At 43.3% G+C, this 61,159-nt stretch overlaps 2 protein-coding genes across 4 annotated transcripts; both read right to left on the bottom strand.

Moving 5' to 3' along the window:
* Positions 1–10,196: 10,196 nt before the first annotated feature.
* Positions 10,197–35,574, bottom strand: LOC117528043 (tetraspanin-1-like). 2 transcript variants are annotated; one of them, XM_034190560.1, is made up of 8 exons: positions 34,881–35,574; positions 19,308–19,385; positions 17,906–18,121; positions 17,674–17,745; positions 13,779–13,886; positions 13,536–13,670; positions 13,281–13,373; positions 10,197–10,575 (listed from the first exon to the last, which is right to left on the bottom strand). In XM_034190560.1, the coding sequence occupies exons 1-8, from the start codon at positions 34,974–34,976 to the stop codon at positions 10,507–10,509; spliced, it is 867 nt and encodes a 288-aa protein (XP_034046451.1). In that variant the 5' UTR covers positions 34,977–35,574; the 3' UTR covers positions 10,197–10,506. The 2 variants fall into 2 exon arrangements, with proteins under 2 accessions (XP_034046451.1, XP_034046452.1); XM_034190561.1 differs by lacking the exon at positions 34,881–35,574 and adding an exon at positions 25,013–25,509.
* Positions 35,575–35,714: 140 nt separating this feature from the next.
* Positions 35,715–56,819, bottom strand: tspan35 (tetraspanin 35). Of its 2 annotated transcripts, none has more exons than XM_034190563.1 (8): positions 56,562–56,819; positions 47,503–47,580; positions 47,072–47,287; positions 42,630–42,704; positions 42,441–42,548; positions 42,206–42,340; positions 36,373–36,465; positions 35,715–36,231 (listed from the first exon to the last, which is right to left on the bottom strand). In XM_034190563.1, the coding sequence occupies exons 2-8, from the start codon at positions 47,557–47,559 to the stop codon at positions 36,172–36,174; spliced, it is 744 nt and encodes a 247-aa protein (XP_034046454.1). In that variant the 5' UTR covers positions 47,560–47,580; positions 56,562–56,819; the 3' UTR covers positions 35,715–36,171. The 2 variants fall into 2 exon arrangements, with proteins under 2 accessions (XP_034046454.1, XP_034046453.1); XM_034190562.1 differs by having other exon boundaries at positions 56,612–56,818.
* Between the last annotated feature and the right edge of the window lie 4,340 nt (positions 56,820–61,159).

The following is a 61,159-nucleotide window of genomic DNA, read 5'->3' on the forward strand; positions in this document are numbered from 1 at the left end:
GGAGTTTTTCCTGACCACTGTTGCCTCTGTGCTTGCTCAGGGGGTTGGTTAGACCTTACCCGTTTAAAACGCCTAGTGGTATGTCTGATATTTTTAATGCAATATTGTTGTCTTCATGTCTTAATATTAATTTACATTGAATGCTTTTATTTTAATGTACACTCAAAAAAAATATAAACGCAACACTTTTGGTTTTACTCCCATTTTGTATGAGATGAACTCAAAGATCTAAAACTTTTTCCACATACACAATATCACCATTTCCCTCAAATATTGTTCACAAACCAGTCTAAATCTGTGATAGTGAGCACTTCTCCTTTGCTGAGATAATCCATCCCACCTCACAGGTGTGCCATACCAAGATACTGATTAGACACCATGATTAGTGCACAGGTGTGCCTTAGACTGTCCACAATAAAAGGCCACTCTGAAAGGTGCAGTTTTGTTTTATTGGGGGGGATACCAGTCAGTATCTGGTGTGACCACCATTTGCCTCATGCAGTGCAACACATCTCCTTGCATAAAGTTGATCAGGTTGTCAATTGTGGCCTGTGGAATGTTGGTCCACTCCTCTTCAATGGCTGTGCGAAGCTGCTGGATATTGGCAGGAACTGGTACACGCTGTCGTATACGCCAGTCCAGAGCATCCCAAACATGCTCAATGGGTGACATGTCTGGTGAATATGTCGGCCATGCAAGAACTGGGACATTTTCAGCTTCCAAGAATTGTGTACAGATCCTTGCAACATGGGGCCGTGCATTATCCTGCTGCAACATGAGGTGATGTTCTTGGATGTATGGCACAACAATGGACCTCAGGATCTCGTCAAGGTATTTCTGTGCATTCAAAATGCCATCAATAAAATGCACCTGTGTTCTTCGTTCATAACAGACGCCTGCCTGTCCATACCATAACCCCACTGCCACCATGGGCCACTCGATCCACAACATTGACATCAGAAAACCGCTCACCCACACGACGCCACACACGCTGTCTGCCATCTGCCCTGAACAGTGTGAACCGGGATTCATCTGTGAAGAGAACACCTCTCCAACGTGCCAAATGCCAGCAAATGTGAGCATTTGCCCACTCAAGTCGGTTACGACGACAAACTGGAGTCAGGTCGAGACCCCGATGAGGATGATGAGCATGCAGATAACCTCTCTGAGACGGTTTCTGACAGTTTGTGCAGAAATTCTTTGGTTATGCAAACCGATTGTTTCAGCAGTTGTCCAAGTGGCTGGTCTCAGACGATCTTGGAGGTGAACATGCTGGATGTGGAGGTCCTGGGCTGGTGTGGTTACAAGTGGTTGTGAGGCTGGTTGGATGTACTGCCAAATTCTCTGAAACGCCTTTGGAGACGGCTTATGGTAGAGAAATGAACATTCAATACACGAGCAACAGCTCTGGTTGACATTCCTGCTGTCAGCATGCCAATTGCACGCTCCCTCAAATCTTGCAACATCTGTGGCATTGTGCTGTGTGATAAAACTGCACCTTTCACGCTGCAATCCGTCCGCACGTCTTTCATTAAAAAAAAATCTCCTTTAACAGTGGAATATCTGGATAAAATGCTGAAACCGACTTCTTCTGAAACTTCTCTGTTCTTTCACGATGTCCTGGATCAATAGAGCCTGAAATGTGGAGGTTTTCAGCTTGAAACAGGCTGACAACGGCACCTGAGAGCGCTGCGCGACGTCAAGCACCATGGGAAGTCCTTAAAGCGACAGTATCACCTCAAAATCTCTCATCAGCCGTTAAAATTTTCACCGAAAACCAACTTAATTTTTCGAACCGTGTCCACTTCGATGTGCCTCACAGGTTTAGAAAAAATTTTGATCAAACAAAGCGTCAGTCTCTCAGCAACTTCTCAGACAAAGGAATTCTGACAAGGGGCTGGACAACTCCTCCCACAAGGAGTGCTCACAGGCGAATGACGTCACCGACAGGCGTGGAAAAACTCACGCATGCGCACGAGGGTTCAAGCATGTCTGACATAAAAACATATGAATGAAATCCATATAGTTTTTGAAAAAATAAAAAGGACCTATACTTTATTGACAGACCTCGTATTTCTTATTTTTTAGTATAAGGGGTGGGTACTTATAAGCTTCACTTCTGCCCTCACCCTTTCAGCCACAAGTGATCTTTGTAAAGTTGTTTTGTTATGAGTTTTTTTTTTTATTGTGTGCGGAATAAACTCATTCATTCATTCAGTTGCACAGGGGTCAAACTTTTGAAATGCTCCATGTTGAAAACTATACTACATTATTTGTCTGATCATAACGATTCCAAAAAGGTATAGTTTGGGCCATCTGTGACTGAATTCCATGGAGTTATGGGGTAAAAACAGCAAAAATGGTGACAAAGGTCAGTTTCAGTTTGTACAGAGGTCAAAAGTTAAAGTTTCTCCAATTTTGGTAAAAAAAAAAAATTATGCAAATTATTGGCTGAGTTTGCACCATCTGTCATTTATCATATTATGGGGTAACTATGTCATACGTCATAGAATCCAATGGACATCGACCTTGTTTGACCTTTACTTTGGGCACCAAGCATTCAACACTGTCAAAACTATTCCATTTATTCATCCTATTAGCTCAAGACTTCTTCAGTTGGAAGAAGGAGTCCTTCCGGGATATCTTATCTCGGAGGACTCCAGAGGCAGTTACAAGGTACCGACAGGCCCGATGGTCAGCAGCCTCTACTGTGGGGGAGGCACAGCAGCGGGTGTGGGAGAAGTTCGGAGCAACCATGGAGAAGGAATTTCGGTCAGCAACAAGGTGCTTCTGGTGGACTGTGAGGCACCTCAGGAGGGGAAAACAATGTGGGTTCCATCCTGGTCGTGGAACAACGACCAGCTCTTCACTGTCACAAGGATCCTGGAGGGTGCCTGGCAGTATGCCAATCCAGTCTGCATGTGTTTTGTGGACTTGGAGAAGGAGTATGATCAGATACCCTGGGAGATACTGTGAGAGGTGCTGCGGGAGTATGGAGTGAGGGGGTCCCTTCTCAGGGCCATTCAACCTCTGTACTCACAAAACAAGAGCTGTGTTCGAGTGCTCGGCAGTAAGTCGGACTCATTTCCGGTGGGGGTTGGCCTCCACCAGGACTGCACCTTGTCACCAATCCTATTTGTGATATTTATGGACAGGATATTGAGGCATAGTTGAGGGAGGAGGGTTTCCAGTTTGGTGGGCTCAGGGTCTCATCACTGCTTTTTGCAGATGATGTAGTTCTCTTGGCTTCATCGGCCGGTGACCTCCAGCACTCACTAAATCGACTCACAGCCGAGTGTGAAGAGGCTGGGATGAGGATCAGCACCTCTAAATCTGAGGCCATGGTTCACAGCAGGAAACCGATGGATTGCCTACTCTGGTTAGGGAATACGGTCTTGCCCAAAGTGAAGGAATTCAAGTACCTCGGAATCTTGTTCACAAGTGAGGGGACAATGGAGCATGAGATTGGCCGGAGAATCAGCACAGCAGGGGCGGTGTTGCACTTGCTCTACCGTACTGTCATGACAAAAAGGGAGCTGAACCAAAAGGTGAGCTCTCGATCTACATGTCAATCTTCGTTCCTACTCTCACCTATGGTTGTGAGGGTTGGGTTATGACTGAAAGAATAAATCGTGGGTACAAGCGGCCGAAATTTGCTTCCTTAGGATGGTGGCTGGTGTCTCCCTTAGAGATATGGTGAGAAGATCGGTCATCCGTGGGGAGTCGTAGTAGAGCCACTGCTCCTTCGCGTTGAAAGGAGCCAGCTGAGGTGATTCGGGCATCTGGTAAGGATGCCTCCTGGGTGCCTTCCAAGGGAGGCACGTCCATCTGGGAAGAGACCCCGGGGAAGACCCAGGACTAGGTGGAGAGATTATAGCTCCACACTGGCCTGGGAATGCCTTGAGATCCCCCAGTCAGTGGTGGTCAATATGGCACGGGAGAGGGAAGTCTGGGGTCCCCTGCTACAGCCGTTGCCCCTGCGACCCAATCTCAGATAAGCGGTTGAAGATGAGTGAATTCTTGAGAAGTGTAGCTTGGTAAAGATTGAAGAAATCATTATTCATGAGTTGACTTAGTTCAAGAGGTTGACAAAATTTTGGACTGAGAGGTCACGTTGTTCTTGTCTTGTTCATATGACCATATTTGTGTGTGGCTTACAACCATTTCTTTGTACACAGCACACCAATAGCTCTCTATCAAAAACAGAAAGGGAGATATATCAGTACCAATACAATTTCTAATTAATCTACAATCTTTGGTTTCATAGATATACGAGGTCCGTGAGAAAACAATCCGACCTTTTTATTTTATGCAAAAAATATATGGATTTGATTCATATGTTTTTACATCAGCCAAGCTTGAACCTTCGTGCACATGCGTGAGTTTTTCCACACCTGTCGGTTGCGGCATTCAACTGTGGGCAGGCTTTGAGTGAACACTGCTCCACCCCTCTCGTCGTTGTCTCTGTTTGTCTGTTCCGCCAACTCAGAGTTCCAGGGAGTCTATTATTCCCACAGTAGACCTCTCTATAGTTCCTATGGAGTACCGTGACCTTCAAGAACTCACTTTCTGGCCCTGCCCAAGTTACCTTCGGCATTGGAGACTCCTGGTCCACCATGTGTTCTGGCTGCATGGCATTCCCCTGGACGTCGTGTCAGACCGAGGACCCCAGTTTACATCTCAAGTCTGGAAGGCCTTCTGTGCTGCTTTGGGGGCTTCGGTCAGTCTCTCGTCCGGGTTTCATCCCCAGACCAACGGGCAGGTGGAACAGACCAACCAGGAATTGGAAGCCACCCTTCGCTATGTTGCTGCCTCCCATCCTTCTTCCTGGAGTGCTCACCTGCTATGGGTGGAATATGCACATAATTCTCAGGTGAGCTCGGTCACCGGCTTGTCGCCCTTTGAGTGCTCTGTGGGTTACCAACCACCTCTGTTCCCTGGTCAGGAATTGGCCCTCTCTGTGCCTTCAGTCCAGGCCCATCTGCAGCGGTGCCGACAAGTTTGGCGGACAACCGGCATCGTGCCCCGGCCCCCCACTACTGGGCTCGGCAGGAAGTATGGTTGTCCACCAAGGATATGCCTCTTAAGGAGGCAGCCAAGAAGCTGGCTCCTCGGTACCTGGGTCCGTTTGTTGTGGATAAATTTGTCAACCCTGTTGCTGTTAAGCTCAAATTGCTTCAAACCCTCAGGATCCATCCGGTCTTTCATGTGTCTCGTCTGAAACCAGTCTGTTCTAGGACCTTATGGCCACCGGCCGTTCCTCCACCTTCCGCCTGGACTGTGGATGGCCATCCTGCCTGCACAGTGAGTCGCATCCTTGACGTGCGTCGACGGGGTTGGGGCTTCCAATATCTGGTGGACCGGGAGGGGTATGATCCGGAGGAGTGTTCCTGGGTCTCGCAGGGCCTTATTTTGGATGCCTCCCTCATCTCTGCTGTCTATCGAGCTCATCCCGGTCGGCCTGGTAGGTCGCCTGGGGGCTCCCGTTGAAGGTGGGGGGGTCCTGTTGTGCTGCCTTTGTTTGCTACTGTATCTGCCTCACTCCCCCTCCCTTCCTGTGTCTGCTGGAGCCACCTGTGGAACTGATTGGATTCACCTGCTCACACTCATTAACCTCCTGTACAAATACCTCATCTCTCCACGCTCTCAGAGGCCGGAAACTCAGTTTGCCTACAGGTTTCCTCTGCCTCGTCTCTGGATTACTTTCTGTTCTGTGGCTTAAGATAACTCTGTGTTTCCTGCGTCCTCAGAGCTCCTGGTTCCATCTGCTTCACTGTGCCACCTGGTCCTGTCTATGCTGGTGGTGTTTGGGTGTGATGTTCCTGCCTCCCGTTAGCTCCAGCAGTCTCTCCCTCCTCCAGTGCTTGGCTTCTCGGCTTGTAACACTCACAATATATATCAATAATTCATTCTGTTTTGTACTTTGGTTTGCTTTCTGCATTTTGGGTCCTAAACACTGTTCTCTCGGGTTTAACCTTAACAATAATAGAGTGTGAATGTAAACGTCTACTTTTACATTTCTGAGTGTGTAAACTTTGCATATCATGGTATGAGTGGAGAAAATACCTCTTTGTAATGTTTATTGGTATGAAAAACATTTAACACAATTTTTTCATCACCCTCTTCTGCATTTAGAATGCTTGATTTGATAACCTCACAGAATGTGAAGATACTTAAAACTGTGCATATTAGCAATTAACTTTATGCTAACAATATGATCTATCAATTGATATACAGTTGTACATTTCACACAATGTCCCAACTTCATTGGAATTGGGGTTATAGTCACAAACTAAATTTTTATCATTTTAGGTGCTAAAATATTCTGTTAAGCACAAAAGATATGTGAAAAATTGCAAAATTTGAGAATGACCTTGACCACTATCAATGATCTTGACCTCTAATCACCAAAATAACTGTATAAATCGATTCTGTGTACTGGAAAACATAGGAAAGGACATCTTATTTCCTGAAATAAGCAGAAAATTGACTGATTTAGGAGACATTTAAAATTTCCCACTCACCCAGATTTGGCCCTGAAAGTGCTCAATTACACAATTACAGAAATATAAACAAAATATGCCACAGAATGAAAAGTGGTTTTTGAAGGTCAGGGGCACCCCGTATGAGGAATCACACTCACGTTTTCTATCTACCCGATGAGAATTGAGAATGGAAATGTTGAAGTTGGCTATTTTTATACTATAGTTTTAATGTAACACAATCTGAGGCCATTTTGACATCAAATTTTGAACTGACCAAAATTCAAGTAAAATTTTGCCAGATGGAAAAACTAACTTTGCCATTCCTAATGAATCTACTTGAAGGGCATATGGTGAAAATTTCATCAAAATCAGAGTCAGTTGTCCAGCCACCACCTCATGATTTTCTCTGAGACAGCTCATTATTGTTATGAACACACTCTGATTGACATCAAGTCCAGAGTCAGAATTTACACGTTATTTATGCAAATATCTGGCTGTGCGAACAACTGCTGAATCTAGAGTATGTTCTTACATGAGGCTCATTGCATGTACATTAAATGGATTTCATTTCTATATGAGAAGATTCTTTTTTCTGAAATCTTGCAAACAAAGCAACAGCAGTAAAATCACAACATCCTTATCAGATGTAAAAAGTTTGAGAGTCTTAATGGAGGGATTTTTAACTACAAATTAACTCATATTAACCGCCAGTACACTCCAAAGAAGTTGGAGTTTTCTCTGGCATGCAGAAGAAGTAATTTTCGTTTCAAGCTGTGAAACATCAAATGAAACCAGAGTCAGTGATGACTAAATGAAATGGATGACACAGCAGGTTATTGTTCAAACCTTGTTTTTGTGGGCAATCACTGTACAGATTGGTTTAGGTGCCTTAAGTGAGAATGACCTTGACATCATAGATAATGCTGTGATCTTTGCAAATGAATGGACACCGAGATTGAGAGTCAGTGTGTCTTGGTGGCTTCCTTTTTGGACAGTCACTCAGTTTTTGAGAACTGTCTACGCCACAAAGATTTACCATAGAGTACCATACTGTTTGTTTTTTTAAATAATTGATTGAAACAAAGTCCACAATATATTCAGTGACTTGGAAATGCTCATGTATCCATCCCCTGAGTTGTCTAAAGAAAACTGGTAATAAAACTGATGATTTACATGTATTATACTAAAGGGTGATATATTGTATACAACCCATCATCCTGGATTTAATATTTCTATTTAATTTATATCAAGTTGTAGGGATTTTCTTTCAGTTTGAGTTCAAGAAGAATAATTGTTAGAAAATTTAATATAAACAAGCGTGAATGTTGGAAATGGCAAAAAATTAAAATGTGTGAAACGCGCGTGCGCACACACGTACACACAGACACACACACACACATATATATATATATATATATATATATATATATATAGATATATAGCTGGTGTCTTTGTAATATTGTGGATACAATTGGTTTGTTCTGCAATGAACATGCTTACTTTGATTTTGCAAACAGAAACACAATAACAATTATTAATATTACCTGCACTCCTCACGACGTCTCAAATTATTTGTCCTGATCTGTTGGTTTTGTTTTTTGTTTTTTTTACCTGTGAAGAAAAATCTTTCAAAACCGTACTCTCTCAATGTTTACCTTGGTTGCCATGGCAACCATATAAACGTATACTTATTGGCTGAGACGCTTGAGGCCATTGCTCGAGAGAACAAGTAGAAGATACACCCAGGATTCTTGCTGCTGAAAATATTTATTTACAGCGTACAAAACGGGGATAAACTGCACACAGGAACTAACTAACCAGCACCAAACACACCGAGTGGAAACCGGTTTGCCAAATGCAAGCAGAGCGAAGTGACACGCCCACTCACAAACAGACAAAGTCAGCGGGAAAACTGCAGGCAAATACCAGAGCCTTCTCTGTCTGTCTGTCTGACTCAGGCTGTGCCTGTCTGTCTCTCTCTCTCTCTCTCTCTCCCTCTCTCTGTCTGCATGTCTGTCTCTGTCTGTCTGTCTGCCTCTCTGTCTGCCTGTCTGTGTCTCTCTCTCTGTCTGTCTGCCTGTCTGTCTGTCTCTCTCTGTGTCTCTCTCTCTGTCTGCCTGCCTGTCTCTCTCCCTCTCTCTGTCTGTCTCTCTCTCTCTCTCTCTGTCTGCCTCTCTCTCTCTCTCTGTCTGCCTGTCTCTCTCCCTCTCTGTCTGTCTGTCTCTCTCTCTCTCTCTGTCTGCCTGTCTGTCTCTCTCTCTGTCTGTCTGTCTCTCTCTCTCTCTGTCTGCCTGTCTCTCTGTCTGCCTGTCTCTCTCCCTCTCTGTCTATCTCTGTCTGTCTGTCTGCCTGCCTGTCTGTCTCTCTCTGTCTGTCTGTCTGTCTCTCTCTCCGTCTCTCTCTCTCTGCCTGCCTGTCTCTCTCCCTCTCTCTGTCTGTTTCTGTCTGTCTGTCTGCCTGCCTTGCTCTCTCTCTCTCTGTCTCTCTGTCTGTCTGTCTCCCTCGCTCTCTGTCTCTCTCTCCCTCTCTCTGCCTGTCTCTCTCCCTCTCTCTGTCTGTCTCTCTCTCTCTCTCTCTGTCTGTCTGTCTGTCTCCCTCCCTCTGTGTCTCTCTGTCTGTCTGCCTGCCTGTCTCTCGCCCTCTCTCTGTCTGTCTCTCTGTCTCTCTTTCTCTCTCTCTCTTTTTCCTGGGGCATCTTTTGAGGAACCACCAGGCCTGGTTTGATGAAAATAATGTAGACATCCAGCTGCTTCTAGATGAAATTCATAACTTGCAAAAAGCCTGGGTTGGAGACAAAATTCAGCAGCTAAAAAGAAAGTGTACAAACAGGTACAGTCAGTCCTCAAATCAATGAAGGAAGCCTGGTGAGCATGAAAAACAGTTGAATTACAAGCAGCCGCTGACAGGAAAAGCACAAACGTCTTTTGTGAGGTTCTGAATGCAGCATTTGGTCCAAAGGAAAGTACTATATTTCCAGTGTCTTTTGTCACTGGAAGCAACATTTCAAGATCATCTTGAGCAATGAATGAATATTGAATAAAATGATCTATTGATATCTTTATATCTTTGTTAATTCTTGTCCCTGCCGAGCTCCTTGTCCAGTGAGAACCACACTGTTTCAAATAAACATATTTGTCAATTTCATGCTACATTTATATTATTGTGTTGATTCCTATCTACCACTGTTTAAATTTATGGCCTAGTTTGTACAAAAGAGATTTGAGAAAGGTGGCAGACATTATAGGGCCTATTTTGATTGTTTCTTAAACATATGTTTCTTTTCATAATATTGTGTCTGTGTGTATGTGTTTGTGTGTGTGTGCACTATATTTATTTATTAACTTGTTTAGATATATGTCATAATGTTTTAACTGTATGCTTTAGTGTACATCACTTTGGGTCAGCTTTGGTTGTAGTAAAGTAAAGTGACTGATGGACCAGAAAAACATGGATGCACATGGAACCTGTTTTTGATGGGAGCAAAAATCCAGAATTGTGACCACATTGTGAGCATGTGTCCTAATGTCTTCTATGATCGTACAAGCTGCATCATGGTACTAACAATGACAAAGCTAATTTTTTTTTCATACAACAATTTCACCCTCACTTCATTATCAATTTGGAAGAAAAACAAAATCACTAAATGTCTCACAAAAATGGTGATGTGGTCCATTTCTGAGTAATGGAATCACAATTCATACAATACTTCAGTGAACTTATTTAATGTGATATTTAACAATTTAACAATATTTAACAATTTAAACAAAGACCAGCTGTCTAACAATGTCACAATATTTAACAAGATTTAACAATTTAAACAAAGGCCAGCTGTCTAACAATTTAACAATATTTAACAATTTAAACAAAAAACAGCTGTCTAACAGTTTAACAATATTTAACAATATTTAACAATTTAAACAAAGACCAGCTGTCAATGATGTGACATGTCTGGACAGTAACAGTGCAGTTTTTTCATACTCTAAGGGTTCCAAAGATTAATAAACTCTTCCAAAAGCTCTCTCTACCTCCTCTTCATGCTCTTCAATTTTATCTGGCAGTAGAGGATCATGGAGACAGCCAAGGCACAAATCTGAGGAGAGAGTAAATATATCAACAAAGGAAATGAATAAAAAGACATGACTGGGTGTGAGATTTTCAGACATTTGGGATTATTTTCCCTGTGACCAGTTGCAGTATAATTGTTTGAGAATAATTTAACAAAAACACTGAATTCATACTTTTGTAGATGATGGTCTCTATGTTTGTACGACATGAATGCCCAGGGGCAGATTAGGGGGTGGGGGGGACCCACTGTTTCTGAACACTCGATTCAGCACCAAGTGACTTAAGATAAATCTGAACAAGACCATGATCCATCCAGGTATGTCAAGGTTGTTCACCTTTTTAGCCAAAGACAGTTCAAATGTTTTCTATTTCTTGTCATTATAGTGCCTTGATTGAGAGAGTGGCGTCAACTCAGAACATGGTGCCATTTTAGTCCCAACTGGTCTGAACTACTGAATGGGCCTTTTATGTTTTCAACATTTTTTAAAATCATTTAACCACATACAGCAACACAACCAGGTACAGGTGCTATCAAAATAAATATAAAAATAGTTAAGCTATCAAATTTACATAACTTTATAATTTATGATGATTTATTTAATTAATTTAAAGCCTGATTTATGTAGCTGCTGCTCTGTAACTCTGTGTAATATAATGACGTGTGTGACAGTTTTAAAGATCTCCGTCTCTGGATTATGCTTTATTATGGACTAATTTGACCCTCAACAAGCTTTTCTTTCTACAATCATCACCCACAATTCAAAGATAAGCTGTGCATTTTCCTCTTTTACCAACTTTGTGCTGTAAATGTGCAGACTTTTCTGATCCATTTATCAGCATGCGCGTTATATAATATGATGGCAGGCGAAGGATTAAAAGCAGAAAAGTGTCAAATCACAGCCTTTTGTGTCTGATTTAACAAGTGCACGTCAGGCTTCAGGTCCCAGTCTGAACATGGCTTGAAAAAAATAAACAGTTGGACTTTTAATCAGGGAAATGACTCCTCTTCCACTCTCCACAAATCAGCGAGTGTCAGAGCTAAACTTTAATTTGCACTTCTGCACATCCAGACTGCTCGGGGTTTTTAATGGAAATACATTGTGATTGAACGGGACATTTATCTGATGTGAGTCACATGTATGTAACAGATTAGTTACAGTCAGGAGGCGCCGAACATCTACAGGAATCCTGCATCGAGACATGCGCCTCATTAATGACGGGTAAAAATTTACTCTGAATTTTTCTTTCTGCCAAAATTATTTGATCCATTATGAAAATGTTATCTGTGTGCGCACTGTAAAAACTATTAAAAAATGATGACAGACGAAGGTATGAAAGCAGCAAAGTGTGAAATCACAGCCTTTGCTGTTTCTGAGGATTTAACAGGTGCACGTCAGGCTGCGGCTCCGAGTCTGAGCACGGTGTGAAAAAAATAAACCGTCGGACTTTTAATCACGTAAATGTCCCACATGCGAGGGGGACAGGAGACATTGCGATCGGACGAGACATTTTATCGGATGTTAGCAAAAAATCTGCTGCACAAAATCAGTTATATACAATGGTTATTACATGGAAAATGATACAAAAACTCTGGGACTTTTTTTGTCCGGTGACTGCGAATATCTGGTTTATATGACAATGGTTTAGGTGAGTTTTACTGTACATGGGACTGAACAATAAATTTACCTTGCAAAGCTTTGACTCTGATGTTGGCTTCCATCCCACATGGCTGACTTTATTTTCCCAAATTTTTCTTCTGTTCAGATCTGAAGGGAATCTGTACATCTTGAAGCCCTTAACATGCATCCAAATGCACAACAACCCGGCATTTGCAGCGCATAAATAAATAAAATAGTTGGATTTACATGCACACAGATTAACAGCGAACGCTATTTTGAACCCAAGATGGCACCATGAGTCACGTGACTGATTTTTTTCGACTCCTCATGTCACCACTCTCTCTATCAAGGCACTCTACTTGTCATCGCATCACATTAAAGATTGTACAATACAAGTTCAAATTAATAAAACACAAATCCCCCCCCCCCGCCTTTACAAAATCCTGGATCTGCTCCTGTGAATACCCCCTGGTGACAATTGCGTAAGTTAATGTACAGTAGGAAAAATGTATGTGAATCCTTGAGCTATTACACGTGTGAATGTTGGAATGACAGGAAAAAAAATACAATTCTGGCTTCTGTAAATAAAAAAACATGATTTCTACATCATGACATAAAGGAAACAAAAATATAAAAGGCAATGAAAGGTGACCTCTACATTATGACATAAATGAAATAAAAATGTAAAAGCCAAAATGATGGGTTGCATAAGTTATGGCACCCTTTAGTGTAACACAAGCAAATCATCACTTTTACAGCCAGCTTTTTTCAGACATCTCAAAAACTGATTGACTGTGCAAGAAGGAGACTCGTGAGGAAAGCCACCAAGACATCCAGGCCAACCCTGAAGAAGTTAGAGGCCTCTGCTGCTGCAATTGGAGAACTTTTTGCAGTTTTCATCATCAGTTATACAGCTTTTTGATGAAGTGATATAAAGGAAGGTTTTCTTAACAATAAGGCTTGAAATTTCAGTTAGTTTACCAGAAGTCACCTGGTCGAGATCTGATCTGTTTTGTTTCTGCTCCACTGCACTATGAAGCTGTAATCATTGCACCGCAGTCTAATCTAAAATGTGTCCTGCAAACAAAGAGGACATGTGGTGAGGTCGTACCTCCACAGCCATGAGTGTCATCACCACTGCCACAGTAATCACAATGTTGTCATCAATTAGCTTGTACAACTTTGAGAAGCAGCCAATCACAGTCTGTGTAACAAAAACAGCAGAGATTCAATATAATAAGACACTGAAGTTGTGGTTGGACAGTGTGTCATAAATTAAAACAAAGGGAATTTATGTTTTGAGATAATTGCTGTTATAGATTCCCGGGACTTTTTGCTGGCTTTGTGCTACTTTTAAAGGCTATACCATGCTGCTGGCCACAGCAGAAGTACAAGGGTAGACAGTGTTTGAGCAGCACTGCAGAGGGTAGGTGTTGGCGTAGGTGTTGTAGTACGGAGAGTTAGTGAAGTCTGTGTAGTTGTAGAATCCACAGCATCCAAGCTGATCAGGGTACAAAGAGCACAGGTTACACAAAACACCACCAAAAGGCAAAACACTGTATCACACGCCGTCACTGACATTTGTACATTAAAATTATTCTGTAAGTACCGCGAACATTGTGATGTTCCACAGTCCTGTGATGTCATGATTATCTCCAAAGTCCTTCTTGATGCTCTGAACTGCTTTGGCGCCCAAGTTGTCAATCCATTCCTCTGCCTGCAACATATGCACAGAGGAGCTATCACATAAAGTATATATATATATATATATATATATATATATATATATATATATATATATATATATATATATATATATATACACACACACACACATATGTAGCTACATGTTTAGCAATTTACTTCATGTCACGGTCAAATTCTGTGCACGTCCACTGGAGGTTTTATTTTGATGTTTCTCATAGGTTTTAATTTCTGTGATTTTCTTCCTGTTCAAAACACCTTAATCCCACAAATCAAATCAAATCAATTTAATTTATATAGCGCCAAATCACAACAAACAGTTGCCCCAAGGCGCTTTATATTGTAAGGCAAAAGCCATACAATAATTACAGAAAAACCCCAACGGTCAAAACGACCCCCTGTGAGCAAGCACTTGGCGACAGTGGGAAGGAACCCCCCCCCCCCCCCCCCTAAGTGGAAGAAACCCCCAGCAAAACCAGGCCCAGGGAGGGGCAGTCCTCTGCTGGGACTGGTTGGGGCTGAGGGGAGAGAATCAGGAAAAAGACATGCTGTGGAAGAGAACAGAGATCAATCACTAATGATTAAATGCAGAGTGGTGCATACAGAGCAAAAAGAGAAAGAAACACTCAGTGCATCATGGGAACCCCCTAGCAGTCTAAGTCTATAGCAGCATAACTAAGGGATGGTTCAGGGTCACCTGATCCAGCCCTAACTACAAGCTTTAGCAAAAAGGAAAGTTTTAAGCCTAATCTTAAAAGTAGAGAGGGTGTTTGTCTCCCTGATTCGAATTGGGAGCTGGTTCCACAGGAGAGGAGCCTGAAGGCTGAAGGCTCTGCCTCCCATTCTACTCTTAAAAACCCTAGGAACTACAAGTAAGCCTGCAGTCTGAGAGCGAAGCGCTCTATTGGGATGATATGGTACTATGAGGTCCCTAAGATAAGATGGGTGTTGTGTGGGCCACCAGAAGAGGAGGTACTGCTGGCCCACCACCAGTGGGCGCCCTGCCTGAAGTGCGGGCTTCAGGCACGAGAGGGCGCTGCCGCCACGGACACAGCCGGGGGTGACAGCTGTCACTCATTATCTCTTGACAGCTGTCACCCATCTACTCAACATCATCTCACTCCATAAAGACCAGACGTCAACTCCACCTCATTGCCGAGATATCGTACTTCGTTGGAGGTAATATTCTCAGCCATTTGTGTTACAACATATCTGTATATTGTAAGTGTTTGCAGGAGTACCGGTCCCTCTTTCCGTGGAGGCTGAGTGAGTGCAGGACGGCACTCTTTTCCCCTGAGGAATCACTGCGGTACTCTGCAACATACTGAGTAAGAGGCGGAGGTGGCATTCCCACCGTTGTTGTTACTGGGTGTACACACACCCACACTTGACTGTCTTTGTTCTCGCCAGCAGTACCAGATCCGACAGTCGGGGACGGAGATCACCTGGGAATTCGGGACTTGGCGGCTCCAGTATTCACCAGGTTCGGTGGCGGCGGAAATCGTGTGGTTCCGGCTCTTCTCAGGACAGATGTCTTCTATCCTCGAGCCTGCCCACACGTCACCTTTGTGGATTGACTGTAATCATATTCTGAGATTGTCTGTATGTTCGTTGTGCACCTTCACAACATTAAATTGTTAATTTTTGGTTCATCTATTGACCGTTCATTTGCGCCCCCTGTTGTGGGTCCGTGTCACTACACTTTCACAACAATGGGACCTGATTATTCAAAACCTTATAGGTAAGAAGAAGAATTTTAAATTCTATTCTAGAATTAACAGGAAGCCAATGAAGAGAGGCCAATATGGGTGAAATATGCTCTCTCCTTCTAGTCCCCGTCAGTACTCTAGCTGCAGCATTTTGAATTAATTGAAGGCTTTTCAGGGAACTTTTAGGACAACCTGATAATAATGTTTCAGTTATCTGCTGCACTATGTCATTCCAGTGATTAGTCAGCTGCTCGTGGACCACCTTGCTGAGGGTGACCTCTCTGGGCCACTGCAGTCTGCCATTTTGATGCAATCTTCCATGATGACAGCTAACACTAATGTAAACTGATGAGGGGATGGATGCACGCTGGCCCTGCACCCCAGGGCGCTAGACTGATCTCACACTTCCCTGCCTGTGGTGTCAATGACTGTATGCTCATCTCAGTGATGCACTCTGTTTTTGATGCTATTCTGTTTTTTGGGGGGGTTTTTTTCGTGTTTTTTCAGCTTGGTAAAATTTTGTAAACCTTTTAATTGTTAGACTGGCCTAAGCAGTGGGTCACCCCTCCTCATTATTACCAGAAGGAGTTTTTTCTTACCACTGTCACCTGTGTGTTTGTTTAGGGGGGTGGTAAGATTAGACCTTACTCTTGTGAAGCACTTTGAGACAGCTTTGTTGTGATTTGCCGCTACATAAATAAAATGATTTAAATTGCAGTTGAATTAATGTGAAAGAACTGAAGAGTTAAAGGACGCCACACTGAAATCATAACAATTTACATTTAGGCTGTTAGTGACCATCCGATGATCCACCGGGATTACTTTGTGCACTTCCGTGACAGGTTTCAAAGTATACGGCATTCACAGCAAACAGCTACAGAGACATCTGAAAACAAAGTACTTGTGAATACTCAAGTTTTTCCGACAGGTGACGTAGTTACTAGAAGCATCCCAGCATGCGCTTCAATGAGCGGAGGCACAGATTAATTTCAAACTTTATCCAAGTGTAATGTTGTGTTATGATGACTCATTTTTAAGTGATAACTGCACATTTTGATGCAGTCACGGTAAAAAGAGCAGCTGTGAGAAGGTTTTGTGCACCTGTGACAATTACTCATAAACACAGCCTGTTAGAAACACTAATAAGTGTTGTATATAAGTGTGAAAAATCTAATAAATATATATTTATCTCATCACAGAGAATTCCACGTTCATTAAGTGGCAATAAACAGCTGACATGCAGGTTAAAACAGTGTAGCTGTTGTGAAAAGTGTAGGAACACGGACCCACAACAGGGGGTGCAAATGAACGGACAATGGAATAAGCCGAAAATATAACAATTTAATGTTGTGAATGTGCACAACAGAGCAACAGACAACACAATTGAGATCAACACTCAAATTAGTCACAGTGATGTGTGAGCACGCTCGAGGATAGAAGACGCCCGTTCAGAAAAGAGCCGGATCCCACACGCATGCGCATAATGTCTGATCGCAGCCCTGCCTTCAACTCAACTTCTGTCAGGATCGTGGCACATTTAGATAGTCCATTAGCTCCTCACAATAGTGTCTTCTGAGTTTTTCCAGTAAGACAAATACATCTGCATGTCCAGGCATGTCCGCAGCAGTAAAACAGCAGCTGTGACACAAACAGCAGCATCACGACACTTTAAGTTCCAAAATCCGACAGACTCGGAAAAAGTTAAGATTTTTGGGGTGAAGTGTGTTGTCTCCTCTGTAAATCCAAGCCACTGCTTTCAAAGAAATGCTTCGAAGCTTCGTTATCGAACATAACCTCATTCGTTTTGCTCTATCTGTCTCTGTCTGGGATGTTTCTGTTTTGCTTTTAACTATGTCACACACAGAAAAATTTTGTTTTCCAGAAATGCACCTGTTTCCTCGCTTCGGGAGAGGAATAAAAAAAAAAAAAAATCAGAAACCACTAATTATGAGCGCATGTGTGCAGGGAGACTTACAATCATGTGTACTTTGATATTGTGTTGCTAACTGGGACATTAAAGCACATGCGACATGTCCTTTAATTAAAACATATTAATTTACAGTCCATGCTAATATGACAAGTGAAACTTACCAAGGGTTTGACCAGCAGCATCAGTCCTGCAGCCACCTCAACTAAGACGACCAGGGTGACAATAACGAAAAACTAGGGGGAAAATAAAGTTGTAAATGACATGTTAGAAACAACTTTTCAAAATGTATTTGAATTTGTTGAATGTAAAATGAAAACACTTCCTTCTTCTTTTGCTCTTGGTCTTTAAAACCAACAGGATTTGGCATGCACTAAGATAAAGTAAGAGACCTACCACCAGCAGCATCAACTTGCTCTCTTTAGCAGCTCCACAGCACCCGAGAAATCCAATGATGAGCATAAGTGCGCCTACTGTAATCAGCAGGACGTCCACTTTGAGCACTTCACTGAGACCTGCAGGTGCATCCTCAATTTTTTCAACCAAGCTGAGAATGGAGCCACTGTCCACCTTCACCCAAATCCCAGCAGACAGGATGACAACACCCACCAACTGAGAGAAAGGTCATTGATTTGAACATCATTCATTTTCTGCTGCATACTTTCTGTCGCCATTGTAGAAGACTAACGGGCCTGTCACACCTTAATGATTGAGCCAGCTTATGCCAACATTCAGCCCTGTTTCCACCGAGTGGTCCAGGTCTGCTATTTTAGGCATTTCTGCATCCAGATTTAGGAATGGGTATCAAAATAACCAGCCTGTACTGTACCACTTTCTTTGATACCCTGTGGCTGTGGTCCCAAAATTATGAACCGGTTACAAAAGGGAGGTGCTAACTCGCTTCTGTGCATTGATTGGATCAGCAGCTAAAGTGAAAGCTGCAGTCCTCATGGAAACAGTTCAGACTGTTTGAAATATTAAAACCACTCACACACTGAGTAAATATAAATTCTTAATCTTTCCAGTTATGTTGTTTCAGTCAGATTCATCATCACAGCCTGGCAAAAACATATCCACATACAGGGTCCTTAATTTTGGAAAACAGTGTGTGAAAATACTTTAGTTTATACTTTAGTTCCTTGTTGTGGTTGAAGAATTGTAGCATTTTAAAAGAAGTCCCTCCGTGTTTGTCTGCTCCGGGTGCGTTTCTCAGCCTGAACCAAAGGACACCGGAGCTTTAACCCACAAAAAGAAACTTAATTTATTTTAAAGTTAAGAGTAGCAGCACCTCATTCATTCACATCAGCATTTACCACAGGCATTAGTTAAATGTCTAGCATTCTACACATAATAAAAAGAAATCCCATGATCCACCAACATGAAAAGCAATTTACAAGTAAAGTGCGTCAACAATCGCATAACTTACCTACAACTTATGGTCCGCGTATGCGAGACGTATGAGCTATATGCTGGAATGTGTCAAAAATATTGTGCATGCACAAACTTTTTCCACAATCTCGTGTACCATGACATATACCAGCATGCTTCAACATGCTCTTAAATTATACAAAACTTAGCCATAACTTATTAGACGTATGCCAGCATATTCAACATATTTTTAATACATCGGCATACGCAGGCTAAATTGTCAAGGTGTGACAGGGTCATAAGCACTTCAGCACACACTAGGTATCCTTTAAAAAGGTGATGCATATCTTCTAAAATTCACATGCAGCAACATCCTGTTTCTATAATTTGGCTCACACAGAAATGTAGTATAAATTAAAATGCAACTTACAAAGATAATGCCATTAAAAGCGAACATCATGGCTTTGAGAAATCCAAAGCATCCCATTGTTCCTTGAGACTGTTCAACCTAGAGAAAAGATGAGAAAACATTTTACCATCAAAAACTACGACTGCGGTCAGGTTACAGGTGCGATGTGTGGAACAGGATTAAACCACAACAGTATCAGATTAAATTTTTAATTGACAGAAGGGAAGTGGAGCCAACCTGTGCCTGCACATTGTGCTGTCTCCTGCTCTGAGGTCTTGCATCAAAATACATCTTACAATTAATAATAACATATGAAACCTATCATATGGAGTTTTGTAACAGTGAGGATTCATCCCGTCCTGTCTATGGCTGATGCAGAGACTCTGATCCATGTGTTTGTCTCTTCTGGACTGGATTATTGCAGTGTCCTGTTCTCTGGCTTCCCACAGTCCAGCATTAGGGATCTCCATTTGGTTCAAAATACTTTAAAATACTCAAAATATTGCTGTCAGAATTTTGACAAGACCTCCATGACGTCTGCTATTAAGGTTCTGTTACTAACTTATAAAATTACTCATGGACTAGTGCCTTTCTACCTAGCTGACCTAATTACACCCTATGTACCAGGCTGTGTTCTGCATTTTTAGGATGCAGGACTACTTTGAGTCCCTAAAGCAAAAAAAATAAATAAATAAATAAAAAATCGGGAGGCCACAGGGTCTTCTCTTATCCTGTGCCTATCTTGTGGAATGATCTCCCTGCAGAGATAAAACAGTCAGATTCCGTAGAGACATTCAACTCTAAAGATGCATCTATTCTTTTTCTTGTATGGCTAGTATACTAGTGTAGTATGGACTTATGTTTCCCACTCCTTTTAATTCATATTATTAGCAATGGAACAGGTCTCAACCTTGCTACATCTAAATTCTGGGTCTGTTAGTGAAGCACAGGCTTGCTGCCAACAATCACTTTAGTAACCTCTTTGGTTTCCTGTTGATTTACTGCAAGTGAATAATGCCTTTGGTGTAGTTATTTCTGGCCAACTGATTCTGCTCTTTTTCTTTCTGTCTGAGGCACTGATAAAATCTTTAATGGATGCTGGCCAGGCACCCGAGAGTGCCTGACTGACCTCAGGATGCACTACCTGATACCAGAAGCATTCAAGACCTGGAAACAGAGACTCAGCATCAAGATGGACTATTTTTTTTGTCCTAATAACTGACTTTGTTTTTGATGTTCTCCTGTTTTTTTTTTCTGTTCCACCACCCATCTTTTGTAAAATCCTTGTAGCTGTTAGAATGGCCAAGCAGTGTGTCATCCCTCTGAGTGTAGTGTGCTTCAGGTTTCTTTCTCAATAACACCAGAGGGAGTTTTTCCTTACCACTATTGCTTCTGTGATTGCTCAGGGGGTTGCTTAGCCCTTACCCATGTACTTGTAAAGTGCCTGGAGGCAGCGCTGTTGTGATTTGGTGCTATATAAATAAAATAAACAGAATTAATTTGAAACTGAAACATTCAGAACTGACTTTGTTTTTGTTGTTCTCCTGTTTTTTTTCTATTCCACCCCCCATCTTTTGTAAAATCGTTGTAGCCGTTAGAATGGCCCAAGAAGTGGGTCACCCCTCTGAGTGTGGTCTGCTTGAGGTTTCTTTCTCAATAACACCAGAGGGAGTTTTTCCTTACCACTATTGCCTCTGTGCTTGCTCAGGGGGTTGCTTAGACCTTACCCATGTAAAGTGCCTAGAGGCAGCGTTGTTGTGATTTGGTGCTATATAAATAAAATAGACAGAATGAATTTGAAATTGAAGCATTCAGACCCCTCAGGAACTCTGAGCCAGGTTTACTGTGTGTTGCCAACACCAGACCCAAGCAAAGTGAAGCAGTGTTTAGTTATTACACTGCTCCTCTTGTTTTTTAATGTGCTTTTGCTTTAATATACAGTATTTTCATGCCTCTGTGAAGCACTTTTGAGTTTCCTTGTGTATAAATGGTGCTTTACAAATACATTCACCTTGCCTTATGTTTTGACCTGGTGCTGTATAAAAGTGAATTGAAATGGAATAGAATTGAGCCCTACCACTCTCTCAACACAAATTAATATGAACATATCAGACTGCAATCCCACTTATAAGACATACGAGGTCTGTTAGAAAAGTATCGGACCTTTTTATTTTTTGCAAAAACCTGATGGATTTGAATCATGTGCGCTTGCATGAGCAAACCTTGAACCTTCATGCGCATGTGTGAACTTTTTCACGCCTGTCAATTGCATCATTTGCTGGTAAGCAGCCTTTGTGTGAGGACATGTGTAGTGCACTCGGCGGATTTTCATTTCAAGGAAAAAGATGGAACGACTGGAGCAGCGCCGCATCAAATTTTGCCAGAAACTGGGCAACAGCCAGGTGTAAACCATTCGGATGATTCAGACGGCTTTCGGTGACTTTTCAGTCGTGTGACTATCCGAGAAATTGTGGAAGAGGTGGGCATGTCACAGCATGTCCTGTGAGACTTCAACACGGAGGCGCTTTTGCGCCGCCATCAGCAGCAGCATGAATTTCACAGCCACTCTTTTCATGGCCAAATCTTCTGTCACAGTGGAATGTACCGAAAAAGTGCTGATGTCCACCTCTTCTGCAATTTCTCGGATAGTCACACGATGGTCCCGCATCACCACAGCGTTCACTTTGGAAATGATCTGGTCATTTCAGCATGTTGATGGCCGACCGGAGCGTGGCTCGCTCTCCACCGTTGTGCGGACGTCTTTAAACCGGTTGCACCACTCCTTAATCTGTGTGATGCCCATAGCATCGTCACCGAGTGGTGTTCAGTTGTTGGACTTTGTTTGTTTGTCCATCACGAACACCATGTTCGAGCACAAGGATAAGTGCACGTGGCACCAGGACACCCTGAGCCGGAGGTCGATGATCGACTTTGTAGTTGTATCATCTGACCTTTGGCCACGTGTATCGGACACTCGGGTGAAGAAAGAGAGAGGCAGAGCTGTCGACCGATCACCACCTGGTGGTGAGTTGGATCCGCTGGGAGGGGAGGAAGCCGGTCAGATCTGGCAGACCCAAACGTATCGTGAGGGTCTGCTGGGAATGACTGGCAGAACCCTCTGTCAGCGAGGTCTTTAACTCCCACCTCCGGGAGAGCTTCTCCCTGATCCCGGGGGAGGTTGGAGACATGGAGTCCGAGTGGACCATGTTCTCCACCTCCATTGTCGATGCGGTCGCTCGTAGCTGTGGTCGCAAGGTCTCTGGTGTCTGTCGCGGCGGCAATCCCCGAATCCGGTGGTGGACACTGGAAGTAAGGGATGCCGTCAAGCTGAAGAAGGAGTCCTACTTATCTTTGCTGGTAGGTGGGACCGCAGAGGCAGCTGACAGGTACCGCCAGGCCAAGCATGCCGCAGCCCGTGCGGTCGCAGAGGCAAAAACTCGGGTCTGGGAGGAGTTTGGGGAGGCCATGGAGGAGGACTATCGGTTGGTCTTGAAGAGATTCTGGCAAACCGTCCGACACCTCAGGAGGCGGAAGCAGCTCTCTACCAGCACTGTTTACGGTGCGGGTGGGGAGCTGTTGACCCTGACTGGGGATTTTGTCGGGCGGTGGAAGGAGTACTCCTCAATCCCATCGTCACATCTTCCGAAGAGGAAGCAGAGACTGGGGACTCAGAGGTGGACTCATTCATTACCCAGGCCAAAGTCACCGAGGTGGTTAGAAAGCTCCTCGGTGGCAAGGCTCCTGGAGTGGATGAAATCCGTCCTGAGTACCTTAAGTCTCTGGATGTTGTGGGACTGTCTTGGCTGACACGCCTCTGCAACATCGCGTGGCGATCGGGGACAGTGCCTCTGAATTGGCAGACCGGGGTGGTGGTCCCTCTGTTTAAGAAGGGGGACCGGAGGGTGTGTTCCAACTATAGGGTGATCACACTCCTCATCCTCCCTGGTAAGGTCTATTCCAGAGTACTGGAGAGGAGAATTCAACCGATGGTCGAACCTCGGATTCAGGAGGAGCAGTGTGGTTTTCGTCCTGGTCGCGGCACACTGGACCAGCTCTACACATTCCATCGGGTGCTCGAGGGTTCATGGGAGTTCACCCAACCAGTCCACATGTGTTTTGTGGAACTGGAGAAGGCGTTCGACCGTGTCCCTCGGGGCACCCTGTGGGGAGTGCTCCGGGAGTACGGGGTCCGGGGTCCTTTGCTAAGGGCTATCCGGTCCCTGTACGACCACAGCAGGAGCTTGGTTCGCATTGCCGGTAGTAAGTCAAACCTGTTTCCAGTGCATGTTGGCCTCCGCCAGGGCTGCCCTTTGTCACCGCTTCTGTTCATTATTTTTATGGACAGAATTTCTATGCGCAGCCAGGGTGTAGAGGGGGTCTGGTTTGGGAACCACAGAATCTCGTCTCTGCTGTTTGCGGGCAATGTGGTTCTGTTGGCTTTGTCAAATCAGGACCTTCAGCGTGCACTGGGGCGGTTTGCAGCCGAGTGTGAAGCGTCCGGGATGAAAATCAGCACCTCCAAATCCGAGGCCATGGTTCTCGACCGGAAAAAGGTGCTTTGCCCTCTTCAGGTTGGTGGAGTGTCCTTGCCTCAAGTGGAGGAGTTTAAGTCTCTCGGGGTCTTGTTCATAAGTGAGGGACGGATGGAGCGTGAGATCGATAGATGGATCGGTGCAGCATCTGCAGTGATGCGGTCGCTATATCGGACCGTCGTGGTGAAGAGAGAGCTGAATAGGGGGGCAAAGCTCTCGATTTACCGATCGATCTACATTCCGATCCTCACGTATGGTCATGAGATTTGGCTCATGACCAAAAGAACGAGGTCGCAAGTACAAGCGGCCGAGATGAGTTTCCTCCGCAGGATGGCTGGGTGCTCCCTTAGAGATAGGGTGAGGAGCTCGGTCACTCGGGAGGAGCTCGGAGTCGAGCCGCTGCTCCTTCACGTCGAAAGGAGTCAGTTGAGGTGGCTCGGGCATCTTTTCCGGATACCCGAAATGCCTTGGGGTTCCCCCGGAGGAGCTGGGGGAGGTGTGTGTGGATCGGGAGGTCTGGGCGGCTTTGCTTGAGCTGCTGCCCCCGCGATCCGACTCCGGATAAAGCGGAAGAAAATGGATGGATGGATATATATATATATATATCCATATATATATATATATATATATAACAGGAGGTAACAGGAGCATTAGGAGCTATAACTACCAGACTGCAAGAGTGTATCCACAAGATTCCAGGCACAACATAAGAGGTCTCTGTCTGTCCTGAACAGTGCATTCCGAGGAACAGCTACTGTGCAGACTAGGCCTGTGGTAGCATAAATTGTTTGGCTTCTTTTTAATGTAACAAAAACACAACCTGTCATAAAATTCTAATCATTTTTCAGTATTATGGGCTGAATATATCATATTCACAAATACAATTTTCTATAAGAAAGGATAATTTGTCAGTTTTTATGAAGGAATCAAAGAAAATAAAATTCTATTTGGTCTTGTGAAGACCAGCAATTAATACATATTAACATGTTCCTTTTTCAACACACACACACACACACACACACACACACACACACACACACACACACACACACACACACACACACACACACACACACACACATTCTAATCTGTTCTTTGTAATATATTGTGCTTACAATTTGATACTTGTTTGTTCTGCAATAAGCAAACTTACTTTGATTTTGCAAACAGAAACACAATAACTATTAATATTACATGCACTCCTCACGACGTCTCAAATTTTTTGTCCTAATCTGGTGGTTTTAACAGTTTTTTTTTTACCTGTGAAGAAAAATCTTGTTTTCAAAACCGCACTCTCTCAACGTTTGACTTGGTTGCCATGGCAACCATCTAAACTGTCAAGAGACGCTCGAGGCCATTGCTCGAGAGAACAAGTAGAAGATGCACCCAGGATTCTTGCTGCTGAAAATATTTATTTACAGCGTACAAAACGGGGATAAACTGCACACAGGAACTAACTAACCAGCACCAAACACACCGAGTGGAAACCGGTTTGCCAAATGCAAGCAGAGCGAAGTGACACGCCCACTCACAAACAGACAAAGTCAGCGGGAAAACTGCAGGCAAATACCAGAGCCTTCTCTGTCTGTCTGTCTGACTCAGGCTGTGCCTGTCTGTCTCTCTCTCTCTCTCTGTCTATGTCTGCCTGTTTGTCTGTCTGTCTCTCTCTCTGTCTGTCTCTCTGTCTGCCTCCCTGTCTGCCTCTCTGTCTCTCTCTCTCTCTCTGTCTGTCTGCATCTCTGTCTGTCTGCCTGTCTGTCTGCCTCTCTCTCTCTGTCTGCCTGTCTCTCTCTGTCTGTCTGCCTCTCTGTCTGCCTGTCTGTCTGTCTCTCTGTCTGCCTCTCTGTCTGTCTGTCTCTCTCTCTCTCTCTCTGTCTGTCTGCATCTCTGTCTGCCTGTCTGTCTGCCTCTCTCTGTCTGTCTGCCTGTCTGTCTCCCTCTGTCTGTCTGCCTCTCTGTCTGTCTGTCTGTCTGTCTCTCTGTCTGCCTCTCTGTCTGCCTCTCTGTCTGTCTGTCTCTCTCTCTCTCTCTCTCTCTCTCTCTGTCTGTCTGCATCTCTCTGTCTGCCTGTCTGTCTGCCTCTCTCTCTCTGTCTGCCTGTCTGTCTCTCTCTGTCTGTTTGCCTCTCTGTCTGTCTGTCTGCCTCTCTGTCTGTCTGCCTGTCTGTCTCTCTCTGCCTGTCTGCCTGTCTGTCTGCCTCTCTCTCTCTGTCTGTCTGTCTCTCTCTCTCTGTCTGCCTCTCTCTCTCTGTCTGCCTGTCTGTCTCTCTCTCTGTCTGTCTGTCTGCCTCTCTCTCTGTCTGTGTCTGTCTGTCTGTCTGCCTCTCTCTCTCTGTCTGCCTGTCTGTCTCTCTCTCTCTCTGTCTGTCTGTCTGCCTCTGTGTCTCTCTGTCTGCCTGTCTGTCTGTCTCTCTGTCTGTCTGTCTCTGTCTTTCTCTTTGTCTGTCTCTCTGTCTGTCTGCCTGCCTGTCTCTCTCTCTCTCTCTCTCTCTCTCTCTCTCTCTCTCTCTCTCTCTCTCTCTCTCTCTCTCTCTCTCTCTCTCTCTCTCTCTCTCTCTCTCTCTTTCTCTTTCTCTCTCTCTCTTTTTCCTGGGGCATCTTTTGAGGAACCACCAGGCCTGGTTTGATGAAAATAATGTAGACATCCAGTTGCTTCTACAATTAGATGAAATTCATAACTTGCAAAAAGCCTGGGTTGGAGACAAAATTCAGCAGCTAAAAAGAAAGTGTACAAACAGGTACAGTCAGTCCTCTTTCAAATCAATGAAGGCAGCCTGGAGAGCATGAAAAACAGTTGAATTACAAGCAGCCGCTGACAGGAAAAGCACAAAAGTCTTTTGTGAGGTTCTGAATGCAGCATTTGGTCCAAAGGAACGTACTATATTTCCAGTGTCTTCTGTCATTGGAAGCAACATTTCAAGATCATGCTGAGCAATAGTTCCATCATTGATGAATCCATCCCTTAGTGGCTTAGGGTATGAAAGGCCGCCCAACACAACTGCGTCATCATTCTGAGACTGCTGCCCGTAGTCGTAGCAGGCTACTCCAGCAACAGCTGATGCAGCAACTGCTGCAGGGCAGCACCACACCGGCAAGGAGGAGGAGGAGGAGGAGACGAACACTGTTTGGAATGCACTCGGATAGCTGTCGGAGATCTTTGATTTTGCCCGAATTGCGGACGATTTTTCATTCGCCCTCAAGTGTGATGGGGTATCAGGATAAAGCTCGAGATAAAGTTGGCATCCTACTTGAGATTTTCAAACAGAGTGGCAAAAAAAAACTTGTTCACACGTTCCTTGACCACTTTTTTTGTCAGGGCTCGGAAAGTTCTATCAGATTTCAAAGATGCTTCCATAATTCATCTTAATTCACAACTACAGCTTTCAGCCAATCAATTGACAGCATTGATGGACGGATTTCGACTTATGAGTAACTTACAAGAAACGTGTCACAAACAATTGCATAACTTACCTAGAGCTTAAGGTCCACATATGCGGAATGCATAAGCCATACACTGGCATACGTCAACAATATTATGCATGCCCAAAATGTTTTAATGTACAACCCCAATTCTCCCAAATATTTGCTCATTTTGAAATGGATGCCTGCAACACGTTTCAAAAAAGCTGGGACAGTGGTATGTTATGTGGGCCGATGAAGAGGAGGTACTGCTGGCCCACCACCACCAGAGGGCGCCCTGCTTGGAGTGCGGGCTCCAAGCACGAGAGGGCGCCAGACCCAGAGGAAGTGACAACTGTCACTCATCGCACCAGCTGTCACTCATCTACACCAATACATAAGCCGGACTGCAACTCCACCTCCCCGCCGAGAAATCGACTACCAAGAGGTAATTTCTCTGCTGACACATACATTGTGTAATAATCTGAACTTCTGTTGCAGCCGTTTTCCTGGTGGTTTTCTTATCTGCGGAATTGGCGTTTGGTGTGACAGCGACGGCTTCGCCTCACACCCCAAACCAGATAAGTGGTTAATCAGGAGCTGCACGAGTGTGTGATTGGAGGTGGAGGTGCTCCCTCCTAACTGTGTGCAGACTGTGGACTACTGAGTGTGCAGACTCACACTCATTCATCTTGTCTCTGCTTTCTGCCAGCAGTACCAGGGTCGACAGCCGAAGACAGAGGCCACCTGGGGACGCGGGACTTGGCGGCTCCGGTGTTCTTCAGACCGTTGGTGGTGGAAGCCGTGTGGGACGCGGCTTCTCTCTCGTCGGGGGTCTTCTATCTTCGAGCCTGCCCACACGTCACCTGGTGTTAATTGACTTTACAATTTCTGTGTGTTTAGTTGTGTTTTGTCACAACATTAAATTGTTACTTTTTGGCTTATTCATTGTCCGTTCTTTAGCGCCCCCTGTTGTGGTCCGTGGTACGACACCTTCCCAACAGGATTTCTCGGCCATTCGTCATGGACTCCGAGGGGCGTCAACCCGAGCTTGAACGGCCAATGGAAGAGCCAGGAGCGCAGGCGTCAGTGGGAGGTGTGTTGAGTGAGCTGCAGCAAATCTTAACCACCTTCACGGCTCGGCTGGATTTAGTGGCCGAGCAGAATGTTCTCCTTAACCGGAGGGTGGAGGCTCTCACCGCCAGGGTGGAAGCGCGCGATCAGGGAGCTGCTGCAGCCACTCCTCTTGCTGGTCCTGGGCCTGTAACAGACGTTCCACTGGTCGTTCAACGACCCCCCCCCCCCACCGTCCCCTGAAGCATACATAAGCCCTCCGGAACCGTACGGAGGCTGTGTTGAGACGTGCGCAGATTTCCTCATGCAGTGTTCGCTCGTCTTTTCACAGCGTCCTGTCATGTACGAGTCAGACGCCAGCCGGGTGGCTTATGTTATTAGTCTGCTTCGAGGAGAGGCACGCGCCTGGGCTACGGCGCTTTGGGAGCAGAATTCACGGCTCCTAACGTCTTATGCTGAGTTTATACGGGAGTTCAAACAAGTTTTTGACCATCCCAACAGAGGCGAGACCGCTTCGAGCGTGCTGCTGTCAATGAGACAGGGGCGTCGCAGCGCAGCCGAGTATGCAGTCGACTTCCGCATCGCGGCAGCGAGGTCTGGCTGGAATAACGTTGCGCTCCGCGCCGCCTTCGTAAATGGACTGTCTCCGGTCTTGAAGGAGCACCTGCTGGCTAAGGAGGAACCGCGGGATTTTGACGGGCTTGTCGGTTTGGTTATACGCTTAGACAACCGTTTGAATGAGCATCGTCGGGAGCAGGCCGGGGGGCGTGACCGGGCACGAGCCGTCCCTCCCCCTTCCGGTTCCGAAAGGGTGACGTCGTCCCCACGCTTCACTGCCAGAGAGCTCCGTGTGGCTACAGCTCCCCCTGCTGAGGAGGCTATGGACACGAGCAGGGTCAAAATAAAAACAAACGTCAGACAAAGGAGGCTGGCTCGCAGGGAGTGTGTTGTCTGCGGCTCTTGTGAGCATATGCAGAAGGACTGCCCCAAAACGGTCAAACTACAACGCCCGTCCTTAGAAACTGGGCTAAGGGTGGGCCATAACACGCATGCGGGGAAACCCCGCAAATCTGCACGAATCCCAGTAACGATCCTTTGTGGGGATTTAACCCTTCACGCCCCAGCACTGGTAGACACGGGGTCGGAAGGGAATCTGCTGGATAGCGGATGGGCAAAGGAAGTAGGGCTCCCCCTGGTGGCTCTGCCGGCACCATTGCAGGTGCGAGCACTAGATGGCACCCTGCTTCCATTAATTACACATCAGACACAGCCAGTGACCTTGGTTGTGTCTGGAAATCACAGGGAGGAGATCGTGTTCCATGTAACACCTTCTACCTCCCGAGTGATTTTGGGATTTCCATGGATGGTGAAGCACAATCCCCGGATAGATTGGCCGTCCGGGGTTGTGACGCAGTGGAGGGAAACCTGCCACCGGGAGTGTTTAGGATCCTCGGTTCCTCCCGGCACGACGGCTAATGAGGAGGTTAAAGTCCCCCCCAATCTATCGGCGGTGCCAAAGGAGTACCACGATCTTGCTGACGTTTTCAGCAAAGATCTGGCGCTCACTCTTCCCCCGCACCGACCGTACGATTGTGCCATCGATTTGGTCCCGGGTGCTGAGTACCCGTCCAGTAGGTTGTACAACCTCTCACGTCCGGAACGCGAATCAATGGAGACCTACATCCGGGACTCTTTAGCTGCCGGGCTGATCCGGAACTCCACCTCCCCGATGGGTGCTGGTTTCTTTTTTGTGGGCAAAAAGGACGGCGGACTCCATCCATGCATTGATTACAGAGGGCTGAACGAGATCACGGTTCGCAACCGATACCCGTTACCTCTGTTGGATTCAGTGTTCACGCCCCTGCATGGAGCCCAAATTTTCACTAAATTGGATCTTAGAAACGCGTACCACCTGGTTCGGATCCGGAAGGGAGACGAATGGAAGACGGCATTTAACACCCCGTTAGGTCACTTTGAGTACCTGGTCATGCCGTTCGGCCTCACTAACGCCCCCGCGACGTTCCAGGCTTTGGTAAATGGCGTCTTGCGGGACTTCCTGCATCGGTTCGTCTTCGTATATCTGGACGATATACTCATCTTTTCCCTGGACCCTGAGACCCATGTCCAGCATGTACGTCAGGTCCTACAGCGGTTGTTGGAGAACCGGTTGTTTGTGAAGGGCGAGAAGTGCGAGTTCCACCGCACTTCTTTGTCCTTCTTGGGGTTCATCATCTCCTCCAACTCCGTCGCCCCTGATCCGGCCAAGGTTGCGGCGGTGAGAGATTGGCCCCAACCAACAAGCCGCAGGAAACTACAGCAGTTCCTCGGCTTTACAAATTTCTACAGGAGGTTCATTAAAGGCTACAGTCAGGTAGTTAGCCCCCTGACTGCCCTGACCTCCACCAAGGTCCCCTTCACCTGGTCGGATCGGTGCGAAGCCGCATTCAAGGAGTTGAAACGCCGGTTCTCGACTGCACCAGTTCTGGTGCAGCCTGATCCTGATCGCCAGTACATAGTGGAAGTGGACGCCTCTGACTCAGGGATAGGAGCTGTGCTGTCCCAGAGCGTGGAGGCTGATAAGGTTCTCCATCCTTGTGCCTATTTTTCCCGCAGGTTGACCCCAGCTGAACGGAACTATGACGTCGGAAATCGGGAGCTCCTCGCGGTGAAGGAGGCTCTTGAAGAGTGGAGACACCTGCTGGAGGGGGCGTTGTTGCCTTTCACGGTTTTCACGGACCATCGGAACCTGGAGTACATCCGGACCGCCAAGCGGCTGAACCCCAGGCAAGCCCGCTGGTCTCTGTTCTTCGGGCACTTTGACTTCCGGATCACGTACCGCCCCGGGACCAAGAACCAAAATCGGATGCGTTGTCCCGGGTGCACGAAGAGGAAGCCAAGGCGGGGCTGTCGAACCCCACCGAGACCATCATCCCCGAGTCCACTGTCGTGGCCTCCCTTACCTGGGACGTGGAGAAGACCATCCGGGAGGCCCTGGCAAGGAGCCCGGATCCGGGGACCGGCCCCAAGAACAGACTGTACGTCCCACCAGAGGCCAGAGCTGCCGTATTGGACTTCTGTCACGGATCCAAGCTCTCCTGTCATCCGGGAGTGCGTAGGACCGTGGCAGTGGTCCAGCAGCGCTTCTGGTGGGCGTCCCTGGAAACCGACGTTCGGGACTACGTCCAGGCCTGTACCATCTGCGCCAGGGGCAAGGCAGACCATCGGAGGACCTCTGGACTCCTCCAACCCCTGCCGGTGCCTCACCGCCCCTGGTCTCACATCGGCCTGGACTTCATCACGGGCCTCCCGCCGTCCCAGGGCAACACCATCATTCTCACGATAGTGGACTGGTTCTCCAATGCGGCCCACTTCGTGGCCCTCCCGAAGCTCCCGACAGCCCAGGAGATGGCAGACCTCCTGGTCCACCACGTCATGCGGCTGCATGGGATACCATCGGACATCGTATCAGATCGTGGTCCCCAGTTCTCTTTGCAAGTTTGGAGGAGCTTCTGTAAGGAGCTGGGGGCCACCGTGAGCCTCTCGTCTGGGTACCACCCCCAGACAAACGGCCAGGCAGAGCGGGCTAACCAGGAGTTGGAGCAGGCCCTTCACTGCGTCACCTCCGCGCGCCCGGCGGACTGGAGTCACCATCTGGCCTGGATCGAGTATGCCCATAACAGCCAAGTCTCGTCTGCTACCGGCCTCTCCCCTTTTGAGGCATGTTTGGGGTACCAGCCCCCATTGTTCCCGCTGGTGGAGGGAGAGGTCGGTGTGCCCTCGGTCCAGGCCCACCTCAGGAGGTGCCGCCGGGTGTGGCGGACCGCCCGCTCTGCCCTGTTGAAGGCCCGGGCGAGGGCCAAGACCCATGCGGACCGCCGGCGTTCCCCGGCCCCCACATACCAGCCCGGGCAGGAGGTGTGGCTTTCAACAAAGGACATCCCCCTCTGTGTGGACTCCCCTAAGTTGAAGGACAGATACATTGGACCATTTAAAATCCTCAAAATCATCAACCCGGCCGCAGTGAAGCTCCAACTCCCAGCTTCACTGCGGATCCACCCTGTATTCCACATGTCCCGCATCAAGCCATACCACACCTCGCCCCTCTGTGCACCTGGACCTACGCCGCCTCCTGCCCGGCTCATTGACGGGGAGCCTGCTTGGACAGTCCACAGGCTCCTGGACGTCCGTCGTAAGGGCCGGGGGTTCCAATATCTGGTGGACTGGGAGGGGTATGGACCTGAAGAACGCTCCTGGGTGAAGAGGAGCTTCATCCTGGACCCGGCCCTCCTGGCCGATTTCTACAAAACACACCCGGACAAGCCAGGTCGGGCGCCAGGAGGCGCCCGTTGAGGGGGGGGGGGGTCCTGTTATGTGGGCCGCTGAAGAGGAGGTACTGCTGGCCCACCACCACCAGAGGGCGCCCTGCTTGGAGTGCGGGCTCCAAGCACGAGAGGGCGCCAGACCCAGAGGAAGTGACAGCTGTCACTCATCGCACCAGCTGTCACTCATCTACACCAATATATAAGCCGGACTGCAACTCCACCTCCCCGCCGAGAAATCGACTACCAAGAGGTAATTTCTCTGCTGACACATACGTTGTGTAATAATCTGAACTTCTGTTGCAGCCGTTTTCCTGGTGGTTTTCTTATCTGCGGAATTGGCGTTTGGTGTGACAGCGACGGCTTCGCCTCACACCCCAAACCAGATAAGTGGTTAATCAGGAGCTGCACGAGTGTGTGATTGGAGGTGGAGGTGCTCCCTCCTAACTGTGTGCAGACTGTGGACTAGTGAGTGTGCAGACTCACACTCATTCATCTTGTCTCTGCTTTCTGCCAGCAGTACCAGGGTCGACAGCCGAAGACAGAGGCCACCTGGGGACGCGGGACTTGGCGGCTCCGGTGTTCTTCAGACCGTTGGTGGTGGAAGCCGTGTGGGACGCGGCTTCTCTCTCGTCGGGGGTCTTCTATCTTCGAGCCTGCCCACACGTCACCTGGTGTTAATTGACTTTACAATTTCTGTGTGTTTAGTTGTGTTTTGTCACAACATTAAATTGTTACTTTTTGGCTTATTCATTGTCCGTTCTTTAGCGCCCCCTGTTGTGGGTCCGTGCTACGACACCTTCCCAACACCTTTCCTTCTAATAACACTGAATAAGCATTTGGGAACTGAGGACACTAATTGTTGAAGCTTTGTAGGTGGAATTCTTTCCCATTCTTGCTTGATGTTTTCTAAAAATATTGCTGATCTGTTTAGTAAGGGCAACATTGGTCGGATCCAAGCATTTTTTTGATTCAGACCCAGCTCAGGTGGGCTGGCCATGTCATACGTATGACCAGTAATCAGTAATGTCAGCAGACCTCTTCTGTGCTACAAATACAAACTGAAGCAATAATGTAGGAATTTATTGCTTTTTTATTATCATGCCTGATTTTAAAAAAAGTTGACTTTACTCATGGCCCCATACACTAAAGCATAAATGCTGTATGAATCACATGAATTGGAAAAACAAAGAGAATTCAAGCTACATTCGTACACGACAGACATTCGTACAGCCGTGTACGAATACCCAGAATGTGGTACGAAGCCAGCTCGAATGTTTCGCACAATTAGGAGATCTGGGTGGAAAGCAAGCCGGGGGATGGGGGAGTGGTGGCGGCTGGCCAGGCGTTTTGGTCCACTCTTTCGAAGCCCTGCCGTGTCACAATGACATCCTACCCATGAACTGAATAGACAGTTCTTGCGTTGGACTCCCCCCCCCCCCCCCCCCCACGCACACCGCACACCAACCTCTTTTCTCCCTCTCTTTCACTTTCTCTCTCCTTTGCTGGAAATCAGCTGTTCACAGGGGGCGTGGCAGACCGAGTGCTACAGCACCGGGACTAAGGTCTCCTTCCCGTTCCCGCTGAATATGGGACCGTTACGGCCCACACCCACAATGTGTGTATTACATTCCCATCCAGTATCACAAAAGGCCTGTCCAGTCCCGCCCAGACCTGCGAAATACTGAGGATTTATGCGGGTGTAATAGAGCTGCATTCATTCTGCTTCTCCTCCCGTCTTGTGAGGGAAAACACGTGATTCATGTGGTTGATTGTTTCGATTCCCTGGCCTACGTCTTTTGACGCAATGGTCAGAAATAGCAATCTATTTGGATGTATACATTTAGTCTTATGTGACAGGTGAACATACAGTGACTGACCTGTGACATGAGACCATGAATGCAGCACCTCGCTGCCCCCCCCCAGCTCTCTCTATCACCCTTTCTCTCTGGATCAGCTGTGTATAGCAGCCCCCATACTGGCCAGGTGGGTTCACACACGAGCCATGAGGTGAACAGATGAGATGTGCAAATGAAGCAGGCACACGCAGTGCTGCAAACAGCTATTATCCTGGCCGGAGTGACAGGCGCAGGAGACCATGTGATCACCGGTTGCCTGTACAAAGCACTGGTTGCCCCCACTGTCACATGGATGCGGCCATGGTCCGAATTACATTTCTGTATTACGTGACTGATCCATATGTAATGATTTCTAACACATATCTGTCAAAACGGGGATTAAATATAGGTATTAAGATGATTATTTCCCTACCCATGGCACTCCTGCGCCTCTCAGTCCAGGCTGCCTGGTGTGTGCCGAGCGGTTCCATCTGGTGCTGTTCCAAAGGAGATTATTCATCATATTCATACTGTGATGGCTCCATAATACAGTTGCGATGTCAGTCTTAAATATGGGTCAGATGTTGTAACAGTTTTATGATGTGTAATACAGCTGTAACAGCCTGTTCAGCCATGTGCTATGTGGCGCGGCTCTGAGACACACTGACTTGCTGTGCCTGTGATCATGGTAGTACGTCCAGAATGAACATGTAATCACACATCCATTGTCAGTCCACCTCATGTGTCAGAGGATTCATCTGAATTATCATGTCATCATGACTATTAGACCCCATCCAGACGACTGCAGTGTGCGTCAACGCGTCACTGAAACACGCTGACTCGCTGTGACATATGGTGTATTTGGTGTGATTGCACAATGTTCATGTCTAGTGCACATGATGATTATGTGCAACAGACTTTGCACATTACAATATTTCCTTTATGCATCGAACAAGATGCAGGGAGGGGGGGAGGGTTTAGCTCATTGGGGGCACAAGTGGATGTGCCTATGCAATCAGACTGCTCCGAATGCTGGTGGATTGCCATTTTGGATGTCAGTTCAGATGCCAGTTCGCATGCCATTCGAGCTAGCAGTCACACAGCAGTACGACTGTGCCGTACACATATTCCCCAGTTCGAATGCAGCACGACAGTAGTGTGCCTGGTCTCTACGATTTAACAACGTGTTTGGTCAACTCTCAGAAATTTCTGTTAAAACATTTCTCAAGTGGAGCTGTTTACACACGTGTCACCAAATAGCACTTCATTGATAAATACATGAATTTTATTATTTTTAAAGTTAATCTTATACAACATGCATTAATGTACAGTATAGTCTTTGTTGCTATTGTGCAAGCTGCATCATGGCATCAACATTCATATTCATTCCTACATTACACATTGATCCATCTATGTTCCATTATTGTGCTAAAACCAATGATCATGAAGTAAGTTATTAAATATGTTCCAAGAGTTCCTCTTGTGAAATAGTGACAATGTGGATCCTTTTTTATAAAGTGGTGTGGTTTGTTTGTGAGAGTTAGCAACCAAGATTCATAATTTATTATGGAAATCAATAATTGTGATTACAGAAGGACTGCTATATGCTGTCTGTATTTAGGTAATGGTGTGCTTCTTCAGTCCTCCAGACGCAGTAAAGGTACAGTACTAGGAAGGTTCCAGTGATGAATAAAAACCCTTCTAAAGCCCTCTCCAACTGACTTTTAGCCCATCTTTGATCCTATTTTGCAGTAAAGGATCATGGAGACAACCATGGCGGATATCTGCAGAGAAAGCAGACATGTTAACATAAGAGAGGTGTGGGGTATTAAAAAATAAAAATAAAATCAGCTTTCCAAATCAATCAGAGCACAGTTTTATAATCCATACAGTTTATAAACGTAACACATAACATATTGCTGTACCTCCAAAGCTGCAATTCCCAGCGCTACTGCAGCAATAATCACTATGTTGTTATTAATGAGCTTCTGTAGCTTTGAGAAGCATCCAGACACTCCCTAAAAAGCAAAAGTGCAAACAGAATGTTACATTATAAAATCAACTAGAGACATTCATCACGAAATGCCCCGCGCGCAGTATTATTTTCCACGCAAAGTGCAGTAATATGTACTTGTATGGGGTGGGTATTTGGTTGAAGCCTTATGTGTTTGATGTAAACTGGGATATACAATGAAAAAATTGGAGATTGGCATAATATTTATTTAGAGGATGTGACAAACAGTGACCATAAAAAGTTGTTCACGGTCGCCAGCCTTCAAAACAAATGGAACCACTGGTGACCTTGAAACGGAGGTCAAGGTCACCGGCCTTCGAACCCATGCGAAGTACTCCTCCAAGGCATGTACCCACCGAGTATGAAGTTTCTACAAGCAAAAGGTGCCGAGCTACGTTGTGGCGAAGGATTTCACAGTTGTGACCATTGGTGACCTTGAAAAGCAGGTCAAGGTCACTGGCCTTTGAACCCATGCGAAGGAGTTCTCCAAGGCATGTACCCACCAAATATGAAGTTTTTGCGAGCAATAGGTGCCGAGCTACGTTGCGGCGAACAAATTGGACGGATGGACGGACAGGCGAACTGACGGATGGACAACCCGGATGCTATATGTCCCACTTCTCAGCACAAGCACCGCGCGAGGCATAAAAATATGACAAATCCTGTCACACTGAGCTTCTATCAGATATTTCCAGCATAATTAGCTGCAGTTACGACAGTAACAACTTTGAGCTGTGTGTTTGTATTTATGTACCACATTTCTTTGTTCGATGAGGAACAAGGAAATGACAACAAACATGAAACAACAGAGCACACTGTTAGATGGAATTAGGTCCATACAATGAATCCAGTGAGAAAAGCAAAATCCTCCCCAGCTTCCACAAAATACAAAATGAGACATACTGAGCTTTACTGATGTAATAAGTAAAATAAAGAGTCAACAGAATTTGTCAAATGTCACCAAGCAGATGATTCCTCCAAGCTGGTACTTGATAAGAAAAACCTTTACATCCTGGCTTCTTCTTTACCTTATGATCACAGAGTAAACGTGCACTCCGACACCACAAAGTACGTGATGGCACATCAAGCTCAACACATTTCACAAGCTACGAATGATGAGCATAACCATATTTTATTTCTCAAAAGTTAATCATAGTTTAAATTACGGTATTAAATAAAGTATTCACAGCACTTCACTTTTTCCACATTTTGTTATATTGCAGGCTTTTACTACAAAATGGGTGACATTCATTTTTTTCTTCAAATTTGTACACACAATCCTCCACAATGACAATATGAAAAAAGGTTTTTTTGTTTTGTTTTTAGGTTTTTGTAAATAAAAAAAAAAAAAAAAAAAAATCACATGTACGTAAGTATTCACAGCTTCTGCCATGAAGCTCAAAATTGAGCTCAGGTGCCTCCTGTTTCCACTGATCATCCTTGACATGTTTCTACAGCTTAACTGGAGTCCACCTGGGGTAAATTCAGTTGATTGGACATGATTTGGAAAAGCACACAACTGTCTACATATAAGGTCCCACAACTGACAGTGCGTGTCAGAGCACAAACCAAACATGAAGTCAAATGAATTGTCTGTAGGTCTGTGAGGCACAAATCTGGGGAAGGGTACAGAAACATTTCTGTTACTTTGAAGGTCACAATGATCACAGTGGGCTCCATCATCAGTAAATGGAAAACGTTTGCATCCACCAGGACTCTTCCTAGAGCTGGGCGCCTGTCTAAACTGAGTGATGGTGGGGAGAAGGACCTTAGACAGGGAGGTGACCAAGAGTCCGAAGGTCACTCTATCAAAGCTTCCAGAAGGACAACCATCTCTGCAGAAATCCATCAATCAGGCCTGTATGATAGAGTGGCCAGATGGAAGCCACTTCTTAGTGAAAGGCACATGACAGCCCGCCTAGAGTTTGTCAAAAGGCACCTGAAGGACTCTCAGACCATGAGAAACAAAATTATCTGGTCTGATGAGGCAAGGATTGAACTCTTTGGTGTGAATGCCAGGCATCATGTTTGGAGGAAACCAGGCACCATCCCTAAAGTGAAGCATGGTGGTGGCAGCATCATGCTGTAGGGATTTTTTTCAGCAGCAGGAACTGGGAGACTAGTCAGGATTGAGGGAAACATGAATGCAGCAATGTACAGAGACATCCTGGATGAAAACCTGCTCCAGAGCGCTCTTGACCTCAGACTGGGATGACAGTTCATCTTTCAGCAGGACAATGACCCTAAGCACACAGCCAAGATGTGGCTTCAGGACAACTCTGTAAATGTCCTTGAGTGGCCCAGCCTGAGCCCAGACCTGAATCCGACTGGCCATCTCTGGAGAGATCTGAAAATGGCTGTGCACCGACGCTCCCCATCCAACCTGATGGAGCTTGAGAGGTGCTGCAAAGAAGAATGGACAAAACTGCCAAAAATAGTTGTACCAAGCTTGTGGCATCATATTGTTAATAGAAACACCTATCAAGGTGCAGCTTGGACACATCCTCAGTGATGAACCCAGGGTCATAGGGTGTTTCGGGTTTTAGATCATCAGACATCCTCGCCTGGGCGACCCAGCCGGAGTTGATCAGACCCCGACTTGTGTCCAAGCAGCACACTACCCCATCTGTCGCCTCTCTTAATCCACAGCCACCTTGAGGCTCTCTCCGCTGCCTCGCTGATGTTCTTGATGGCTTTCCTCTCCTGTAACCCTCTAATCCCAAGAAGCCTGAGTGTCCGGTGCAGGCTCTGTCCTGGAAATCCCCTGCAGCCGACCTCGATTGGCTCACATCAGGCCCTCCACCCATTCCGCCTACAGGCCTCCAACAGTTCCAGGTACTTTGCCTTCTTCCTCTCATGTGCCTCCTCAATGCGGTCTTCCCAGGGGACAGTTAGTTCCACCAGCACCACCTCCCTTGAGCTCTCAGATGTTAAGACCATGTTTGGCCTGAGTGTTGTGCTGGTGATGTGCTCTGGGATTTTCAACTGCCTCCCCCAGGTCTACCTTCAGCTGCCAGTCACGTGCTGAAGACAGCAGCCCAGTTGAGACGTTTCGCTGTGACTGGGGCTTCTCTCCAGCCCTGGCATCATATTCAAGAAGACTTGAGGCTGTAATCGCAGCCAAAGGTGCATCAATAAAGTATTCAGCAAAGGGTGTGAATACATTCACAAGGAAAATAACAAAGGAAACTATGGAAAATCTTAGAATGATTTATTACATCAAAACTGGAGTGACATTTATATTGAGGACGTAGATCAATCTTATGAATCATTAATTTCTATTATTTCCAAGTTATATGATAAACGTTGCTCTTTTGTGTCAAAAGTTGGAAATAAGCAAAATATTGATAAACCTTGGAATCACTAAGAGACTTCAGAATGCATGTAAAAACATTTTTTTTTTTTTGTATAAGCAGTTTCTAAAATTTAGAACAAATGAAGCTGAGAGAAGATATAAGACTTGCAAAAACTAACATTATGCAATCTTGTAAAAGGCAGTACTACAGTGATTTATTGGAAAAAAATAAAATTAATATACAGAGTACTTAAAATAAAACTTTAAATGAAATCATAAATAAGAAAAAAAGTTGTTAAAGAATATCCTGCTTATTTTTAGACAAATACTGACATAATTGTTAAAGAAAAGAAAGCCATAGCAGATCATTTTAATGGTTATTTTGTTAACGTGGGTAAAAATGTAGCAAATTCAATTATATCTTCTAAAACATGCACTTTGGATTACAGCAAAACAAAACAATTCTGGATTCATTGTTCAAGGAACGGATGAAAAAGAGATTATTGACATAGTTCATAAACTTAAGGGAAAAAAATCAACTGATAATAACAATTTTGATGTGTTTTTGGTTAAAAATATAATTGATTTTATTGTTAAGCCTTTAATGTATATCTGTAATTTGTCATTAATGAGTGGGAAATTTCCTTTCAAAATGAAAATAGCTAAAGTGATACCATTGTTCAAATCTGGTGACAAACATGTTTTTTCAAATTATAGGCCAATCTCCCTCTTCCCACAATTTCCTAAAATTTTGGAAAAGGTATTTATAATGAGGTTAAATGATTTCTTAGCTAAACATCATATCTTTAGTGAGAAGCAATACAGTTTTAGAAAAAATTGCACTACTTCATTGGCTATAATGTATTTCGCTGACCAAATTTCCAACGCGATTGAGAATAGGCAATATATTGTACGTTTTTTTATTTACAGAAAGAATTTGATACTATAGATTATGCTTTGCTGTTGGACAAATTACAGAAGTATGGTATCAGGGGACTGGCACATGACTGGATAGCAAGCTACTTTGCCGTGTGGGGTGCCCCAAGGTTCAGTCCTTGGGCCATTGCTGCTTCTTTTGTACATGAATGATATGTTTGGTTTTTAAGTCCACAAGTTGTAATTTATTTGCTGATGATACGACGATGTTTTGTAGTGGGGAGCATTTGGGACAGTAGAGAATGAATTACAGAAATTTAAATATTGGTTTGATTCAAACAAATTATCGCTCCATTTTGGTAAAACTAAGTGTATCATATTTGGTAATAATTCCAGGAACATAAGCAGAAATTTCTTCTTATATGATATTGAAAATGAAATTGTAACACATACAAAATTTCTTGGTGTTTATATTGATGATAAATTAAGCTGGAAAACACATACAGTATTAACTGTGTTAAATCTAAAATGTCAAAAGTCATTGCAATTCTGCATAAAGCACAATACTTCCTCTCCCAACATTCTTTGGCCATTTTGTATCATACATTACATTTTCTATATATGACATATAGAACTAATACTAATCCAGTATTTATGTTGCAAAAGAAAGCTATAAGAATGATCAGTAATAAGCCATATCATGAGCCAACAAATCAGTTATTTGCTTGTTTACAAATTTTGAAATTCTGGGACTTGGTTGATTACATCACAATACAAATTATGTGTGAAGTCAAAAATAAACTTTTGCCTCAACATGTCCATGATCTGTTTAAAATGAGGAACTCCAGCTACAATTTGAGAGGGACATTATTATTTGAGAAACTAAAGATCCGAACTACTGTAAAAAGTCATTGTGTTTCCATTAAAGGTGTTAATATTTTGAATACTTGTCCTGATAATATTAAATTGCTTGGTACCTTTGTTGGCTTTAAAAGGCTTTACAAAAATAATATACTTACCTGTTATAGTATGAAGAATTAGGTTTACCATTCTTGTTGTTGTGTTTGGGATTATGCACTGTTGGCTCGTTTAGTTATGTTTTGAAATTCTGGTGCACTGTCTGAGTTGTATTGTTTGTACACACTTCTTTCGTATTATGGGTATTTACAAGCTTTGCTTTTGCCTTCACCCTTTCGGCCACACAGTTTCATTGTACGTTGTTCTTTTTCTGAGTTTTGTTATTGTCTGGGTTGTTATTCTGTGTGCCGAATAAATAAAATTCATTCATTCTTTCTTTCACTTATGTACATATGATTTATTTTTTAATACATTTGCAAAAATTGCAAAAAAAAAAAACCTTTTTCATGTTGTTATTATGGGGTGTTGTGAGTAGAATTTTGAGGGAAAAAGTGAATTTACTCGATTTTGGAATTATGCTGTAACATGACAAAATGTGGAAAAAGTGAAGCACTGAATACTTTCCGGATACACTGTATTTGCTTCCATTTATTTTATTACCAGAATACTTCCTTGATGTTTTTTGTAATGTTTATGTAGTTTGTAAAGCACATACCGTGGTTTCAGCCATTGTAGAATTACAAGAATTTTTAGAACCTGAGCAGCACTGTGGTGGGAATTCATTGTTGTTGTTTTTGTAGTATGGAGAGTCACTGAAGTCTGTGTAGTTGTTGAATCCACAGCAAGTTAACTGAGTAGGGTGCCAAGAGAGCACAGGTTGTACAAAGCATCACTGAGGTGCAGCAAAAAATCAACACAACTCAGATTTTGTTCAACAGAATTATATGTACCGTCATCATTGTAATGTTCCACAGTCCTGTGACATCATTGCCTTTCCCATAGTCTGCCTTGATGCTCTGAACTGCACTGGTGCCCAGTTTGTCAGTCAAATCTTTTACCTGAAATGTAAGCACGGAGGAGTTTAAAAGCCATAAAATTACCAAAGATCAAGATGCTAACACATGCAGAATGTAACTTACCAACGGTTTGAAAACCAAGATGACTATAGCTCCAGCAATCTCTGCTATGAACACCAGCAGGACTATGGTGAAAAACTAGCAAAAATATAGCAAATTATAAACAATATACGGTCAAATGAAACGCATCTAGGCCATATATATATATATATATATATATATATATGGCGAGAGCTGAGGATTTGTAACTAATATGTTTTTTAAGCACCTTATAAATTGTGTTGTTCACAGTGGAGGCCCTTTAACCTGCTGACCATAGCTCCTTAACACTGTTATGTGATGCTAGCAGGTAAACTATATCTGTAAAGTGTTCTTATTTGGGGGAATTTCAATGAGACTGGAGTAGATTTGTCCACAAGGATTGTAATAGTATATAAACAAAATGCATTTACAGTTGTATGAAAAAGCTTCGGCACCCCTGATCATTTTCACGATTTTCCTTTATAAATAATTGGTTGTTTGGATCAGAAATTTCAGTTAAATATATTATATGGCAGACAAACACAGTGATATTTGAGAAGTGAAATGAAGTTCATAGGATTTACAGAAAGTGTGCAATAATTCTTTAAACAAAATTAGGCAGGTGCATAAATTTGGGCACCCCAACAGAAAAAAATACAACCCCTGGCAAAAATTATGGAATCACCGGCCTCGGAGGATGTTCATTCAGTTGTTTAATTTTGTAGAAAAAAAGCAGATCATAGACATGACACAAAACTAAAGTCATTTCAAATGGCAACTTTCTGGCTTTAACAAACACTATAAGAAATCAGGAAAAAAAAAATTGTGGCAGTCAGTAACGGTTACTTTTTTAGACCAAGCAGAGGGAAAAAAATATGGAATCACTCAATTCTGAGGAAAAAATTATGGAATCATGAAAAACAAAAGAACGCTCCAACACATCACTAGTATTTTGTTGCACCACCTCTGGCTTTTATAACAGCTTGTAGTCTCTGAGGCATGGACTTAATGAGTGACAAACAGTACTCTTCATCAATCTGGCTCCAACTTTCTCTGATTGCTGTTGCTTGATCAGCTTTGCAGGTTGGAGCCTTGTCATGGACCATTTTCTTCAACTTCCACCAAAGATTTTCAATTGGATAAAGATCCGGACTATTTGCAGGCCATGACATTGACCCTATGTGTCTTTTTGCAAGGAATGTTTTCACAGTTTTTGCTCTATGGCAAGATGCATTATCATCTTGAAAAATGATTTCATCATCCCCAAACATCCTTTCAATTAATGGGATAAGAAAAGTGTCCAAAAATATCAACGTAAACTTGTGCATTTATTGATGATGTAATGACAGCCATCTCCCCAGTGCCTTTACCTGACATGCAGCCCCATATCATCAATGACTGTGGAAATTTACATGTTCTCTTCAGGCAGTCATCTTTATAAATCTCATTAGAACGGCACCAAACAAAAGTTCCAGCATCATCACCTTGCCACCTTCGAGATTCATCACTGAATATGACTTTCATCCAGTCATCCACAGTCCACGATTGCTTTTCCTTAGCCCATTGTAACCTTGTTTTTTTCTGTCTAGGTGTTAATGATGGCTTTCGTTTAGCTTTTCTGTATGTAAATCCCATTTCCTTTAGGCGGTTTCTTACAATTCGGTCACAGACGTTGACTCCAGTTTCCTCCCATTCGTTCCTCATTTGTTTTGTTGTACATTTTCGATTTTTGAGACATATTGCTTTAAGTTTTCTGTCTTGACGCTTTGATGTCTTCCATGGTCTACCAGTATGTTTGCCTTTAACAACCTTCCCATGTTGTTTGTATTTGGTCCAGAGTTTAGACACAGCTGACTGTGAACAACCAACATCTTTTGCAACATTGCGTGATGATTTACCCTCTTTTAAGAGTTTGATAATCCTCTCCTTTGTTTCAACTGACATCTCTCGTGTTGGAGCCATGATTCATGTCAGTCCACTTGGTGCAACAGCTCTCGAAGGTGTGATCACTCCTTTTTAGATGCAGACTAACGAGCAGATTTGATTTGATGCAGGTGTTAGTTTTGGGGATGAAAATTTACAGGGTGATTCCATAATTTATTCCTCAGAATTGAGTGAGTCCATATTTTTTTCCCTCTGCTTGGTCTAAAACAGTAACCGTTACTGACTGCCACAATTATTTTTCCTGATTTCTTATAGTGTTTCTTAAAGCCAGAAAGTTGCCATTTGAAATGACTTTAGTTTTGTGTCATGTCTGTGATCTGCTTTTTTCTACAAAATTAAACAACTGAATGAACATCCTCCGAGGCCGGTGATTCCATAATTACTACCAGGGGTTGTATATGAATATTTAGTAGATTCTCCTTTTGCAGAAATAACAGCCTCTAAATGTTTCCTGTAGCTTCCAATGAGAGTCTGGATTCTGGTTGAAGGTATTTTGGACCATTCTTCTTTACAAAACATCTCAGGTTCATTGGTTTCTGAGCATGGACAGCCCGCTTAAAATCATACCACAGATTTTTAATAATATTCAGGTCTGGGGACTGAGATGGCCATTCCAGAATGTTGTACTTGTTCTTCTGCATGAATGCCTTAGTAGATTTTGAGCAGTGTTTAGGGTCATTGTCTTGTTGAAAGATCCATCCCCGGTGCAACTTCAACTTTGTCACTGATTCAATGTTCTCAAGAACCGGCCGGTGATCACCTTAGTATTTCTTCTGTTTTTCTTGTTGATTAATGCTGGCAAATTATACAGTATTTCTTGTCTTCCTGATGCCTGATTCTGTTTTTTTTCTCTCTGTTTAAGGTACAGCTCCATACAGAGATGGGAGTTGTATATATGTCGGCGACCCCCCTGTCCTGTGCACCAACAGCATTTCTTGTATATTCGTCCGTGAATTGCTCTGTGAATTGTTCTGTAATTTATGTTTGTAGCATGGCCCAAGCAGAGGGTCACCCCTTTGAGTCTGGTCTGCTTGAGGTTTCTTCCTCAGAGGGAGTTTTTCCTTACCACTGGTGCTCTGGTGGTTAGTAAGGTTAGACCTTACTTGTGTGAAGCGCCTTGAGGCAACTCTGTTGTGATTTGGCGCTATATAAATGAAAATAAATTGAAATTGAAGAACCTGCTGATATTGACTGGAATCCATGTGACCCTCAGCTTGAACAAGATTCCCAGTACCTGCACTGGCCACACAGCCCCACAGCATGATGGAACCACCTCCAAATTTTACTGTAGGTAGCAAGTGTTTTTCTTGGAATGCTGTGTTGTTTTTCCGCCATGCATACCGCTCCTTGTTATGTCCAAATAACTCAATTTTAGTTTCATCAGTCTGCAGCACCTTATTCCAAAATTAAGCTGGCTTGTCCAAATGTGCTTTAGCATATCTCAAGCGACTCTGTTTGTGGCGTGTATGCAGAAAAGGCTTCCTCTGCATTATAGTATCATACAGCATCTATTTGTGCAAAGTGCACTGTATAGTTCAGGGGTGGCCAAGTTCGGTCCTCGAGAGCCACATTTCTGACACTCTTAGTTGTCTCCCTGCTCCAACACACCTGAATCCAATGAAAGGCTCATTAAAAGTCTGCTAACGAGTCTTTCATTGGATTCAGGTGTGTTGGAGCAGGGAGACAACTAAGAGTGTCAGGAATGTGGCTCTCGAGGACCAAACTTGGCCACCCCTGGTATAGTTGAATGATGCACAGAGACACTATCTGCAGCAAGATCATGTTGTAGGTCTTTGGAGCAAGTCTGTGGGTTGACTATGACTGTTCTCACCATCCTTTGCTTCAGCTTATCTGAGATTTTTCTTGGCCTGCCACGTCAGGCCTTAACAAGTACTGTGCCTGTGGTCTTCCAATTACTTACTATACTCCTCACAGTGGAAACTGACAGCTGAAATCTCTGAGCTTTTGTATTCTACCCCTAAATTATGATGTTGAACAATCTTTGTTTTCAGGTCATTTGAGAGTTGTTTAGAGGCTCCCATGTTGCCACTCATTAGAAGAGATGCAAAGCGGAAAAACGTTTGTAAATGGTCACCGTAAATACACTTTCTCATGATTGGATTCACCTGTGTCAGGAGGTCAAGGGTCAGTGAGCTTACCAAACAAATTCTGTGTTCCAATAATTAGTGCTAAATGTATTCAAATCAATAAAATGACAAGGGTGCCCAAATTTATGCACCTGCCTAATTTTGTTTAAACAATTACTGCACACTTTCTGTAAATACAAGAAACTTCATTTCACTTCTCAAATGTCAGTGTGTTTGTCTATTATATGATATATTAAACTGAAATTTCTGATCCAGACACCAATGATTTATAAAAGAAAATCATGAAAATTATTAGGGGTGCCCAAACTGTTGCATAAACTGTAAAGTTTGTTGCTTATAGAGGATAACAAAACACTATCTGACTCTTGATCAATGTAGACAGCTCAGATGCTGCACTTTTGCATGTGCATGTGTAAAGTAACAGCAGCCTACCAGAAGCAGCATACACCTGCTCTCTCTGGCGGCTCCCCAACAGCCGAGAAATCCAATGACAAGCAGAACTGCTCCTACTGCAATCAGCAGGTAGCCTACATTGAGCACCTGAGTGACCCCTGCAGGTGCACCATCAATTTTTCCAAGGAAACTGAGAATGGAGCCACTGTCCACCTTCACCCAAATCCCAACTGCAAGGATGGCGGCACCTGCCAGCTGACAGAGCGGACACAAAGAGTGAGTGGATGAGTCAATTAAAACATGCAATTATTGCAAATAACAGTAATGACCTCATAACTGTCTTGTACAAAACAATTGGAAAGTTACTTTAAATATAGGCTCTTTATGTCAGAGAAATACAGCATAAACACTATTTTCCATGAAAAAAAATATATGTTTGATTATTTTTGATGAAAAATTGCTAAACTTACAAAGATAACTCCATTGAAAATAAACATAATGACTTTGAGGAATCCAAAGCACCCCATTTTTGCTGCAGATTGTTAAACCTAAAAAAGAAAATGGAAAGAAATTATTTTATATTTCCTGACAAATCAGAGAAACAATTACTATTGTACTGTAAAAGTTCATTTAAAGAGGTCACATTGTGCAAGGATGCAAATGCGCAGCATAAGGTGTATTGAAAACTGATATGACAGTGAGAAGATGTAAATGGAATGGACTGAAATACAAAGGAGCTGCTGCTTAACATGCAACAGTGTAACAGCAGAGATGGAGGAGTTGAACCATTTATGTGCCTGGGTGGTTGCCATCCAGGACCAAAGGCAGATCCATAGTGTAATGGATGTGACAATACACAGCACGCTCCTAGACCTGACTCACCTGACCTGAATGTAATGGCTGAATGCTCTGTTTCTTTCTTACAGAGTCGCACAGATGCTGAGTTCATCACATGCCGGAAATGACTCAGACAAAACTATCTGAATGTGTGCTATCTGAAAAAACTATCTGAATATTTTGCTTGGCAACTCAGGAGTAAATTCAGTGTTCAGATTTATCCGCTTGACATCATAAGAACTACAGTCATGGCACCCGCCATCATTACTGTTGAACCAGTAATCATACAAATATTATTTCATTACTTTTAACAAATTATTTGCTTTTGTCAGTGATACAGTAGTGTTCAGAATAATAGTAGTGCTATGTGACTAAAAAGATGAATCCAGTTTTTCTGTATATTTCTTATTGTTACATGGGAAACAAGGTACCAGTAGATTCTCACAAATCCAACAAGACCCAGCATTCCTGATATGCACACTCTTAAGGCTATGAAATTGGGCTATTAGTAAAAAAAAGTAGAAAAGGGGGTGTTCACAATAATAGTAGTGTGGCATTCAGTCAGTGAGTTCATCAATTTTGTGGAACAAACAGGTGTGAATCAGGTGTCCCCTATTTAAGGATGAAGCCAGCACCTGTTGAACATGCTTTTCTCTTTGAAAGCCTGAGGAAAATGGGACGTTCAAGACATTGTTCAGAAAAACAGCGTAGTTTGATTAAAAAGTTGATTGGAGAGGGGAAAACTTATACGCAGGTGCAAAAGTTATAGGCTGTTCATCTACAATGATCTCCAATGCTTTAAAATGGACAAAAAACAAAACAAAACAAAAAAACAGAGACGTGTGGAAGAAAACGGAAAACAACCATCAAAATGGATAGAATAACAACCAGAATGGCAAAGGATCACCCATTGATCAACTCCAGTGTCAAGGATTTTATATAGTTCATGCTTATATTATCATTTATGTTCTTATAGTTTATGCTTATATTATTTTTCCTCTTTGTGAGAAGAGGAGGTTTTAGAAAGAAAGACTTGTTGTCTGCATTCTTCATGATTGAGCAAACTATTTTTCATTTTACATAAGTGCCTTATCCTGCTGTGGGAGCCGCAAGGCTCATGTCGCAGGAATGGAAGGTTCCAGCAGTCACCTTGTCCCGATATCTCCCTCTTGCAGACATGACTCATGTGTAACCTCTCCCGACTGTCCTTGTTTGTTTTTTCTCATGTTGATGAACTAAATAAAAGGCTGGGCCAGAGGAGAGGAGAGCTTTGTAGCTGAGCACTTACAAGCTGCTTCATTGTTCTCCTCCTCTGCGCAGAGCAAAAAATATATACTCAACAAAAATATAAACGCAACACTTTTGGTTTTGCTCCCATTTTGTATGAGATGAACTCAAAGATCTAAAACTTTTTCCACATCCACAATATCACCATTTCCCTCAAATATTGTTCACAAACCAGTCTAAATCTGTGATAGTGAGCACTTCTCCTTTGCTGAGATAATCCATCCCACCTCACAGGTGTGCCATATCAAGATGCTGATTAGACACCATGATTAGTGCACAGGTGTGCCTTAGACTGCCCACAATAAAAGGCCACTCTGAAAGGTGCAGTTTTGTTTTATTGGGGGGGGATACCAGTCAGTATCTGGTGTGACCACCATTTGCCTCATGCAGTGCAACACATCTCCTTCGCATCATCCGTGAAGAGAACACCTCTCCAACGTGCCAAACGCCAGCGAATGTGACATTTGCCCACTCAAGTCGGTTACGATGACAAACTGGAGTCAGGTGGAGACCCCGATGAGGACGACGAGCATGCAGATGAGCTTCCCTGAGATGGTTTCTGACAGTTTGTGCAGAAATTCTTTGGTTATGCAAACCGATTGTTTCAGCAGCTGTCCGAGTGGCTGGTCTCAGACGATCTTGGAGGTGAACATGCTGGATGTGGAGGTCCTGGGCTGGTGTGGTTACACGTGGTCTGCGGTTGTGAGGCTGGTTGGATGTACTGCCAAATTCTCTGAAACGACTTTGGAGACGGCTTATGGTAGAGACATGAACATTCAATACACGAGCAACAGCTCTGGTTGACATTCCTGCTGTCAGCATGCCAATTGCACGCTCCCTCAAATCTTGCGACATCTGTGGCATTGTGCTGTGTGATAAAACTGCACCTTTCAGAGTGGCCTTTTATTGTGGGCAGTCTAAGGCACACCTGTGCACTAATCATGGTGTCTAATCAGCATCTTGGTATGGCACACCTGTGAGGTGGGATGGATTATCTCAGCAAAGGAGAAGTGCTCACTATTACAGATTTAGACTGGTTTGTGAACAATATTTGAGAGAAATGGTGATATTGTGTATGTGGAAAAAGATTTAGATCTTTGAGTTCATCTCACACAAAATGGGAGCAAAACCAAAAGTGTTGCATTTATATTTTTGTTGAGTGTATATATTTGTCTCTCTCTGACTGGTTTCTTTTCAGTGTTTGTGCCTCTCATTTCTTTAAAAACAGGGTGCAAACCCAACATCCAGGATGATCAAAGACAGTCTGGAGTTACCTGTAAGTGCTGTGACAGTTAGAAGACACCTGTGTGAAGCTGTGGCTTGAATTCAGAGTTTGGGGGTCGTCTCACAAACTGTCTGTGGCCCTTGTTCTTTCTTCTGCACGTCTTTTATTTAACAGAGGGACTTTGTGGGGGATTCTTGCAAATAAATTAGCTTCACACAGACATCTTCTAACTGTCACAGCACTTACAGGTAACTCCAGACTGTCTTTGATCATCCTGGAGCTGATCAGTGGGTGAGCCTTTGCCATTCTGGTTATTCTTCTGTCCATTTTGATGGCTGTTTTCCATTTTCTTCCACACGTCTCTGTTTTTTTTTTTTTTTTGTCCATTTTAAAGCATTGGAGATCATTGTAGATGAACAGCCTTGCTTGGTCTTGTTGGATTTGTGAGAATCTACTGAATCTACTGGTACCTTGTTTCCCATGTAGCAATAAGACTTATACTCAAAACCTGGATTAATCTCACATAGCACTACTATTATTCTGAACACTACTGTATGTTTGCATTCTTTCTTGTATGTGAGTGACCTTGCCAACATTACAGTTTTTGCAAAGACATCTGCAAAATTCAAGTTCAAATAAATTCAAATTTAATCATTTCTATAGCGCCAACTTACAATGAGATCACCTCAGGGGACTTTACACAACACAATACCAAAACAGAGAAAAAACAAACTGAATAAAAAGTAATAAACACAATAAAAAGACAAAACATAAAAGAGCACAAGAATAAAACCACATAATAACAAGAAAACTAATGATAAATCAAGGAAAACAAATGGGTTTTCAGTCTCGATTTAAAAGTCTCCACATTATCTGACTGCCGTATATGTGCTGGGAGATTATTCCACAGAGCTGTGGCACGGTAGGAGAAATCTCTGTGACCGGGAGACTTTTTATTCACTCTGGAAATGCACAAAAGTCCTGCAGGGCCTGAGTTGGTATGTAGGGCTTGACCAGGTCAGCCAGATAGGGAGGTGCAAGTCCATGAACAATTTTAAAAGCCATTAACAGAACCTTAAAATCTGATCTTGCAGTGACAGGAAGCCAGTGAACGGATGCCAAAATGGGCATAATATGGTCAAACTTTATGCCTCAAGTCAAACGTCTGGCAGCAGCATTTTGAACCACTTGAAGACCCCTAATGTTGGACTGTGGCAAACCAGAAAATAGAACATTGCAGTAGTCCAGTTTTGAAGAAACAAATGCATGTATCAAAGTCTCAGCATCAGCCATAGACAGGATGGGATGAATCGTCGCTATATTTCGCAAATGGAAGAAAGCAGAAGAAAGCAGTCCTCGTAATGTCTCTAATGTGGAGGTCATAGACAACATTGCATCAAAAATTACCCCAAGATTCCTCACTTTGTCACTGTATGATGTATAACACACAAATCCAAGCTAGGAACATGGCACCCTCCATCATTACTCTTGAACCAGTAATAATGCAAATATCATTTCATTACTTTAAACAAATTATTTGCTTTTGTCTGTGATATGTTTGCATTTTTTCTTGTACAGGAGTGAACTTGTGAGCATTACAGTTTTTGCAAAGACATCTGCAGTAATTGATATTGTCACTGAATCACAAAAAACAAACAAACAAACAAAAACCCCCACCCATCTAACACAGTTTCTGTCTTTCTGGTGGTTCTACACTAAATTACTGCCCCTCTCAGTACTCCCCTTCCCACCCCCAGAAACCATACATTTTGCACAAACAGCCATTTTTTATTATAACAATAAGGTGCACAATATCCTCCCACCTCCAACATTGTCAAAAGACAATGAGGCAATTCTGCACAAAACAGTTATCAGAACTTAAATAAATATATACTATATATGTAAAAGTGGCAAATATATACACTCCTATATATATATATATAAAAATGTAACAAGAGCAGAGAATAACAATAATATAAAATATTAAGAATAATATACAAATAAAATATATAATAAATATTCTAAATAGGACACATCCATCACAGAAATGCACTAGCAGTAAAATGAACTCTACAGGGACTACATTTGGTCTCACTCCAAATAGAGTTAAATAAACTCTATCACAGTGTTAAATCAACTCTATGGTTAAAGCGCTTGGTTTCAGTGCAGAAGGTTCCGGGTTCAAATCCCACCCCTGCCACATTTCTCCATGTAATGTGGAGTTGCGTCAGGAAGGACATCCGGCGTAAAACTTGTGCCAATTCAACATGCAGATCACCTTGGATTTGCTGTGGCGACCGCGAGTGCAAACAAGGGAGCAGCCGAAGAGACTCTCTCTCATTATGCTGTGAAAAAGAGAGCTGATTTCACACTACACACTCACAGAAATATGTAACCCTAACTTTTAAGATTTATGTAATTTTATTACATGACAAATTCCCATTTACTTTTTAAGATAATTTTAATACAAACCTACCAAATAAACCTTACATGATGCATATTCATTACTGTAATAAATCCTATTCATTTGAAATGCATAATCCTCAGCTTTATGTATTTAGTATTAATAAAATATAATTACTCTAAATCAATAATAATGACAGTATTTATTTAAAATACATAAAGTATATTGTTTGACTTGCATAATAATTATGTTACCTATGCCATTTATCTTGTATAGGTAACATAATTGTTATGCAATTTAAACAATATACTTTATGTATTTTAAATAAATACTGTCATTATTATTGATTTAGAGTAATTATCTTTTAAAGCTGAGGATTATGCATTTCAAGTAAATAGGATTTATTACAGTAATGAATATGCATCATGTAAGGTTTATTTGGTAGGTTTGTATTAAAATTATCTAAAAAAGTAAATGGGAATTTGTCATGTAATAAAATTACATAAATCTTAAAGGTTAGATTTAAATATTTCTGTGAGTATAATAGAGTTTATTTAACTGTTGTTGGAATAGGGCCAAATGTAGTTCCTGCAGAGTGCATTTTACTCTGCAAAATTTGCTGTGTAAAACCAAAACCTGACCCTTCTTGATGCAAAATCATCAATAACATCATCATAGGAAATCTGAGTAATTGATACGGATGACGGCGACATAATCGTAATGTATCACCCATTTTTATTAGCCATTTCACACAATTCAGAAAAAAAAAAACCCCTGCAAGAATTATAGGCCTGTATCCATAGTGTTATGTGCTAATATCAGTGTTGTCACTTTAAAAGGTTTTACAAAGTCACGTTATGATGCTGATTTCTGTATTTCCGTGTTAATCATTCCGCTGATGTGTTTTACTGAACTTCGTATGGTCACGCTTGGGCAATTAAGTGACAAATTAACAGGGGATTTGTGCACTTTCCTGTCTGTTTACTGGCAGAACAAAGAAGGAGAAAACACCTGCTACTTTCCCAACTTCTCTCACTTATCTTTTTCAAACACTCAGAGTGCCCATGCATTTCATTTTCTTTGTACAAGTCAACTTTCATGCAATTCAGGTTTTGTTGAGGTGATATATATATATATATATATATATATATATATATATATATATATATATATATATATATATATATATATATATATATATATATATATGAGACGTGACAAAGGAGGAAGTGTATTTTTTGTAAAGTATGCTGTACTACACTATAAAAAACATTAAATAAAAACCACCACCGGTTTGCAAATAAGGCTTGAAACCAAACTTGATCACACAAACACTTGGAGATTTCTTTCCCTGCAAATCTCTTGTACTACACTGAAATAGTCTGCAATTCTGGATGGTCAGACATGGGAAAGGTAAAGAGCTCCTCTGTGGATATTTTCATGGAAAATTCTGCGGCCAGCACAGCCACTGTTTAAGTACCAGGAAAGAGGTTTGACTTTGCGTTAAAACTCAGAATGAAATGAACAACATGACAAAATTACAATCCCATTAAGTGCCTTGATATATACGAGGGCTGTCAATAAAGTAACGGTCCTTTTTATTTTTTTCAAAAACTATATGGATTTCATTCATATGTTTTTACGTCAGACATGCTTGAACCCTCGTGCGCATGCGTGAGTTTTTCCACGCCTGTCGGTGACGTCATTCGCCTGTGAGCACTCCTTGTGGGAGGAGTCGTCCAGCCCCTCGTCGGAATTCCTTTGTCTGAGAAGTTGCTGAGAGACTGGCGCGTTGTTTGATCAAAATTTTTTCTAAACCTGTGAGACACATCGAAGTGGACACGGTTCGAAAAATTAAGCTGGTTTTCAGTGAAAATTTTAACGGCTGATGAGAGATTTTGAGGTGATTCTGTCGCTTTAAGGACTTTTCACGGTGCGAGACGTCGCGCAGCGCTCTCAGGCGCCATCGTCAGCCTGTTCAAGCTGAAAACCTCCACATTTCAGGCTCTATTGATCCAGGACGTCGTGAGAGAACAGAGAAGTTTCAGAAGTCGGTTTCAGCATTTTATCCGGATATTCCACTGTTAAAGGAGATTTTTTTTAATGAAAGACGTGCGGACGGGTCCGCGCGTCGGGACGCAGCCGCCGCGACGCTCCGCCACAGGAAAAACACCTCTGTTGAAAGCCTTAAGGACAAGTTGGAACATGTCCTGCCTGTTAAACAATTTCTCATATACTCACTCCACTGAAAGCCATCAAAAGCCGCCTGGATTTTACAAATGGTTATCAACACGGAGGTGTTTTTCCTGTGCCGCCGCACCGTGTCGGCTGCGTCCTGACGCGCGGACCCGTCCGCACGTCTTTCATTAAAAAAATCTTTAACAGTGGAATATCCGGATAAAATGCTGAAACCGACTTCTTCTGAAACTTCTCTGTTCTCTCACGACGTCCTGGATCAATAGAGCCTGAAATGTGGAGGTTTTCAGCTTGAAACAGGCTGATGACGGCGCCTGAGAGCGCTGCGCGACGTCTCGCACCGTGAAAAGTCCTTAAAGCGACAGAATCACCTCAAAATCTCTCATCAGCCGTTAAAATTTTCACTGAAAACCAGCTTAATTTTTCGAACCGTGTCCACTTCGATGTGTCTCACAGGTTTAGAAAAAATTTTGATCAAACAAAGCGCCAGTCTCTCAGCAACTTCTCAGACAAAGGAATTCCGACGAGGGGCTGGACGACTCCTCCCACAAGGAGTGCTCACAGGCGAATGACATCACCGACAGGCGTGGAAAAACTCACGCATGCGCACGAGGGTTCAAGCATGTCTGACGTAAAAACATATCAATGAAATCCATATAGTTTTTGAAAAAAATAAAAAGGACCGTTACTTTATTGACAGCCCTCGTATATATATGAACACACAAGCACAAATATTTGTTTTCCCTTTGTTCCTGATCCAGCCCAGTTTTTGTGTGTTTGTGCACGGCAAACAGCATCTTTTGTGTCACACCACAAAAGACACAATTATCCCCAGCTACGACCAACACAAACCTACTATTGCAACAACATCTTTTAGGTGAAAAAAACAAACAAAACAAAACTCATCTCCACCTTGCTGCCATTTTGTCATCGTTCTGCTTTTCGGATTCCGCCGTCACATAATAACTAAATATAAGTTTGCTATTAAAGACAGACATCATCGAGTGAGACACTTGAACTACCAAGATGTTCTCGTTCTTTTCCCCAAGTTGACCACTTTTTGTTGTTGCTCACCTGATTATTTCCTGCTCACTAACAATCAGCTGTGATCTCATTTTTAACACTGAGTAATCGGCATGTTGATGTATTAACCAGGCAAAGTATCACACAAATCTCAACGTCTCAGCAGTCACTGAGAAATAACTTGAGAACTGCCATCTCTCTCACTCTCTCTTTTTTTCAAATACATTGGAAACTATAACTTTGCAGGTATCAAATATGGCAGTGTACATTTCTTCTTCGACTGAGGTAGAAGATCTGGCATCGCATGGATTATATTTGCCTGAAATCAACAAAGCTGATAAGTGACCTTGATGTGACCGCATTTTATTAGAAAGATGAGGTGAATCTTAAAGAATGGCACTTAGGGGGAATAGTTGCAGGTGGAACCCGGGTCTCAGGAGGCGGTTACAGGTTCCTTGTTGGCCAGATTCCATCTTACAGTGGCATAGCTCTGATTCTCTCGAAAAATATATGCAGACTACATTAAGAGCTGTTCAGTGTCAGTGTTTCACTCTTACCTTTCAGGAAGCAAGATCTGACCTGTCGTCGGTGTTGTAGATAATCTCACCTGTTACTTTGGTGATGCAAGCTGTTGTCCTTGATGTGAGAGAACAGGAGTAACAGCGGTGTCCTATTCCTCTGTCCTCTGAATATGGCCTACAATACACTGGATCCTCTATGCCACTCCCTGTGGCTCACACTTTTGTGTACTATGTGGAAACGCACATTTGATTATCAGCTATCTGCCTTTATTTCAAGCAGCCTTGATCATAAATGCAGGAAAGGAAGGGAGGGGAGCAAATGGGTGTGACTAAAACAGCCAAAGGATTCCTGTCACCATGGAGTCGGGCCTATGGGAGAGAGTGAGAACACACCTGTTCAAATGTGCGAACATGCATTCGTGCCTTTGTTGTGTAAATTTGGTGATGATGTGTAAACACCTTACATGCAGTCACATTTCAAGACAGTGTTACGTCTCATACAGTATTTTCCAAAAAGAGCAGCCAGGTGGTGTTTCCACCTGTCATAATAAGTTAAATAGGTGTTGTCGCTGAGGTGAATGTACCTCATCCAGATTTGTTACCTATTATCTCGAAAATCATAATGCCAAATTTATAGCAGCATTTGCATGATTTTGCTGCAAAATTCATATAGATTATTTATTAACACATCAGCACAAGGATTCATTTCAAATCAGCATTATCCTTTGCTAATAAAATGCAGGTCTAGACAACATTGGGTGTACTAACTAACAAAAAAAACCTCTCACCTGTTGAAAGAATGATTCACTCTTGGCAAGATGTCAAAGAGGAGTGATCACAAATGAGAGGATCACAGAGAGGCAGCTGTCTGAACAAGGCATGACTTGGGAAACATCCTCTTCTGGATGTTAATGCAGAAGTAGGTAAAGCCCAACTTATGCAGGGACAATGAAATAAAGCAGAAGAGAAAAGCTAGAATAACAATAGCAAACAATGTTTTTACAGCTGAATGCTAGACATAGAGCTATGCAGCGCTGCACACTAGATCAGGTTGCAAAAACAGTGATTGCAGTGACTAGACTTGAAGGAACAGGAGCCTTCCATTTCCCACATTGACCTGTCCTCTGTTTGCTTCTTGTACACAAGGCATGTGGACTAGTTTAAATCCGAGTAATAAGATGTCCAAAGGAGACGTAACAAGGGGGTTGTCTCTCAGACAGCGTAAAACATAACAGAAACAATCCTTCACTTGGTGATACAAGCATCAGATTTGGCATGAATCTTCTTCATAAATCAGTGTTTGAGAAAAAAGTACGGGCCACTTGAAAATCCAGTATGGCAGCCAGATAGAGGTCAATGAAGAATTACACAGGGGTCAAAATTTAAAAATGCTCCAATCATATTGAGAGCTATACCACATTATGTATCTGATCACAAAGATTCCAAAAAGGTATAGTTTGGACTATCTATGACTGAATGTTATGGAGTTATGGGGTAAAAACAGCAAGAATGGTGACAAAGGTCAATTTCAGTTTGTGCATGACTCAAAAGTTAAACTTGCTTCAGTTTTGGTAAAAGGTGGTGCAAATTATTGGCTGAGCTAATAGGATTAATAAATGGAATAGTTTTGACTGTGTTGAATGCTTGGTTTGCAAAGTACATGTCAAACAATGTTGACATACATAGGATTCTACGTGACATATGTTACCCTGTAATGTGACAACTGAGCATGACACATGGTGCAAACTATTCCTTTTTAAAACCACCATTCTTGCTGTTTTTACCCTATAACTCCATAACATTAAATCATAGATAGTCCAAACTATACCTTTTTGGAATCTTTGTGATCAGACACATAATGTGGTATAGCTTTCAATATGATTGGAACATTTTTAAATTTTGACCCCTGTGTAATTCTTCATTGACCCCTACCTGGCTGCCATATTGGATTTTCAAGTGGCCCACACTTTTTTCTTAAACACTGATTTATGAAGAACATTCATGCCAAATCTGCTGCTTGTATCACCGAGTGAACAATTCTGGCCAAAAACAAAACTTATCTGCTCCACTCAAAGTTAAGTTGGAAGCGAGCGATGTTTTGCAACCAGGTTGGAGCGTGACTGGATCAGTGGAAGGAGTCTCAGGGACACTGTGGCAATTGTGGATGATGGGTGGAACTGTGTCCAGTCATGGTCAGGGACAAAGGGTACTAAAAATGAATGCGCAGGAAGAGCTACCGTGATTCCTCCAACCAGGAACAGGAAAGAAATCACGGTGCATGCTGCTCCGTGATGAGTCGTTGGCGTGCGCATTGCCAAGAGAAATGTAAGGAGACCTGTTAGTTTGTGCATCATATTAGCATAGCAACCTTGGATGGGAGCAGAACAGCGTCAAGTGATGTGGCCACATTGTCACGAGGAGCAATAGGCTTACCAGAGGACGTCACAAATTTTATATGCTTCCAGAGGCTGCCAAAATCATGCACCACTCCAAAAGCGCAGCGAGAATCTGTGTATATGGTTCATGACTTATGACTTACCCTCCGCAAGTTTCCACGCTTCAGTTAGGACAATGAATTCAGCTGCCCGAGCAGAGAAATTAGAAGGCAGGGGAATACGTGATGGTACGTAATACGTGATAGTCTTCTGCCATGTTCCTGCACCAACACAGATGGCAGTCAACCTTCACGTTTGTCAACAGTCAAAACCACGGAACGATTACACCAGCTGATAAGCAGTGACTCAAACATGGTTGTGAATGCATCTTGTTTATTTGTTTTTTATTTTTTCTAGTGATTGAGGCGTGGCTGTAATCAGATTTTCAATGTCCAATCGTTGGGTTGGAGCCTTTTAATCAAGCCCACATCATATTTATATTGATGTGTAGAATGTTCTCCAGAAGAACATTGTCTCAAAACAGAAATGTTCAAGCTGCCGTTGTCCATGGATTCCAAACAGACCTCTGATCCTGCTGAATCTTTTGTAGATTTCTTGAAATAACGTTTCATTAGTTTGCCCCACGTCAGTACCTCTTTACACGCCTTTCTTTTTTCTCTTTGCATTAAACCTGTCCTGACATCATTTTTACACCCTTTTTTCATCTGAATGATTAGTCATTGTTCTCAGCATGCACTCTTCAACCTGTCCACTGCAGAAAACACACTGCATTTTACTTGAGGGCACTACAGCAGAAACTCAGTTTAAAAATAAATATAGTTTGTTTTTTATGTAATTGTTGAACTCAGTGTCTGTACACTCTTTCAGTTTTCCTTGTTTTTCTGAATATTTAATTTCCTTGAGTAAGTTTAATTTCCACCTTCACTGTGGGTCCCTCTGGCGGGTCGTCTGGATATGTTGGTCTGGAGGTGATGGTCTAGTGGCTAAGCGTTGGGCTTCTGACCAGAGGATTCTCTGTTCAAAACCTAAGCTGACCGGAAAATCACTAAGGCCCTTGGGCAAGGTCCTTAATCCCTTAGTTGCTCCCAGTGTGTAGCAAGTGCTTTACATGGCAGCACCCTGGCATTGGTGTGTATGAGTGAATGTGAGGCATAATTGTAAAGCGCTTTGAGCTTCTGATGTAGATGGAAAAAGCGGGGGCCATTTACACTGTTCTCATACATTTCAACGGGCAACATTGTGATTACCATTACAATGCACTCATAACCCCAAAGCCAGTGGTTTGTTTTTAGGTACAACTATGAAAACAAAAAAAAAAAAGCCAGTCCACATTCTTGGACAAAAGTCCTCATTGATTGTTCAATGCTTCGTTTTTAGGTACAACCATGAAAAACCCCAGTGCAGCTGTTATAACCAACAGGGCCACACAGTTTCACCTTCTAAATGACAACATGTCAATTATTCTTTCATGAATATGCACACTCTTAAGGTTATGAAATTGTGCTATGAGTAAAAAAAACAAAAGAGTGCGTGTATCATGAATGCTTGGTCTTGTTGGATTTGTGAGAATCTACTGAATCTACTGGTACCTTGTTTCCCATGTAATAAAAAATACACTCAAAACCTAAATGAATCTTTTTAGTCACATAGCACTACTATTATTCTGAACGCTACTGTACACCTAAGAGAGCATTACACAAGAACCAAGAATGGTCTGCATATTTTCCAACAAATACAAAAAAATCAATGCATCAAGTAATTCATTTTCAAGTATTTTATTACTCAAAATGATGAGAGGGGAAAAAGTGCATCTGCATTAAACTAAACACTGTGTCAAACAGGAAAATACTTCAATCTATCTAAATTTAAAGGGAGAAATGGACAAGAGGACTGGGGTCAGTTTTCCTGAGAAATTGTCACACAAAACTCACATGGACAGTAGTCTTCTTTTTCACAAAACAAAACCATAAAAAAAAGTAGCTCAAACCTTCTCTTTAGACTTCACTTTATTTTACAAGCATCTCATTCAAGCATGTCCCACACAAGATGGTAATTTTGAATGAAAGCAACATAATGCAAGAAAATAAAAAGCCAAACTGCAATCCAGACCTTCATTTAAAATGTACTGAGGCTTACTACTCACTCACTCATCCAGGACTGGGTGACGAGGGCAACAGCTCCAACACGGGGCCCCAAACTTCCCTTTCCCGGGCCACATTTACCACCTCTGACTGCGGG

The sequence above is a fragment of the Thalassophryne amazonica genome, chromosome 16 (genome assembly GCF_902500255.1).
Source record: "Thalassophryne amazonica chromosome 16, fThaAma1.1, whole genome shotgun sequence".
NCBI classification, from domain to species: domain Eukaryota; kingdom Metazoa; phylum Chordata; class Actinopteri; order Batrachoidiformes; family Batrachoididae; genus Thalassophryne; species Thalassophryne amazonica.

What these genes read in the sequence shown, in the direction of transcription:
- LOC117528043 (XM_034190560.1), bottom strand. Translation starts at nt 34,976, where the DNA reads ATGAATATGATGAATAATCTCCTTTGGAACAGCACCAGATGGAACCGC. An exon ending in TGCTGCTGGTCAAACCCTTG is followed by an intron (nt 13,887 to 17,673) that starts GTAAGTTTCACT and finishes CATATGTTGCAG; the next exon opens with GCAGAGGAATGGATTGACAA. An exon ending in TGACACTCATGGCTGTGGAG is followed by an intron (nt 10,576 to 13,280) that starts GTACGACCTCAC and finishes CTCTCTCCTCAG; the next exon opens with ATTTGTGCCTTGGCTGTCTC.
- tspan35 (XM_034190563.1), bottom strand. Translation starts at nt 47,559, where the DNA reads ATGGGGTGCTTTGGATTCCTCAAAGTCATTATGTTTATTTTCAATGGA. An exon ending in GGAACATTACAATGATGACG is followed by an intron (nt 42,341 to 42,440) that starts GTACATATAATT and finishes CACCCTACTCAG; the next exon opens with TTAACTTGCTGTGGATTCAA. An exon ending in CTACAATGGCTGAAACCACG is followed by an intron (nt 36,466 to 42,205) that starts GTATGTGCTTTA and finishes TTTGCTTTTTAG; the next exon opens with GGAGTGTCTGGATGCTTCTC.